The sequence below is a fragment of the Peromyscus leucopus genome, chromosome 6, assembly GCF_004664715.2.
Source record: "Peromyscus leucopus breed LL Stock chromosome 6, UCI_PerLeu_2.1, whole genome shotgun sequence".
Lineage (NCBI taxonomy): Eukaryota > Metazoa > Chordata > Mammalia > Rodentia > Cricetidae > Peromyscus > Peromyscus leucopus.
This window is the reverse complement of record NC_051068.1, coordinates 38237312-38302188: the sequence shown is the minus strand read 5'-3', so window position 1 is coordinate 38302188 and position 64877 is coordinate 38237312. Positions and strand designations below refer to the sequence as shown.

General features: G+C 43.6%; 1 protein-coding gene across 1 annotated transcript; it reads left to right on the top strand.

Annotated features, from left to right (window-relative positions):
- The first annotated feature begins 22971 nt into the window (after nucleotides 1-22971).
- Nucleotides 22972-58709, top strand: Mindy4b (MINDY family member 4B). Its single transcript, XM_028882173.2, has 12 exons — nucleotides 22972-23078; nucleotides 23307-23340; nucleotides 25076-25243; nucleotides 33619-33738; nucleotides 35129-35220; nucleotides 37636-37801; nucleotides 38419-38484; nucleotides 41669-41739; nucleotides 43761-43833; nucleotides 44495-44656; nucleotides 56773-56953; nucleotides 58488-58709. The coding sequence occupies exons 1-12, from the start codon at nucleotides 22972-22974 to the stop codon at nucleotides 58628-58630; spliced, it is 1383 nt and encodes a 460-aa protein (XP_028738006.1). The 3' UTR covers nucleotides 58631-58709.
- The last annotated feature ends 6168 nt before the right edge of the window (nucleotides 58710-64877 follow it).

Sequence of the window (64877 nt, the reverse complement as noted above, 5' to 3'; positions counted from 1 at the left end):
CACGAACCTCCCCATACACACACACACAGGCACACACACACACACACACACACTTTCATTTTTAAATAATTTACAAGGAAGGAACTAATGTACACCTGAAATAATTAGCTCTGGTAGTGAAGTACTGTTTATACACAGGACATCAGAACACACTCTGAGTTTTCAGGATGGAGTCCTTGCACCTTAAATCACGATACATGAAAGTTTCTAGAAGCCCAGCGGCTAGACTGTCAAGGAGCAGACACTTGCTTTGGTGATGGGCTAGTAATGCCCAGGCCTGGAAGTCATCAGCTGAAATCCTCAAGCACAAAGTTGTGTTGGGGGCGGGGGAGGGGACCTGAGGGCCAGAGTTTGGAGTGAATCCTCCCCTCCACCCCCACCCCAGGGCTCTCTTTCCACCTCTTTCCTCTGCTCAGGCCTGGAAAACTTCCTGTAGCACCAAGCTTTTTTCTCTTTCTCTCTCTTTCTTTCCCTCTTTCTCTCTTTCTTTCTTTTCCTTTCTTTTTAGAAAACAAGTGTTTGGTTGCTCTCTGTTCTGTATAAAGGAAGGCTTCGGACAGGCACTGAAATCTAATGAGAACCTCACAGACTGATTGACAATAGTCCCTCTGCCTGGACAGGAGCAGGAACCAGGCTCCTTAAAGACACCAGAAAGTCCATGAAAATCCTGTCACACACACACACACACACACACACACACACACACTCAGTCTGAACACACAGTTCACACTCTCTGTCCCTCTTCCAACAGATGAAATGCCTGGGGTTGCCTTGAGGGGGGCCTCTGGTATGATGCTCTTCTGTCGGCTCCTTCCTAAGGATCAAAGGCCTTGAAATTGCCATTCTACTTTGCTGAGCTAGGCCTCTCTCGCTGTTGGTGGCCTTCATTCTCATGAGGATTCAGGGCCCCCTGCTGGCCCTGGGCTGGCAAGCACCCTGCCAAGGTTAGGACCCATTTCATGGGTTACCAGACACCAGAATATCAAGGCTGTGACACTGCCTGGAGAGAGTTGCAATAAGTGTCTAGGTAAGGGTCCTGGGGTGTTCCTTCAAGTAGAAGAAAGGTCCAACACTCGTAGATTATTGCCAGGATTAGTTCTTCCCAATAACTGCTTTTAGTGCTGCTGCTTGTTTTAGGGGATGAGTGCCACTGTAGCTTAGTAATAGGAAATGTAACCAGGGTTGAGGATCGCAAGGGCGCATCTTGTATACAAAGGACTGACTTCACTCCCAACTCCACTTGGAGCTCTTATCCTTATTATTTACCATGGTGTCGTCATTGCCTGAGTTTCTTGAATCAGGATCACAGGCTGGGCCACCATGTCTACTCTTTCTTCTCTCCTTTTTTACTGCTGACTTACAGTATTTTTGTGAACTACACCTTTGTAAGTTGCTTTTTTGTTTTGTTTTGTTTTACTTGGCTTTGTTTTTAGAAAAGGGTGTGATGTACCTTTAACAAATCCAAATCTTGCCTCTATACACGGCCTACACAGAACTAAGGTCAAATGTAAACATAAAATGTAACCAGGTGCTCAAATGTATCAACTTGTAGCCAGTTCAGAATCCCAAGCCCTGTGTGAGGCACTTGGTGATTATCTCTCGAATGACTCTCTGTCAGTCTTAATCCTGCTTCTCACCATGGCTAACGACCCTAAACCAGGTCACTTTCCTACCCTTTCATTGTACTTGATCTCACTCCACCTCTAACCAGGCCTTGGAATTTTGAAGGAGTGGAACTATTTTGAGACTGCATTTCAACACTACCAGACCTTCCCAGGGCCGTAGCTGCATACAGCACTCTGAGGAACATGCTGATGCTGGTTCTAATGAATGAATCAAACAGCTCTTAAGATATTGGTGGAGCTTCAGCTACATGTCCTGCATGACAGGTGAGTGCAGGCCTCCCACCCGCTTGTAAATCAGTTCCAAAGGTCACAGAGACTACATTCCCTCTGAAACTGCAGATCCTCCTCTCAGGAACTGAATTAAAAATGAACCGGCTTGATAAAGCAAGAAGAGAGCTAGGTTTATGTCCAGATTCTTCCTCCACACTGGCTGTCACCTGACTTCTCAACTTCCTTTGCTTATTTGAAACTAGTCCACAGGACACCTGGTTTATTAGTCAAGGTTTTCTAGAGTAACAGAACTTATAGAATAAATATCTCTCTCATTCACACACACACACACACACACACACACAGAGAGAGAGAGAGAGAGAGAGAGAGAAGAGAGAGAGAGAGGAGATGCATCAGAATGACTTATAGGCTGTAGGATGTGGTCCAGCTAATCCAATATGGCTGCCTATGTATGGTAGGTCCAAGAATCCAGTAATTGTTCTGTTTGTGAGGCTGGATGCCTCAGCTGGTCTTCTGTATACATAGAAATCATAAAGAAGTAGGCTCAATACCAGTGAAGGAATGGACTTGCTATCAAGTCAAGAACAAGAATTTGGGGTTTTTAATTAGTTTAATTTGGGGTTTAAAATAGTCAAATTGACAATCAAGAATAGCAATCACAAACTCACCCCTTGCCAACTTGACATAAAATCATATCTCCTTATTTCATGATTAATTTCTAAATAAAAACAATAATCAGGTTATAATTATGCCTACACATGGTATAACTATCCCATGGGAAAACTGCAGATGCACTACATATTTAACAAGAGTATAATTATACCTAACATGATATAACTATCCCTCATACAACTTCAAATACATTATAAATTTAGAACAGGTGGGTCATTCTTTTAGTATTTCAAACTTAAATATGACAACCATTGATATTCTCTTAATTGATGTTATATCACACAATAAAGAAAGTGAGGAAAGAAAATATAAATATCTGTACAAATGCATTCTTAACAAAATATGACAGAGACACTCATGTCAATTACAATCCTTGTTTCTGCAACTGGTCACATGGTCTTAGCTGGTATTTGTAACTACCTTCCTCCACTACCCATTCAGTATTTTCTCCACCTTCAATAAGCACCTCAACAGGTCTTAGCTCTTTTCCTGGGAGAGTGACCCACATTTTCCTTCCTGAAGGGTCTGTGCCCTTGGCCATCCTGGATCAGGCTGTTGTAGTTTCCCATTGACCTTAATCACAGGACATGGTAGCACCAAGAGATGCCCTAAGGATCTCCTGCACTCCAGACATCATCTTTTTTTACCACCTTTGTGGAGAAGCAATCCAATCTCCCCATGGTAATCTGGACCAATCACCCCTCCTAACATTGTTATTCCTTTCTTAGTCTGTTGGTTTAAGGGAAATCTGAACTTCCAGTTCAAGGGAATGTTTATTGTGGCTCCTGGCAAAAGTGTTCTCCCCAATAGAACCAAAACTTCTAGGCTAGTAGAATGTAAGGTCATGGAAACAGGAAGCAAAATTTTTTGTAGTGTGTCACTAGGGGTGATAGTGAGTGGAATCATCCTTTTTTCCACCCCTTGATTCCTGAACCCATGGATCCTGGCCATGACAGAAAGCATGCCACATACTGGAACTGGTTTAAACTATATACCACCTTCTGGGGAACCCTGCCCCAACCCTCCAGGCTGCCACCACCTAACTGGGGCTCTAACTGTGTCTTCAAGAAGCCATTCCACCTTCCTATCAGCCCAGCTGCTTCAGGGTAGCAGGGAACAATGTAAGGCCAGTGGATTCCATGATCATGGGCCCACTATTATACTTCTCTGGCTATGAAGTGAGTTCTTTGGTCAGAAGCAATGCTATACAGAATATCATGATGATGGATAAGGCATTCTATAAGCCCATGGATGGTGGTTTTGGCAGAAGCATTATGTACAGGAAAGGTAACTCCACAAACAGAATAAGTATTCACTCCAGTAAGGACAAAGCTTTGTCCTTACTATGGAGGAAGTGGTCTAAAGTAGTTAACCTGCCACCAGGTTGTTTGCTTGTCACCCCAGGGAATAGTGCCATATCTGCTGTTGTCTCTGCTGTTGGTATATTTGGTACTCAGCAGTAACTGTAGCCAGATCAGCTTCAGTGAATGCAGTCCATGTTGTCAAACTCATGCATTACACTCATCTCTGCCACCATGGCCACTTTGTTTATGGGCCCAGTGGGAAATGATAGGAATGGGTAGGGAAAGAGGCTGACTGTCTACAGAACTCCACCTCAGCTGAAGTCATCTTTTGATGAGCCTTTACATGGGACACAGATATCTTCACATCCTTCACTCATTTGGAGATATCTGTCCACATGCTTCTTCCCCAGATGTGGAGATTTGAAAGAAAATTGCCTCCATAAGCCCAGAGAGAGTGATATTATTAGGAGGTGTGGCCTTGTTGGAGTAGGTATGACCTTGTTGGAGGAAATGTGTCACTGGGTGTGGGCTTTGGAGTTTCAAGTACTCAAGCCAGACTCCAGTGTTACTCTCTCTTCCTATTGTCTGCCAATCTAGATGTAGAACTCTCAGCTATCTCTTCAATTTCTTCATTACACATGTCTGCTGGTGTGCCTCCATGCTTCCTGCCATGATGATGATGGACTAAGCCTCTGAACTGTAAGCTAGTCCCAATTAAGTGTTTTCTTTTATAAGAGTTGGTATGGTCATAGTGTCTCTTCACAGCAATAGAAACCCTAACTAAGACAGAAGTTGGTGCTAGGGACTGGGATGCTGCTGTGAAAGGCCGGATCATGCTTTTGCTTGGAGGAATATGGAACACTTTGGGACTTTGGACTAGAAAAGCAGTTGAATGCTTTAAGTGAGGCTTAATGGGCTATTCCAGTAGGAGCATGGAAGACAGTGGTGCTGACGGTGATTTGAACTGGGGGTGGGGTGGGGTGCTGTCTCAAGTGGTTTCTGAGCAGAATAATATTATTATGGGGCCTAGAGTCCAATCTTGTGATATTTTGGCTAAGAATGTGGATGCTTTATGCCCTTATCCAGAAAATCTACCCAAGGCTAAAATGAAGAGTTATGGATTAACAGTTTGTCAGAGGAGATTTCCAGACAGCCTCATATTGACTGGGTTGTGTGGTTATTAGTGGCCACACTTAGGCAGATTTATAATGAAAAGGAGCACACTGAGGATAAAGAGGACACCAGGGAGTGTAAAGGAACTAAGTCCTGTGTTCAAGGAGATAGACAGATTAAAGAAAACTGGGTGTTAAATGGGACCTCAGGGCAAGACCCCATCCAGCTAAGATTCCAACTTTTAAAAACAAAGTAAAGAAAAGTTTAGGTCCAAGTGAGGTGGTGATTGCCTTTAATCCCAGCACTCAGGTAGAGACTGGTGAATTTCAAAGTTCAAGGCCAGCCTGGTCTACAGAGTTCAAGGACAGCTACTTTTAGGGAGTAAAGGAAGCCATCAAAAAACGAAAGCTGATGAAAATGTATTTGAATGAAGGGGTCATGTTTTGTCCCCAGAAAGCAGCAGAACTTGGCAGCTTTGGACACATGGTTTTGGCTTTAGAGTCAGGGGTACAGGAAAAGAGTTATGAAATCTCCCTCCATGACTAAAGATAGTGACTAAGGCTAGGCATGCGTCAGGAGTATCTCTGCTTGGAGGACTAGAGAGGCCATTCCGTGAAGCTGTGAAGGTGAAGCCTGGATTGCATTGGAGACCCCAAGATGTTGGAGATGCCAGAGTTGTGGATACCTGACAAAGAAAGCTGCTAACAAGGAATGGAACCAGCCCAAGAGAAAGAAGTGTATTACAGTCAACAAGCTGAAAGGAGTTAGGAATCTGAACAGCATTTTGACATCAGGCATGGAGATGCAGAGTTTGGAGTTTTCCCTGCTGGTTTTCAGTCTTGCTTTGGTCTAGTATTTTCTCACTATGCTCCCTCTCCTCCCTTTTAGAATGGCACTGTATTTTAGAAGTATGTGATCTGCTTTTTTATTTTGATTTTTACAGGTAATTAGTTAAGAGATTGGATGGATCTCAGAAGAAACTTTGAACTTTGGACTTTTAACAGTGGTGATACTATGATAGACTATGAGGACTTTTTAAAAAATTTTTTAATTTTATGCTAATTGGTGTTTTGACTGCATGTATGTCTGTACAAGAGTGTCAGGTTCCCTAGAACTGGAGTTACAGACAGGTGTGAGCAGCCACGTGGGTGCTGGGAATTGAACCCAGGTCTTCTGGAAGAGCAGTCAGTGTTCTCAACCACTGAGCCATCTCTCCAGCCCCCAAATATAAGGACTTTTGAAGTCAGACTGAATGTCTTTTTGTGTTATGATATGTCTACAAGCCTATGAGTACCAGGGGGTGGAATGTAGTGGTTTTAATGAAAATTATCCCCCTAGGCACATAGGGAATGGCACTATTAGGAGGTGTGATCTTGTTGGAGGAAGTGTGTCACTGGGGAGCAGGCCTTGGGCTTTCAAAAACCCAATCCAGACCCAGTGTCTCTCTCTTCCTGCTGCCTGCTGATCTGGATATAGAACTCTCAGCTACCTCTCTAGCACCATGCCTGCCTGTGTGCCTTCGTGCTTCCTATCATGATGATAACGGACTAAACCTCAGAACTGCAAGCTAGCCCCAATTAAACATTTTCCTTTATAAGAGTTGATGTGGTAATGGTGTCTTTTCACAGCAATAGAAACTCTAAGACACCAGATGTCTTTCTCACCAATTTTTCAATCATGCTCTAGCCAAGCCAATGACTATCCAACCAATACATTGGCTGCAGCCCATGAATCAGTAAACAATCACACATCTGGCCACTTCTCCTTCCAAGCAAAATGTATGACCATGTGCACTGCCTGAAGTTTTGCCCACTGTGAAGATTTCCCTTCACTGTTATCTTTCAGGGTTGTCCCAGGGTTGTAATGCTGCAGTGGTCCATTTGGTGTTGTGTGTTTAATGCACAGAACCATCAGTGAACTAGACCCTATTCTTTTCTTCCTTAGTGAAGTGATCACGGGGCACACTCCAAGAGGCTATAGTTGCATGCTTGGTAGTATTGTAATGGGAAATAAAAACATAAGCATTTGGATACCTTCTTCATATAATTTTCTTGTGCCTTTGGGATCTGCTCAATTGGCTCATTGTACAGCACTTCCATTTGAAAATATATCGCTGCTGTGCATCATGATTTGGTGAGTCAGATAACACCCAGGTCATGGTGGATAGCTCAGGTCTTTTGATAACTTGGTGGCCCGTTGTCAAATGTTCAGTTCCCACTACAGCCCAATAGCAGAACAAGAGCTATCTTTCCAATGGAGAAGAGCTGTCTGCAGATGATAGTAGAGCCTTGCTCCAAAATCCCAAATATCTCCTCTGTGATTCACCTATAGAGTCCTACCAGAGGCTCCATACAGCAGTCCTGTCTGTGACTGACATCCCGGGTACCATTAGGTCTCCTGGATCATAAGGCCAGAGAGCAGCCTACACAGAAGCCTGGCCCTATTGCAGAGTCTTCTGTTCCAAGCCCCACACAGAACTAGCAGTTTTCTGAGTCACTTGGTATATAGACTGGAGTAACACACCCAAGCCAGGAATGTGCTGTCTCCAGAATCCAAATAGGCCCACTAAAGACTGTGCTTCTTTCTTAGTGGTGGGAGCGGTCAGGTGAAATAACTTATCCTTCATGTTAGGAGAAATTTTTTTTTGCATGCCCCATACCACTGGACTCCTAAGAATTTCGCTGAGATAGAAGGTCCTTGAATTTTGCTTAGATTTATTCCCCATCCACTGATGTGCATAGGTGTTACCAATAAGTCCAAAGTGATTGCTACACCCTACTTACTTGATCCAATCAACATAATATCATCCATATAGAGGAACAACGAAATATTCTGTGGAAGAGACAGACGACCAAGATCTCTTCTAACTAACTTAGGACACGGGGCTGGAGAGGTAAATCTGTAAAGGTATTGCTCACCTTTCCACCTGAAAGCAAACTGTTTCTGGTGGTACTTATAGACAGGTACCAAGAAAAGGGGATTTACTAGATCAAAAGCTGTACATCATTTACTGAGAGATGTGTTAATATGCTCAAGTAAGGACACCCCATCTGGTACAGCAGCTGCAGTCAGAGTCACTACTTGAATGAGTTTTCACTAGTGAAGTGTCATTCTCCATGATCCATCTGTCTTCTACACTGGCCCAATTGGAGAGTTAAAGGGAGGTATGGTGGGAAACACCACTCCTGCATCTTTCAAGTTCTTGATGGTGGCAACAGTTGCTGCAGTTCCTCCGGGGAAGAAATACTGTTTTTGATTCACTTTTTTCTTTGGCAGACATAACTCTAAAGGTTTCCATTTGACCTTTTCAATTAAAATAGCCCTCACTTCACAGGGCAGGGAACCAATGTGAGAATTCTGCCAACTTCTAAGTATATCTATTGATAGATATACATTCTGAGACTGGGAAAATAACCACAGGATGAGTTCAGGAATCCACTGGACCTACTGTGAGTCGTACTTCAGACAAAACTCCATTAATCACCTGGCCTCCATAAGCCCCTGCTTTAACTGGAGGGCCACAATGTTTCTTGGGACCTCCCAGAATCAGCAGCAATTCAGAAGCAGTATCCAACACACTCTGGAAAGTGTGATTGTTCCCCCCCCCTCCCAGTGCACAGTTACCCTTGTAAAATGCTGTAGTACCCTGTGGGGAAGGACTGGAGAAAGGCTAACAGTAAAACTCTTAGGTATTTTATCAGAGTCCTTCCTCAGAGTAACCTGGCCATCCTTTCATTCTGGGTTTGCACACTGGCTCAAGTATGGAAATTGGTTCATGAGCTGAAATTTTATTTTGTTTCAATCCAGTGTAGCCTTTTTTACCATTAGTCTGAGGATTTTTCTGCTCATACAGATCAAAAAAAAAATTCAGTAGGCTTCTTATCTACTTTGTACATGGAGACACTATGATGGATTAGCTAGTACCACAGGTCCATATGAGTCATGCCACCATAAAATTCATTTTGCCTGTGCTGACCATTATTGGTCATGCCATTATGGACACTGTTTTGTCTATACTGCCCACTATGTTAACTACAATCACCTTGCTTTTTGGTGATTCAGTGATGCCACCTGGGCCCTGCTATGCTGGGGCCTAATTATAACCCATTATGTGTAATTAATCAAATTGAGCTGCAGCATCTCCAACCCTAAGGACTGGGATAAGCAAAAGGGTGACAATAAAGATCTTCAAGTATGCTGGTGCCCCTTTCAGTTTTATGTTTTATAGGATTAGTGAAGGGCATGTCTTTTGTGCCTTCCCATTGTGAAAGATTAGGTTTTATACATCATACCCACTCTAGCACTGAGATTTCACTGAGCCCTAAAATCCCTTCATCAACACTAAGCCAAGGGATATCAAGCATCTCCAACTACCTTTCAGTAGACCATCTTTTGACAAATGCTTCAGCCAACTATTCAGACCTTTGACACCTTTTTTTAAACTGCATGAACTTCCATATTAAACCTAATATCTCCACTTAGTGGGCCCATATCAATAAACTCAGCCAGCAGGTTTATGTTCTTGCCACCATTGTTTTACACCTTAAAACCCATTCCCACACATGTTCCCCGGACTTCTGCTTGAATGAACCAGCAAATGCATTAAGTTCTTTAGTAGTGTAGCACATCTCCTCATGGACTACACTCTCTACCTCTCCTCTAGGAGCTTATTTTGCCTAAAGCCTAGGAGTTTGTTTGCCTAAAGCCTGGATGTAGGTCTAGAGGCAACTGAGGGACATCAGTATTGCCTTGCCTGTCATCTCCTTCAGATAAAATCACTGCTGGTTTAGTAGAGAAAGAAGGATTAATTTCCTCAGTCAAAGGTGCAAAAGGCAATATTTCAGGGGGTGGGGTTGGGAGAGTACCTCTTCTGCTGGGGAGGAAGCAACTACTTCCTCAGGTGAGATAAACCCTTGAGAACCTGAGGGTTCAATGTTCTCGGCTTCAATAGGGACTTCCCACACATCCCCATCCCACATTACAGGATTCCATTCTTCACCAATTAACGCCCTTACTTTAACTCCCAACACTCTCTGAGAGTGGGACTTGAATTTTTGCTGTAATTCAGCCAACCTTATAACAACAGTTTTGGTTTGACTTTCCACATCTTGAGCTTATGGCTGCTAGAGAGATGATTCTCTTCCAGGGTATACTTAGAAACATTTAGACTGTTTCTAGGCATCTGGGTCCTGTCAATTTCATCACTAGGTTCTTTTGTTGTCCTTTACCATATTCTGAGATGGTAAAAGTTAATTAATTTTATCACAGAGCTCATTCTTTTCCTTTGTCAATTTATCCAGAGATGCTAGGATCAACCAACCAGCATCATAATTTTCCCACAAATTGTCAAAAGTTTTATATGCAGAATCATCAAATCCTTTGTCATTTACAATTGGTGAATAAAGATAAGCAAATGTATTTGTTTTCTTAGGTTTGTAAAATAGCTCACACCATGGTTTTTCAGTACTCTCTGAGCTGTAAGGAGAGGCTTCAGTAACTGGAGAATATCAGGTAACTGTAAATGTTGGCAAATTGGACAGCATATTCCAGATACTTAAAAGATCCATCCTTATAGTTCTGTTACTCTAGATCTGTATTAGTTAGAGTTCTTTACAGTATCAGAACTTAAAAGAATGAATTTCGCCGGGCGGTGGTGGCGCACGCCTTTAATCCCAGCACTTGGGAGGCAGAGGCAGGCAGATCCCTGTGAGTACGAGGCAAGCCTGAGCTACCAAGTGAGTTCCAGGAAAGGCGCAAAGCTACACAGAGAAACCCTGTCTCGAAAAACCAAAAAAAAAAAAAAAAAAAAAAAAGAATGAATTTCTAGGTAAGTAGGTAGGTAGGTAGATAGATAGGTAGGTAGGTAGATACATACATACATACATACATACATACATACATACATACATACACACATAGGGGATTTATGAAAATGATATATAGGCTGTGGTCCAGTTAATCCAATAATGGTTGCCTATCTACAGAAGTTCAAAGAATCCAGTAATTATTCAGTTCACGAGGCTGGATGTCTCAGTTGATCTTCCATATATACTGGAATCCTAAGGAAATAGGCTCTAATACCAATGAAAGTAATGGACTTGTTAGCAAGGCAAGAACAAGCAGGCAAAGAGCAAAATCTTCCTTCTTCCATGTCCTTATATAGGCTTCCAGCAGATGGCATGGCCCAGAGCTAGGTCCTCTTACCTCAAAAGATCTGGATTAAAGCCATGTCTTCCAAGAAGACAGCCAACAGAATGGGAAAAGATCTTCACCAACCCCACATCTGACAGAGGATTGATCTCCACAGTATATAAAGAACTCAAGAAACTAGACATCAAAATACTGAACAGTCCAATTAAAAAATGGGCTAAAGAGCTAAACAGAGAATTCACAAAACAAGAACTACAAATGGCTGAAAGACATTTAAAGAAATGCTCAACATCCTTAATCATCAGAGAAATGCAAATCAAAACGACTCTGAGATACCACCTTACACCTGTCAGAATGGAAACACATGAACTTTGAACCAAAGGCTGAGGGCCCCGCCCCCAGCTGGATCAGGTCCTCTGAATAGGTGAGACAGTTGATTGGTTTGATCAGTTTGGGAGGCAACTAGGCAGTGGGACCAAGTCCTGTGCTCATTGCATGAGTTGGCTGTTTGAAACCTGGAGCTTATGCAGGGACACTTGGCTCAGTCTGGGAGGAAGGGACTGGACCTGCCTGGACTGAGTCTACCAGGTTGATCGCAGTCCTCGGGGGAGGACTTGTCCTGGAGGAGGTGGGAATGGGAAGTAGGCTGGGGTAAGGGGAGGGGGTGGGAGGGGGGAGAATAGGGGAACCCATGGCTGATATGTAGAACTGAATGGTATTGTAAAATAAAATAAATAAAATTTAAAAGAATTAAAAAAAAAAAGCTATGTCTTCACACCCCAAAGATCCAGGTTAGAAGTGGATCTTTCCACTTCAAATTAAGCAAAAAAATCCCTCACATCTGTTCTCCTCCATTTTAGAGTTTTAGTTCATTCCATATGCAGTCAAGTTGACAACCAAGAATAGCCATCACACCTGGCTTCTGTGAACACAGATAACAATCATAGTAGGCTTTCATGGCTCTAAATAACCTCTCCCAACAGAGAATGGACTCTTTGCTCCTCACCCATTCCCTCTCCCTCAAGGCCCTCACATTTCATCTGTAAGTTTTTAAGTCCTTCTGGGTCCTCAGAAATAAGTCTGTTATTCCAGTTTCTACATCAGCACAGCTCACAGCCAACCCTAGATCTCTGTGAAAAAACCTACACAACCACAATAAGGAACTGTTCCCAGGGAATGCTGTGCTACCTCCCCATTCTGAAAGTCCTGAGACCTGTGATGGAGTGGAATCAGGCAGAAGAGCCCTCCTGGCACTGAGGTACTTTCTGACCAGTGTCCTAACCAGCCTTATTAGCATCTGGGATGCCACATGTCTTCTTACAGCCTCTCCTGACAAGTCCATTTTCTCTTCTCCAAATGCAGGTGCAAACATTTCTTTTCTGACAAGAAGGAGAAGCCTCAATCTTATCAGTTTTCATTTACATCTGGTTAATGCATCTAGAAAGTTCTTCAGCCCATATTTTGTATAGTTAGGAATTATGATATTATCCACTGATATTATCATGACTGAATTATCCACAACATACAAGATGATCCACTGTCAGAGTTGACATGGCTAATGATGCCTCAAGAAACGGTACTATGATGGTGTATGCTTCCTTGGGAGCATTTATTTCTGCCACACAGGGGTATGAGGTGTCAGGCCTGCCTTACCCAGGCAATCTCAGGTCAGTGATATTTGGGGTCTGCACATAGTCCCCCAAGATGAATAAAGAGACATGAAGACACACCTCAAACCTCTGTTCCTTATCTCTGGTTAATCCCTTGCCCTTATCCTCTGCTTTCCTTTATTTTTATAAATGCCACATCTCATTTTTGTTAAAAATCAGTGTAAGGTTTATCTGAAATTTTTTAAAACTACTTTGAACTGAGAAGTTTCAGTGTGGATTGTTTTGGGGCTTTCCAAATCACCATGTATTTCCAAATCAACATGGCATTGAAAGGGATGTGCTCACACATAGGCACACAGACACACAAGTGAAGGATTATGATAATGTTGTAAAGAGGAGAAGCAAAGGGTGGACCTTTGTGGTGGTATTGTGTTCCCCGAAATATTGTGCATGCTAATAAACTTATCTGGGGTCAGAGAACAGAACAGCCACAATATTAAACATAGAGGATAGGCAGTGGTAGCACATGCCTTTAATCCTAGCATTCCAGAGGCAGAGATCTACCTGGATCTCTGTGTGTTCAAGGATACAGCCAAGCATGGTGACTCATGCCTTTAATCCCAGAAAGTGAGCCTTTAATCCCAGGGAGTGATGGCAGAAAGCAGAAAGGTATATAAGGCATGAAGACCAGAAACTAGAAGCTTTTAGCTGGTTAAGCTTTTAGGCTTCTAGAAGCAGTTCAGCTGAGATCCATTTGGATGAGGACACAGAGGCTTCCAGTCTGAGGAAAAAGGATCAGCTGAGGAACTGATGAGGTGAGGTAGCTGTGGCTTGTTCTGCTTCTCTGACCTTCCAGCATTCACCCCAATAACTGGCCTTGGGTTTGCCTTTATTAATAAGAACTTTTAAGATTCCTGCTACAGACCCTCTTCAGAAAGCCTACCTGTTCATCTCGATCATAATACACAAAATTCCTTTATCAAGGCAAAATACATTTCATTACATAATCAGAATTAGTTATGGAATAATTACTCCATAGTCAGTCTGGTAAACACACACATCTATAAATGCACATTTTCCCCATCATTGCCAGTGATTGCTGGCAGGGCCTTTTGTTCTTCCTGTTTTATTTTCCTATGTGTGCATATGTATGTGTGTGTGCATGCCTGGAGCTGCAGCTGCCCGTGGTTGTAAGCTACTGGTAACTGAACTATGGGCCTTTATAGTAACAGCAAGTGCTCCAAACCTCCAAGTCAACTCTCCAGCTTCCTGGTGGGGCCTTTTCTAATGGCTAGCTCTGACTGCTGCCAGAACATGGAATGTAAGAAACCACAATTTCCCTTTAACCTTGAGCATGTGAAAAGGGCACAGATTTGTGTGTCTAAGCTACTGTTTCAGCTGTTCTCTTCTTCTCCTTCTTCTACCAATAAAACAGTTTCTTAGTTAAGATATATATATATATATATATATATATATATATATATATATATAATTTATTTTTATTTTATGTTCATTGGTGTTTTGTCTGCATGTATGTCTGTGTGAGGGTGTTAGAAGCCCTGGAACTGGAGTTACAGACAGGTGCAAGCTGCCATATGGGTACTGGGAATTGAACCAGGGACTTCTGGAAGAGCAAATAGTGCTCTCAACTGCTGAACCACCTCTCAGGCCCCTGTTAGTTAAGGTTCTTATCAGAGAGATTGCATCTTCAGGTTGGAGAGGCTACCGGCAAGAAGACCCCAAGGATCAAATGGGGCTACATAGTAACTTTCACAGCATCCATACCCTATCTCAAGGAGGGGGTGGAAGGGAGGAGGAGGATAAAACAGAAGAATGGAGAGAGGGAGAGGGAGAGGGAGGGAGGGAGAGGGAGAGGGAGAGAGAGAGAGAGAGAGAGAGAGAGAGAGAGAGAGAGAGAGAGAGAGAGAGAGAGCAGTGTGACCACATGCTGGGCCGTGCAATACACCACACCTCCTCCACGCTCCCATTGCTTCCACTACTCGGTTCTTTACCCTTCTTCTCCATGGCTCTGGCAGGATCTCCACAACTGTGTTTTAAGATAGGTAAAGCAGTCTACTCTGTGAGGCAATAAAGCCTTCTTCAAGGAGAGGAAGATGAGGCTTACAATGGCCACAGCTGTACTACAGATGACGTAAGCCAGGCCTATGAAGTCATTGTGACTGTCAGACTGTGGTTGGGGAAACAGTCGCGGAATGAGTAGAGTCCGGGAACAGTCAATGAGAGGACAACTCCCAGGACTAGATGAGCTGTGAACCAAGTCATTGACAACAAGGCAGGAAGAAGGGGACAGGAAACAGGGCACAGAACAGCAGGAGAGGAAAAGGCAAGAAACAGGCTCAGTCTGTAGAAAACACTTAAGAATTCATGGAAGGACCTGTTTTGGGTCCCTCAATGTCTACCCTCCCCTTTCTGGATAGTAAAAACATTCTAACTGAAATGGATAGCTGCTCTACTAGGCTGCTCTACCAACCTCCCCTGACACTAGTGGCGGCATGATTCTGGTCTACAGAATGAGCAAAACTGCCATATGCAAATTCCCTGTCATGCTCTTAAGGTGCATACCCTTCCTCCTTTTCCCTTCTCTCTGCTCTGGAAAGCAGAGCTAACAGCAGGAGACAAGCAGGATTGTTTGTGGCAAGTTCTAGACATCATATATTTTATTCATAACTACTCTAAAAATCCAGAACTCTTTTTAAAAATACTATCACAATACCAACATCACACATAAAAAATAATACTTTTTTATTGTCAAACTTACAGTGCTTAATTTTTGCTAATTGTCTTTTTGTCTTTAGACTTCAAATATACGAAGTTCATTATAATTAGCTGCCATGTGTCTTTTGACATGCAGTGACTTGAGCTTTTATGGGGAGGATTCTTGAGTCTCTAATGTAAGTTTCAGTTGCATATTTGGGGATCTCTCTGCCACACCAGGGTACCCTAATTCCAGAACCACTGCAGCCTCTGACTCTCAGGTAAAACTTGGGTGCCCTTAGCCTGTCTGAGGCCTGGACTGATAGCAAGCAAGGTAGCCTGAATTCAGCATCCAGCCTTTTCCCTGGGCAACACATGTCCTAGTCCTTTGCAGGACCTGCCAAAGTAATAGACACCCTCCACCACTGTCCCAGGCCTGAGTCACCAAGGGCCTACCATTTCTTTCAAGGTAGATGATGAGTTGTGGTGAGAATTAGGCAATGTGTAAAGTGGAACTGCAAGAATTTAAGAGCCTGTCTAGCTCTGGGGTCGCCAAAGTCTCTAGATGGTGTTAAATAGAAGATATGTTAGGCTTTGCAGACCCTACCGGCTCTGCTGCCACTCTTCATTCTTGGTACTGTGTGCAAAAGTGCTCATTGACAGTACAGAAACCCAGAGTGTGTCTGTGTTCCAATAAAACTTTATTTATAGACACAGATTTTCAGTTATAAAGTTTTATGTTGTCATACAGTATGTACTTATGTTATCATACCGCCTATAATTGTATCCTGCATAGTATACTATAAAATAGTGTAATATTCTATGTCATAAATGTTCTTATTTCAGTTCTTTAATCATATAAACACATAAAAATCATCCAGGCATGGTGGCCTGTGCCTGTCATTTCAGCTCGAAGGAGGCTGAGGAAGATGACCACCCTGGGCAACACAGGGAAACCTTGTCTCAAGAAATCAAAATGGTAATAACAAGTTAAGACACAAAAATCATTCTTAAATTACAAGATGTATCAAAACTGATAGATGAATAAATTTGGACTGTGGGCTATAGTTTGCCACTCATTAATGTAACCCAACCACCTCATATCTTTAATTAGCATTAAACGGAGGACCAGAGAGGTGAATGAATTCATCCAAAGTTTTGCAGCAGTTCAGATTAGAACCCGTCTTCATTCCTTAAAAGCCACACAAGAATCATTTACTATGCAAGAATGTCTATTTAAGAACCGCTCGAAAGGCCAAGGGCAAGAACCAAGCTCACAATGCAATAGGATGTTCAATGACAACAGAGGACCTGACTGCAGTGCCTGTCTCCTAGTAACCACAGCCTGTGATGAAAGAGCGCTCTGATTTGTTATTTATAACTTATTTCCCAGTAGAGAAGGCGAGTGATCTGATTACATTTAGTTACAAGAGCCAGGGGAGTCCTGATCTACCATCTTAGGACAGGCACAACCTTACAGTCACAGCTGCCGGGAGATGGGGGGAAGCTACGTGCAGTGTGTCCCCAACGCTAACAAGGGTCACCTAAGTCGTCACTGAGGGCTGGACACATGTAGCAGATGGTGTAAGAGGCGGGAGAGGTGGCCTCCCCCCACCTGCGTGGAGGCTTGAGGAGCTTTGTTACATGTTATTTCTTCTTATTGAGCACCTCAGCTATCCTGCCCCCCCCCCTTCTGATTTTGTTAGCAGTACCTGAGGCAACCGGCTCTCAGAATTACAATTCTGTTGCTGCCAAAGGAGCTCTCTGTTTCCAAAGAAAATAGAATGCTTTTATGTCCATGAAAGAAGTACAGAGTGCCACAAAACCTAACCACAAACAGATCAGGACCAGAAGAGGCCCTGGGCCCCAAGTCAAGGGACTTCGGGAGAGCTAGGCTCAACTGGGAAATTAGGTAGAATTCAGAGTCTATACACCAGGAGCATATTACATAGGGATTATCTCGTCTTGCTTCCTCACCACCTCTGAGATGCTGGAGCGGCTCCTAAAGTCAGACAGAGAATAGCTCAGAGCTGAAACATGAGCAGATATGAACCACCAACCTGATGAGTCGGGCAGAGCCTTTGTGCCTCCAGTCTATCGGTGCAAACACCCACATGTCCGTTACTGCACGGCAAGAAAAAAAAAAAAAACAGAACAGACATTTGTTAATACAATAAGGAACACAAAGAACAGGGTGTGCCACATTGCTGGAGCTATCCAGTGATAAATTCAATGCCATCATGTGATCCTTAGGTTTAACGGCTTAGTATTCAGAAGTGGAGAAAGGTGAGCAATCTCTCAGCAAAGTAGTGTGCTTTGAAATAACAGGTGCCCTGCTCCCCTATCATCCATTCAAGAAGTAATGTGGTTTGAGGGGAGGGCTGTCTCTGTTGGTTTTTGTTTGACTATTCCTTGTTTTATTTATTTATTTTATTTTATTTTATTTTTAAAGCAGGGTGTTACTATATAGCTGAGGCTAGCTTGGAACTTCACCACAGCCTCCCAGGTAGTAAGACCACAAATCCATGCCTATGGATCCTTGATACATGTGTAACTTCTCCCTAGGGTCAGAGACTTTAGACACAAATTTCCTTCTCTTGCCATAGTCTTTAAGCAACCAATTCTATCACCACAAAGAAATAAGTTCTGGACCAGGTTTGGTGGTGCTTAATCCTGACACTCAGGAAGCATAGGCAGGCAGATCCCTTATGAGTTTGAAACTAGCCTGTTCTACATAGCAAGGTCCAGGTCAGCCAAGGCTATATTATATAGTGAGACCTTCTTTCAAAACCAAAAAGAAAAGAAGTTCTGATATCAACTATGTAAGACTCAGAATTAGTCTACCAAGCCTAAACAAGGATGGAGACCCAGCCTGGCCCACTGACACACAAGGAAACTCCTCAACGTTGCAACATTTTCAACCCATCTGTAATGGTTCCTCCTACATTTGACCCACTAGGTCTAAAACAATGGTTCCCCAGGACACCTTGGTAATTTGACAGAATGGATCACAGAACTCAGAAAGCCCATTTACTTATATTTATCATAAAAGATGCAAATAAGGAACAAGATGAAGACATTCATAAGGGGGAGATCTGGTTAGGTCCCAAGGGCAGAAGCCTCTGTCCCCAGGGGAGGAGGCGCACCTCCCTTCTGGTGCTTGGGCTGAGAAGTTATCAGCTGAGAAGTTCCGCAGATCCTATTTCTTAGGGATGTTCTTACTTTGGCATTACTGACAAATTGAGCCATTAGCTGTGGTGATAAACACTTCACTCCCCAGAGGTCAGAGGTTTCAGCTAAAAGTTCCAAAGTTCTAATCCAGGCTTAGTCTTCCCAGTGATTAGCCTCTGTTCTAAAACTGCCAGCTTGTGAGAAGGATCATCTCTCTCCTTTGTTATTCAGGAATTTCCAAGATTTTAGGGATCAGGTACAAAACCAAACATGTATCTTCCAAAAATACCCTAGTTTTAAAAGCCTTTTTTAGATAATGACTGAGACCCACAGCCATTATTGAGTGGTAAAAGGTCAATAGCCAATGGACTGAGTTAGGACCAATGTCCATTTACTCTCTCAGGACTTTGAAGTTCTGCCTGCCCAAGGCTCTCGCTGCCACTTGGAAAATGAAATTAAATAAATAAATAAAAGACAAATAGCAAAAAATTAAAGGGGAATTTTAACATTGAAAAGACAAGAAAACAGATTAAAAGTTAGTTTTCTGATGAGTCATAATTATTAGGGTTATATTTTCTGAGACAAGGAGAGTATGGGAAAGGAAGTAAGAGTCTAAGTAACTTCCTTCTGGTTACATTGTTACAAGAGCAGAAATCTGACCCTGGGCCTGACACTATCCTCCCCCTCTCCACAATAGTACCAAAGAGCAAAAGGAGACTACATCAGCCATCTCCTAGAAAATGCAGATTAGCAAAGTTGTTTTAGGAAGGAATAGATATAGAATAGTCCATCTCAGAAAGCAGATCCAAAGAAAATGAATAACAACACCAACAGTCTTTAACCTGCTACTAAAGAGACTTTTCCAGAAACAGCACTAACAAGACTTTCAAAATAAAACCCAAAGCCTCTAAAATCTTGCTTCCATCTTTCTGTTTGTGAAATGTTACATGAAAACAGAAGAGAAAAAGTTTGGGGCTAGTTTTGCAAGCCAATGAAAATGCTCGTGCAAGTCCAAGGCTTACAGATTTGACCTGAAGGCTGATTATTAGGATTAGTCATTGTTTTCCGAAGGAGTAGAGCAAATCTCGGTGCCGTTACAATGTGGTGATATCTTATTTGTGCTTGCCTGGAGAATCACAGGAAAAAGAAAGCCATTATAAGTAAACAAAGAAGTCAGGCAGTGATAACACACTTAGCAGGCAGAATCTCTGTGTGTTCAAGGCCAAACTAGGGAACAGAGCCAAGTGTGGTGACACACACCTTTAATTCTAGTTCCAACCATAGAGACCTGGAGGTCTGTACAGACAGACAGAAAGTGACAGAGCTGTGTAGGAAGAGGAAGTGAGGTAGCTGGGCTAAGAGAAGGCAGAAAAGCAAGGCATATAAAGCCTGGGTAGCCAGGAATTTGCACCATTTGGAAGCTGCAGAGTCGGTAAGGTAAGGTTGGCTTGTAGCTTTCCTTATTTCCTTGATCTCTCTAAGGTTTTAACCCAAATTTCTGGCTCCATGTTTTTTATTTAATAAGACCATTGAGAAATTCATCTACATTACAATCTTATGCACTCCATCTCTACACTTGGAATCCACACTGACTTTTCTCATGGTTGAAATTCTATATTTCATACTCAAATTACTCATATTTCTTCATTGCATCAAAAGCAATCTTGGGGCAGGAACACTGGGTGACTGTCCGCTATGGGTAGGGAAAAAGTGTATATATAGAAGAAAGAACCATAGTCTTGTGCCTTCCATTGCCCTAGCCCTCCAGCCCCAGTCCAAGACCCCACAGTCACATCTCTTTTCACTCCACTTTTTATATCCAGTCCTTCCACTCTATGGCTTTTGACCAAATGCACTAAAGACTGGTGGCTTCTGCTGATGTGGCTAAGTCTCATTTCTAACTCTTGACATCCGGAATCAGCCCTTTCCACCTGTGGAATCCTTGCCAGCTCCTAACTATAGTTCCCCACACACACTCTTTACTCTTTTAGGGGAGCCCACCACCCAGCTCCCAAGTAGATAAATGGAGACTTATTCTCTCTTATGAATGCCCAGCTTTAGCTTGGCTTGTTTCTAGCCAGATTTTCTTAAATTATCCCCTCTACCTTTTGCCTCTGGGCTTTCACCTTTTTCTATTTCTGTGTATCTTTTCTTTACTTCTTACTCCATGTCTGGCTGTGTGACTGGGTGGCTGACCCCAAGCATCGTCCACTCTGTCTCCTTTCCTCACTCCTCCCTCTTCTCTTTTTCTTCTTCTATTTATTCTCTCTGCCTGTCAGCCCCACCTATCTCTCTCCTGCCTAGCTATTGGCCATTCAGCTTTTTATTCAACCAATTAGGAGTTTTAGACTGGCAAAGTAACACAACTTCACAGAGTTAAACAAATGCAACACATCTATCTTTGCATCACTAAACAAATGTTCCACAATATAAATGAATGTAACACATCTTCAACTAATATTCCATATCACCTAACTGAAGAGGAAAAAGAAAGATTGGGAAAGTCATAAGAGTATGAACTATCCAGCTATCCCCAAGTATCCAACTTGGGCATAGAAGTAGTAAAAGAGGCTAAGCAAGAGATGATCATAAATAATGAGTCTTCTTAAATAACCATCATCATTTGATTTAACCAACTCTTAGATTAAGTCTATAGAGCATTTGAAAGATAAATACGCTCTAAACAAGAGGCTATACCATGTTCATAGATTAGACATCTCAATAGACAAAGATAGCAAACCATTCGTATTTCCAAGATGAAAAACTAATGTACAAAAAAAAAAGAATAAATAATTTGTCCAAGGCAGCTTTTGGTTGGTAAACCTATGACCCACAGATAAGTAGCCTAGCCCAGAGGCTGTACAACTAGCCTTCTTTTTGTCTAGATAATGCTCTGTGCTACCTCACAACCTTTCCTCTGTGTGTGTGCCTCCTCCATGATAGAGAAAGAGAGCATCTTATTCACCTTGGTGTCTGCAAGTGTCCCCCAGGTTTCCTGGTAACTTGTCCAATCACTGGGATTTATGTGTCTATCTTCAAAGCATTCTATGCAAGTTAGAACAAAAACATGGCCCCAGACACACAGATTTAATAATGATTCTTAAGAAAAATGGCCTTCTGATTTATTCTCCTTTCCTGGTTTTTGAGTCTTTAAATAATTTAAATGGCAGATGGAGAATTTATTTTTTTAATACGGTTTTCTAAATAGGAATTTTGAGAACATTTCTCATTATTATATTAGTTGAGAACAAGAATTACGCAATTTATTTCTTTTTTTGTATTAGGGGTGCCTAATAAATATTAAACACTGATGCCATCATTGAAACTGTAAAATTATAAAGAGGAAAGCACAAAGGCCTTTTATTTTTTGGAATACAATTTATGGTTAAAGAGGGGCAATAAGAGAGGATTTATTTATACCTCTTAGGTTTACAATAGAATACTAAATCTGGTAGACATTTACAGGGCATGTGAATATGAAATGGTTAGCATCACCCAAAATTAGTCTAAGAAACAGTGGTGAAATGCTCCTAAGTTGGATTGTGGAAGTCTAAATTTCCTGTGCATTTAGTGCCTTGCTATGCTTCAAGGTCTTTGCAATAATATCATTCACCAATCTTCTCAGGCCTGACCACTTTGGTTACAATAAATCTAAGTGACCTCTTTGGATGCCTGGGATTTTATGGAACTGATGTCCAGAAAAGTCTAGAGAGAAAATTATCTCCTAAAGACATTCAGTTTTAACACTCAGTAGTCAAAAGAGGGAATAAAACTTGCTGGTACCTTATCCCTGTCTTTGCATCAGCAGCCAAACTGCATGGTCATGACCACTAATATTTTTTTTATTATGCCAATTATTATAAGGACAATGCATCCAGCCAACAGGGAGAGATAGGTCTTTTAGATTTCTCCTTTATATAGCCCCTCTGCATTTGCGCCTGATTTCTGTCCACTAAATTCTACACCAGATATCTGTTTGTTAGCTAATGTTGTCCTTTATGTGATTATGGTGGTTTTCAATTCTAGTGTCTGCATATTTCTGCTCCACAAACTCTTTTCAGGAGATACCCTAGCATAAGGAACAATGACATTACACCTGCATAGTTTCTCATCAATTACATTATCTCCAATGATTTGATACAGGTAATTGAAATCCCTTTGTTTATAAATCTATCTTGGATTAAATATTCATGGCACCTATACAGTGGACAAAAATATGAACACGGACTCCACCTCTAATGAAAGTTTAATGGAATCTGCTCAGAGCCGCACTTGTGTGGCCTGAGCTCTGAGCTGTGTTCCAGACACCTCTCCTCTCCATTGTCAGGCTGTTTTTCCCATCTGAACAGCCTCCTTATTCCAAGTCCTCACTTTATCTAAATGGATACAGAGATCTCAGTCCAGGAACAAAGTCCTCTAGAGTTGGATTTAAATGAAATTACTAGGAAAATTTTATTTCTTGACAAATGGAGAGGCATCTTCAGGTAAGAATCATAGGTAAGCTGTTGTTGTCTTACATCTCCAAAATAAGGATTCTAGGTGTTTAGGTCACCTATGCTGGCTGTGTGACACATTTTCATTATAGACTTACATTTAAAATGCTTCCCACAAATGTATTTCTTGACAGAGACTCCCTAGCAAGGCAGGGTCTGGGGAGGTGTGAGGATGTGAGGTTTGAATGGACTGAGTAATTTACCTGATGTTTTCTCTTTCACTTATAGGTTGGGAACCAATAACACAAATCCTCAGGTAATGACTTTCTCAAAGCCAGTGTGTGGTTTCTCTAGTGGCTTCTTCAAACTGTCACATTAAACAGCATGATTTGCATTTACTCCATGCACATGATGTCACTCAGGCACTGCCCTTTAACATGGGAAGACTTTTTCTTCATAAATTTCACTTCCTACTTCTTTCTCCTTTTTGCTTGTTTGTTCGTTTGTTTGTTTGCTTGTTTGTTTGTTTGTTTTGTGAGACAGGTAGCTATGGCTGTCCTGGAACTCACTCTGTAGACGAGGCTGGCCTTGAACTCACAGAGATCTGCCTGCCTCTGCCTCCCAAGTGCTGGGATTAAAGGGGTGCGCCGCCACCGCCCAGACTCTTCCTACTTTTAAGAGCCATTGTTCATCAGTTAGTACACTATATTGCTATTATTTTAGGAAATGTGATATTAGAATAGAAAGTTCCTACACTTGTAAAAATCAAGCTACATTGTGAAAACTGAGTGTGGTCATGGACCTAGAGAAAAGTAGTTTTAAAAATAATTATCTTTATTGGCTTCTTGTTTTCCCTTACCATTTTTAAATAATGGATATAAAAGTATATTTGGGTGTTGAAAGGCTATTTCAGTTTCTCATACAATGTAAAATGAAAGATGTATCTGTATAGCCTAAAAAAACGTAAGAAGGTAAATGACTTCGAATTTCAGGATGTACTTCAATCTCTGAACCAACACAGCACAAACCGTTAAGGTGACTCTTCCTGGTACTAATATATGTGATCAAGCAATTGAATTGTCAATATTTTAACTACATGGCTAAAGCACTTTCCTTCTTGTGAGTAACTTGTGAGCAAAAGCCTTATTTTTTTTCTAAAGCCCCCTTAGCCATAGTCTAAATTAGAATCAGGGAGATAATGATTCTATTTTAGTTCTGGAAATATTAAATTTTTATAGTTACCACTGGGGAGATGGGACACTCCAAAGATAAGATGATTTTTGAAAGGACAGAGGAAACAAATCTCGAGGTGCGGTTTGACAGAGGATGGGTAAGCCCATTGGTATGAATGTGACGATTTCCCATTTGGGTTACAAAATTCATCTCAGCCCATCAGTGTCTGTGATTCAGATGCTGTGCTCATGAGATAAGAAAGCATCCTCACCTCGAGGAGTACAGAAACACTAAGAAGGCATGCCCTTCGTGGTCGGAAAGCTGTTTTCATAACACGGGTAAGGAATGAGTACATTGAAAGAGTTGATGTTAACTAACACAGAAACGCCACAAGCATCAATCAGCAAGTGTAAAAATAGATTTTTTTTTTTTAAAGAGATAGGAGTGTTTTAAGTATCACAGTCCCTTGAGGGGGAATAAAAATCAGAAAGAATTAAAAGGGGTGGTAACCCAATTCTTTGACTGTCCAGTTAAGATAACAAGGATAACCTGGCCTAGACTGATGACTCATCAGCACTTACAGAGTGTTGTCCTCCGCAAATGAGACATGGTGACATTTGCATTCTTCTCCAAACATAATTTCAAGTCAAGGTCTTGATAGCATTAATTATGTTTCCATAGTTACATTTCGCCTTCCCAGTCCCATAAAGCTCAGGAGAAACCCCCTTGACACAGACATTGGACCTTTCCAGCCCTTCTGCTACTGTTTATCACAGTTTTAGACATCTTTAAAAGGGAGACAACATTTCCTGAGCACTGGGAGACTTAAAGCTGGCTCTTCACTAGCTGTTTGTACTTGTGGGTGTCATTTCATACAGAATCACGATGGCAACCATACATGTGCGGAGGAAACTGAAGACGGATCTGGAATGCTTCGGCCCAAAGGACAAGGACAGTTGCCATCCAGTAGTTTTTGTTCTCTCCCCAAACTCCCCACCATCTCTTCAGAACTGAATGGTTTCCCCATCTCCCCAGCCATGGCCACAGTAAGTATAGCTTGTCAATTAAACATGAAATGAAACGCGATCTTCCCCCAGCCAACAGCACTAGGGAATTGGATCTCCTGTGGAGTAAGGGCATTACTGAGATGAGGTTACAGATGGCTGCTGTTGGTAAAAGGAGTATATAATTAAAATGACTTATTTATGGTATTTGTCAAGGACACTGGTGGTGACTGTCCTTTCCTTACAGACTCTGTCTCTTTACTTCCTCAGTCTGACAGTTCTGAGGGAGGGCAAGAGCTACATTCTAATGGTTGTGAATGAGCATACACTAGGACAGGCCCTCTAAGTGACAGATGAGTGCTACAGATGTGTGAAAAGGACAGGTGGGAGAGAGAGAGAGAAGTTTGCTAGGTCTGGTCTTAGAACAAGGCATTGATCTCAGAAGGAGACAGTTTGGGGAGCTATCAATTAATATATAGACTTTAAAAGAACTCGACAGACCAGGCATGGCAGCCCACATCTTTAATACTAGCACTCAGGAGGCAGAGGCAGGAGGATCTCTGTGAGTCTGAGGCCAGCCTGGTCTACATAGTGAGTTCAGGACAGCCAACACTACACAGAGGGGCCATGTCTCAAAACAAGCAAAAAAAGAAACTGACATTCGGGGTGCTAAGGTGACCTGGAAGCTTCTGGCCTCAGAGACCATTTATTTATTGAATTCAAGTCTTGACCCTCGTGAAAGCAAGGGTTTTGGCAGAAGCTTAGCCAGGGAATAAAAACAGAGTCCCTCTATAGAGCCAAACAAGCCAGGGTTGGAGGCAAGGTCCTGGCAGGTGTCCGAAGGAGCTTCTGTCATGGTCAAAAGACACAACTGAAAGCTGGTAAGTGAGGTGAGGTTAAGTTGGAAAAGTGCCAGCTGGGGTGAGCGCTCTCTCTGATTAGGTTGTCCTCCAATAGGATCCTTTAAATCATATTGACAATGGGGTCTCCAAGACAACGTCCCACACTCTTCCCATCCTCTGAATGTCTGCGCCACATTGTAGAACTTCAAAAGGTAAGGATTAGCGTTAGCATAAGCACTTCCTTCAAAGGCATGGGCACCTGGACAGTTGCAAAGACAACCAAAAACAGCCTACGCATTTTGGCAAAGAGCAGGAGCACGTGCTGTGTGGTCAGACCCACCACACACCTGAAGTCGCACCTTGTGCACTCTGGCAGGGCCCACTAAGAGCAATGAGCAGGGAACTAAAACATCTTCTGGAAATGCCACACAGAACATCATAGAAAATCTTCACTGCACCTCTTGGGCACTGAGGTTGGGTGTGCTTTCTCACAGGCAGATCCGTCTCCCTCACACCCTCGTTTCTCTCCCTGGCTCACAGGAGAACGGGCAGGGAGCAGAGTTTTCATAAGTCCCAAGATGCTCTGCTTCATGGCTGGCTGTGAAGCCTGAAATGGAGTCCCAGCTTGTGCCTTACATCTCCAGGAAGCTGTTCTCTTTCTAAGGAATGGACCGTAGTGGGTAATCCTGGGAGTGCTGTAGGCCTCAGAGGTTATGAAGCCCATGCTGTGATATAGTTCAGAAGTTACAGTGAATTCGCCTGGTGCCTAAAATGTTCCAAAGCCCAAAACTGATTTGAGCACTCACGTGACAGGAGAAAAGTCCCATATCTGACCTCATGTTGCAGTAAAAAAACAGGCATACTAAATGTCCTATCAAATGCCTTTGTGTGATAGGCTTAAGATTTATATAAACTGTAACTAGCTTCAAATTCATAACTGAGCCCTGGTCCCAAGGTATCCTACCACCACACACACACACACACACACACACACACACACACACACACACACACACATGAGTATACACACATAATATTCCAAAATTTGAAACCCATGACATCCCAAGCATTCTGGATGAGGGTCACCCAGCTTGTATATGCATTTTACTTGATAAGATAAAGAAAACGTTCTTGGCATCTGTAAGAAATTTCTATGTGGATTATCATTTTAAAATTTACATGTGTGAAAAAATAGACCATCTCTTTTATGTGAAAAAGAGAGAAAATTGTGATTCTATATTGGTATTTGCCTGTAAATAAAGAGATAAATTCTGCAAGGCTTCCTAGGCCACAAAGGCAGGGGTGGGGTAGGGAGACAAATGGGAGGAATCCTTTTTTTTCACAGTACACATTTTGTACTCTGGTTTTCGAGCCGCACAATGTACTGTCTATTTTTAAAAACACACACACATTTTAAAAATAAAAAAAGCACTCACAGATGTTTGGAAGCCTTGTGTTGGGGAGGCAGGAGGGCGCAGATCTAGAGGCTCCTCTCTCTAGCAAAAACACACAGAGGCCGAGGGAGCTCTTCCCACCTTCCCCAAGGCAGTTCTTTCCCCTTGGAAAAGGCTGTAAAACAAAAGACTCAGACCAGTGCAGCGGAAACACAGTTGATGGAGTGTTAAGGAAGTCCCAGAAGTAGAGAGAATTGATTTTTCTTTAAAAAAAAAAAATGAATTTGGGTTTATTCCCATTATGTGGCCCAGATGCTAGTGTGTCCTCAGAATAAGGGCAGCATTCATTAAACACACCTTGGGACTTGGCCACAGTTGGGATTCTGAACGCGCCTGTTCCAGGGAGGAGTCTTGGAAGCTTGTCCAGTTCTAATCAGCATTTCGGGAGTGCAGCCACCTGGCAAATTATCAGAGCCTCTGAGTCAAAACACTCTCTGAATGTCTTTTGTGTGGCTCTGCTGCTCTTGATACATGATGCTTTCCGACAGGGCACAGGCTGTCTCTTGGCTGGAATCCCCCTAGGAAATGGGGGTTGGTTACAGCAACCTGCTCTATTTCACCTCTCCTGGTTCTCACCTTTTGTCTCAGACTAGAGGTTTTTGTTTGTTTGTTTCTTTGTTTGTTTGTTTGTTTCCTGACTTCTATGGCAGGCTTGGTGGATGAGATGAGTTAGCAATCCCTGATGAAACAGAAAGAGTTGTGACTACCGGGCTCTTACCCAGTCCTGTCCAATAGTCTTCCATCCCTGTGGTCCCAGATCCCCATCCTCTTCCACAGCCAGACCCTTCTCCCACACCCAGCTTCGAACACATTCTGGTGACCACTTATTGGCAATGATAAACAAATCCCTGATACAGCTGCAATACTCTCTATAAATCTCATGGTTTAAAAAAATGATAACAAGAGATCATCACTGGGCTCTGCTAGAGGGATAGCAAGTGTGTCCTTTGGTGTAAGAAGGCAGAGCCTGGTGCACCAGCATGAGGTCTGCTTCATAGACAGGGGGTTCTTGATTTTCTGCCTCTGCATATCCCTCTGACGCATCTTAGGACTCATTAGTGAAATCTGCTATGAACCTCCCATCATGCTCTCTGCCCGTGAACCTGAACTGTAGGGTTTCTATAAATGGGGCATGCCCTATCAATAGCGAAACCTTTACTCTGGCTTCTTCTGGGTTTTTAGCAATGGGGATCCCTAAGCTGAGACTAGGGACGGAAAGAAGAAAGTCAAGCAAGGTGAGAATGCTCTTTTCTCTAGCTCAAGACCCCACTGCCTCCCACCTAGAGGTCATACATTATGACTCCCGCTCTGTGTTATGAGGAGCCCACCTGAAATGACCACTTAAGACACAGTTTACAGCCAACTGAAAGTCTTATTGGAGCCAGTTGAGATCACACCCAGGTATTCCTGGATCTAGCTAGGTGTTACCCCGAGTGTCCAGAGCACAGGGTTTTGAAGGCAAAACCTACATCCTGGCATCTTGCTTGGCAGCTGCAGAGGTGGGGTAAGGAGGTTTGCAGGAGCTAAGAGTGGTTATCTGTAGGAAGCTCTGTACAAGAAAAAAAAAAAAAGGCTAAGTTAACTAGGATATCCTGACCTTGGGCTCTGAGACTAGAATGGGTAATTTCCCACGGGATTCTCCAGCAAGGAGGTCAAATTCTAGTTAAACTAGAAATGGCCTCAGCAAGGAGACAAGATGGAGGAATTTTTGCACTGTCTTGCCCTGTCAAAATCACTTGCCCTGAGACCTCATACAAGTACAAACCACTGTGGTTGACCCCACGCCTACATGCTTGTAAATAGTCTTGTATTTGTAACAAAGTCCTCTCGCTCCTGGCTCCATGTGCCATACGACAGATGATGGTTGTGACAATGACAGTGATCGTCATTCACACAAGTGCCACACATACACCTTCAAACAGGTAAGGCTATTGATTGACTGAATCAGATATTGGATACTGGGAGAATGATTGAGCACCTGTTTGAATGTGCATGTTACAAACACTAGAAAACTAGCAAGTGAAGACGGAAACACTCTAAACTGTGCTTTATTGTGTTGAGTACTAATAACCATTATAGTCATCTTTTATAGCCATTTATCTAGTTCCCAGGCAGTACAGCATATGAATATCCTTAAGGGTGTGTCAGATTAATTTTATTATAAGTTATATCTGATATGAAAATGAATATTATTCGACTGAGACAGGTCATCTTTGTCACACTGGCCAGGAGGGCCTCCAGCTCCCTGCTCCTGGGTACCCCAGAGGTGCAGCTGAAAGGTGATGCCAAGTTGAGGGTGGCAGCCAGCAACAACAGGAAATCTGGCTGAGCTCACGGACAGTTTGAACTTGAATGTGAATCTTGATCCTTCTTAGTCCCAACCTTTCCTATTCATTCCTCCCTCTTCTTGCCAGCCACTGGTATCGTCCCATCTGTGTTGGGACTTTCCTCCACACCGCACAGACAACTGCACACTGGCGGGCGATGTTTCCATGTGGATGGCGACATGCTGCATTTACGTATCACTCATGGTACCCAATGCCCTTTCCCATTCCTCCCCTTCAATGAGTGGCGTGGGACGGGATGAGAGCATCTGTCCCACTCCTCAATACGGAAACAAGAACGTTTCCATGGTCAGTGAGGTCAGAGGCAGTTGGAGCGTCTCAGTCCTTGGGTTGGAAACTGTTAATCCCACGGATTCGAGGAGAAAGACCGCTGACCCAAGTCATGGCCAAATTAATTAAAGCAAATGGTTACTTAAAGCAAGCTTTTTAAAAATTAGTATACACAGGCTCTTTTCCTCTGTCTAAAGGCAGATTCAAGAGATCAGCATTGGACACAGATGAGATAGGGGTTTTTATAGTTCAGGAGTAGGGGGTTTTCAAATGGGGGGGGTTGGCAGGCAAATAAGGGGGGGGAGAGAGGGTCACAGGAGTAGAACACAAGCATAACAAGTTGGTGATAACAACCCCCTGAAACAAAGATGTGGTTGCAAGGTGGTCATAACGAGGTATTCATGACAACGTGGTTATAGCAACAGGTGGTCATAACAACCTTTTGAAACAAAGACATGCTTGACATTCCTGGAACAGGCAGAACAGAACAATTTGTAGTTAAAGTTAAGGTGGGTCGTAGCTCAATCTTTGAGAAATAGAGATTTAATCACAAACAGGAATGAGCCTAGTTTGTCTTTACTTTCAAGTCTAAGAGGGAGGCAGGCTTATCAAAATCTTTCTTCTGGGCTATTTAAGCTCTGTGTCTGGGGAAACACTTCTTATTGGTTTGTGGTGCCTCTCACACACACACTGTGGGCCAGTGGCCTCTTTGCCACAGTATGCTCCCTGTCCTGTATCTCCAAGAGCAGCTGCTGGGCATGTTTGCTACTTTTTTCTTGCCAGACCCTTGCCCTGAGAACCATCTTAGAGGGTTTTTCTTTAAGACACTACTCGGCTCTGGCTCCCAAGGAAAAGTACACATTTCTAGTCTTTATAAAGATAATCTTCCCTTAAAGGTAGGCACATAGATGCACAGAAATCACCTCCAGCTGTGAAACCAGCCCAGGGGCTGGCATGGGGAAGAGCATGTCAGATTCATGCTCCTCCTGACTCTTCTGCAAACCCAAGGGACCTGCTCTGTGCAAGGCTAGGAAAAGGTGCCATAGCTCTGGACTGGCCTGTTTGTTCATATTCTGTAACTGGCTCCAAACACCTCAGGATGAAATTTAAAGCCCTCTGGGATCTGGCCAAAGGCGCTTTCCGTTCTCAGTGTCCACCCCCTGCCCTTCCCAGTGTCTCACCCCTCCATCCAGGATGCCTTTGATGTGAGCCTATCTTCCTCTCTCTGTTCAGACTCTATCTCTGAGTGCGGATGAGTACCTCTGCTCCGAGGGATGTGGCATCAATAATATCCTGCAAAGCTGTCATCCTGGAGGAGGTCATCCCCTTCCCTACTCTGCAGGCCAGGGGGACAGACTCTGCAAAGGACAGTATATACCACTCCTCTTCGAAACCTCCCCCCTCTCTAATGATGCAGAGCCAAGACACAGTAGCACACTCCAGCTACAGTCCTTAACACCGTTCAACTTCCATTGTATTTCTTTGATGGTATAGTGATTTTGCTTTTCACTAGAGGAAATGGTAAAGGCATCCTTTTACAACAAGCCTTCACTGGATTACCAAAAGCAGCCTAATCTAATAAAAATTTTAATTGAGCAGTGATCTTCACACAAAAACAAAAGGAAGCATGAAGACGGAGCATGCAGAATCAAAGAGGGGGACATATTAGAGGAACGGGTGCAACCCCATTGTTTCTGTTAGCTTGGTGACTGCAAGTGCCTCCCTTCTCTTCTAGATCCCCAATCTAGATTAAAGGAGGATGCTAAGTGTCTTTGATTAAGTTTCCTTGATTAAGTTTGGCTCATGGCATCAGAGTTTTATTCTAGCATGGTAGGGACATCATGACAGAGCAAAACAGCCAGGAAGCATGGACTGTGATTTAAAAACAAACAAACAAACAAACCCTGACAGAAGCCCCTCAAGGAGAAAGGGTTGGTTTGTCTCCACTCACCAGGGCAGCACATTGTGGTGCAGAAGTCAAAACATCAGGAGTAGAAGCCGCTGGCCATAACCTGCCCCAAACTGGGAAGCAGAAGCATGACTGCTCGTGGTCAGCTCACTTTCTCCTCTTTACACAGCCCAGGATCCCATTCTTGCCTCGGTTAACACAATTGATATGGTCTCTCACAGGCTTGCCTCCCAGGTATTTACAGATCCCGCCAAGTAACAGTACCTACACCCAGCATTAAATCAGTATAGTCATTCTAACTTGCTCCAAACTTAGTCCCGTGCTTGGAACACATAAAATTCTGAACACATGCATTTACCAGCCTAGTTCAAATCTAGCCTCTGCCACAAAGCCTTTCTGAGTAATGCAACTTCAATATTCTTTCCTCCCTTTTTTATTTCATGGCACTTTTACCATCCTGTGGAATGTCACATATTGTAGCCTATGCATAGTTTTGGAGTGTTAGGTTCCTAATGTAATTAAATTTCATGCCATATTAAGTACATGCTGTGACTGTTAAGCTTTTGAATATGAATAGTGAGATAGTTAATTTTCATAATCAATATGACTTAATTTAGAATCACCTAAGAGACTGAGGTAGACCTTGCAATATGCCTGTGAGGGCTTCCTCAGAGGATATATTGTGATGAAAGACCTTTCCTGAATGTGAATGACACTATCTCATGTGCTGGAGGCCCTGACAGAGTAAGAGGGTAAATAGGAAAGAGCCAACCTCCAACATTGCCCTGTCCACACTTCCTGTTCTGCTCTGTCATGTCTCTCCCCCACAAATATGGGATTAAACAGATAAACAGATATGATCAAACCTCCTGGACCCAGGAGTCAAGATGATAGTTTGTCACAGTGACTACAAAATGGACCCCTCCCCTTTTCTTCATGGGTTTTAATAGCAACTTATTTTTTGTTTTCTGGAAAGTCCCTCACAGATCTCAGTGTACTATAAAGTATCCAGGAAAATAGGCAAGGTTTCTTGGTGATTATCAGTGAAATCACTTACTATTGCACTAAGGACAGGAATATGGGGTCCTGCCCGATTCATCCCCTCCCCTGGATCAAGAGAGGAGATCTCAGTGATGGGAAAAAAAGACATTACAGAGTCAGATAATGGAGCAAGAGGCATAGAACAGAGCAGTGGCCTGTGCTGGACCACATGCTAGAGCTGGCGGACAGAGGAAATGACACACAGAGACACAACCAGACATACTAAATTTCCAGGACAGTGGCTTAGGAAAACCTGATGTAAAAGTTCTGCCCAGCGCTTCCTCCAGCCTCCACTGCGTTGGATGTATTGGACGAAGTCCCTGCCTAGGCTTGTATTGCTTTTGGATATCCAGAATTAAACCTTGCTTTTGCATTCAAAAAAAAAAAAAAGAAAGTTCTGCCCAGGACTTTACCCAATGAAAACTGGACCTCAAGTCTGAGGTGAATCTGCACATGGATGAGAACAAGGATGACTTCACCAAGAGGGCTGTGTCCAAGACCAATTACCTTTGGCTGAATCATTTACTTCGGCTGTTCTTTTGTCCTCCTTTTTCAGATGTTGCAAAGAAGTCTCTTTGGAAATACCGTCGATGTCCTGGGCAGAGACTGGAGGAGGGCACATTTCAAGTTTCACCGTCCCTTCTCCGATCTGGCTTTTGCTTTACAAGTAGAAAAGGTGACAGCTGGCGACAGCTGGCTCAGTCATTTCCGGTTCCTAATCCCATCTTGCTGGTCTATGCTTCTTTATGGGTGCATGTGTCATTATAATCAAATGTAGAAATTAATGTGTAATTATAAAGGATAAAAGACTTTTTAATGTTACTAAATATTTCTTAGGCTCTAACCAAGTCAGCATCTCTTTATTCCTCCAAGCCTTCTCTGTTAGCATTCAGACCTGCCCCTTGAGGACCTGGCCAATATACAGGCAGTGCCTTGGCTGGCTCTGGGTCTGACAACCTCAAGCACTCATTGCTACATGGTCTCTCTGCACATGTGTGAAGTCCCCTCATAAAAGTGGGGCCTCACTGTGAGGCGTTTACCCACCAACCCTACAGTTCCCCAGAGTTTTCTTGAGTGCGAGCAGCAGGAAATATTAGATAGAAGGATTTATTGCGGAGACTCTTGCGGAGATAAACAGATAGAAAATAAAGGATAGCCTCGAGAGGGCCTGGAACCTATTCCAATGGGCCCCAACTGTCTCTGCCCCTGGGTTTTTATAGAGACACCAAGGGATGGCGCAAAAGACCTCCTCCCCCAGCACAGCCAAGTGCAGACCATCTCAGACACCTGCACTCAGGCCCGTGGTCCTGATACTCTATGCGGACCTGCTGGGTAAAGCCACCTGAGAACGGGCTCCCACACCTCACACCGCCTTCTTCTTCTCTTCTTCTCTCCTGGGGGGCCCTCCTCCCTCTCTCCCTCCCCCTCCCTTCCTCTCCCTTCCCTCCCTTCCTCCCTCTCTCCTCTCCCCATGAGGCAGCTGTGCTCCACATGATCACTGTCTGCATGACATGTCTCTGTCTGTTACCTGCCTTGGGGCACCTTGGCTCCCGCTCACCAAGGTCTCTCGCCTGCTGTTTTTAAAATATAACATTCTCATTCTCATTATGCGGCTTCCTCCAAATTTCAAGCCCCCAGAAAGATTTACAAGGCAGAAGGAAATCTAGAAACTTTCTGGCTTGCCCGAAATACAGTGATCCATGTCAGAAGTCACTAGTCACACCTAAATTTCAGTAGCCAGCCAACTGGTTTCTTGCTTCCTTCCCATGTCAAAGTGTGGCGGCAGGCAGGAGAGAACTTTGACTCCCAGGCATCAGGCTAAGGGCAGGAAGCTTGTCGCTGTAGATTCTAGCTTGGTGACTGCATCCAGTCATAGGCCACGGAGAAGGGGACACAGAGGAACGGGTCCCTTTGCTAAGCCCCAGGAGACAACAGGAAGGGAAGGTGCAGAGAGGCACAGGCAAGGACAGCGCCCAGTTCTAAGATTTACTTCTTGCAAGTTTGCCTCTAGAGTGGTAGCGCCCGCTCCAGCCTTCCTGCTTCACGGTTCTTTTTACCTACTTCAGGGAGGCGCCCAGAGCATTCAGATGGCTGTCCAAGGATCCATCATCAAACACTTACTGTTTTCTAGAGAGCGAAAAGACTGCAGCCTGCACAGGTAAGAAGACTGTGGTTAGCACATAAAAGGTGGCCTAATGACCTAGAATCTTCATATGCTAAACAGTCACAATGAAATTCTCAGGTTGCTTCAGGAACAATGTCCGTCCCTGAAGAGAGAAATGGCTCAGGATCTCCCAGAGGGGCGGGGTTCCCCCCCAGGTGGGGGGGAGAGCTCTCCTGAGGTCACATTCAGTATTCACCTACAGAACAGACTTGACAGATTCCATGTTCTACTGCAGACCACCTGCCAAGTAAGGTGAAACTCCAGGTTTCAGGTGTGCTCATGTTTCCACATTAGATGGGAAGGTCCAAGCTCCCATCCCTACGGAGACTCAAGCCGTGATGTAAGGAACTGGCAAATGAGGGGGCATCTTCCTACTCAACTGGCAGAAATGGAACAATGTTTTGTACTTGCCCTTTTCTTACAGAATCAGCTGAAACTTAGAAACTGCAAACCTCTCTCATGATCCCTATGTTAGATATTAGAGGACTATAATTCATCAAAAAGGCATCATCCTCCAGCAAGATAAGTTATCAGCTAAAACAGGAGTTCAAGGTGCAATACATTCTAAGACCAGGAATAGCCACGTGCAGTAGAAACAGAGCCCAGGATGCAAATTCTTTATGCAAGTGATTTAATAAGGGGGTACCCTCAGGAGACCTCTATAAGAGGGCAAGGAAATAGCACAAGAAGGGAGAAGCTCCAAAGGGGGGAGGTGGTCCCCAGACATCTCAGTGAGATGGGAGGCAGAGCTAGGGAACACACTTTGCTCTTCAGTCTGCCCACCTTCAGTGGCAGACTTCCCACCCCAGCCAGTCATTGGCCAGCCCCCCCCTACCCAAGGGAAAGTACATCATTTAGTCATTTTTGGGGTTGAAAAGTTGAAAAGTAGGAGTCACAAGGAGCAGGACCCCAAGTAGATGGGGGACTGCCGTGGGATGTTCTGTATGTCAAATGTGTTGCTCTGATTGGTTAATAAATAAAACACTGATTGGCCAGTAGCCAGGCATGAAGTATAGGTGGGACAAGCAGAAAAGAGAATTCTGGGAAGTGGAAGGCTGAGGCAGAGAGACGCTGCCAGACGCTGCCATAAAAAGTGAGATGTAAGGTACTGGTAAGCCATGAGCCATGTGGCAACTTATATATAGATTAATAGAAATTGATTAATTTAAGATATAAGAACAGTTAGCAAGAAGCCTGCCATGGCCATACAGTTTATAAGAAATATTAAGTCTCTGTGCTTACTTGGTTGGGTCTGAGTAGCTGCGGGACTGGCGGGTGAGAAATTTCTACAGTCCTGACCATGGGCCAGGCAGGACTGTAGAAAATGCCTACTACAGGGGACACACTCATCATGTGAGAGTACAAGAGATCTGAGCTAAAACACACAGCCATTCACTGCATAAGCACACAGCCTAGCAGCTGGCTGGCCTAGAACACTGAATACATGTAAATAAGTCACTGCTCTGGGAGCCCTGCTCCATGTCGCCTTCCCGAACCTTCTCCGTCACAAGTCCCCTCTCCTGCCTGTGAGCACATTGTCTTTCTGTCATTCTGTCTGTGAGAGCTTTGCAGTTATTCTGTCCCATCAAAGAGCTAGACAAACAATACAAAGACTGCTAGCCTCTGTCAGTGTTTCTCTTTGAGCCAAATGTTAAAATTTGGGAAAAAAAAAAAAAAAGCAGAATAAAGATTGTTCCCTCTTCCCCGAGAAGCTGGAGGTCCTCAGGGCACGTTAGTGCCCTGAGTTGTGTAGTAAAGAGCAGAGACTCAGGACCCCGGGTGGCCTGAATTACTCAGCCTCTGTTTGTCACTCTCTCACCTCTAAAACAGGAACAAATCTAGTATTGCCACAGAGCACTTTCGTGGGTTAAATGAGTTAATACGTGCAAAGTACTGAGTGAGGTGAGCAATGGCTAAGGGTGAGCTGACATGGACCTCTTTAAGACAGGAGCAGGTGGAAAGGGGGCATTGGGAAAACTGAATGTGCACGTGCCTGAGGGAAAGGCATGGGAATGAAATGTGCAGGGGGTCCTTGGGGTTCCATCTGGGGACAGGCTTTGCAAAGTGGACATGTGGGAGGCAAACCTGCAAGGATTGTTTGGGGGCTGGACTTGAAAAAGGACTGCGTTAGTGGGCAGCAGTTCAGGGTGAGCCATTTTGGAGTTCAGAGACGCAACAGGGGGGTGTATAGAATGAGACAGGCTGGTGCCGCTGAGAGAACTAATGTGCTGCCGTGGAGACTGAAGCTATAGCCCAAGCAGGAAGATCACACTGTCCTGCAACACCCTCACATTGCAGGCTGAGAGGGAAGCCAGCGGGCTGTCCCCCATACTCACAAGAGGACATAAACATCAGAGGCCAGGTTGCTCATTCCCTTGTTGAAGTCCCTCGCCCCTGCCCACATTGCAGCTTATGCAACCTGAGCCAGCGTGAGCAGGAGCAAGCTCTAGCTGCCGTGCTGGCCGACATCCTGTGGACTGCAGGAGCAGCTGAGAAGGCCGTCATCTGTTTTGTCACCACAGACATCCATAGCACTCCGATTCTTGACTACTCCAGCAACAATTTCCCTGAGAGGGTAAGTGCACTCCAGCCATTGTGTTAGCTCAAGAGCCAGTGGAGCTTGAGTGTGCACATGGTCGAGAAGCCCAGCCCCACTGAGGACCTGAACGAGCCAAAGATACCTTCAGAGGATGCAGTGACCAAGGGCTGTAAGTGACTGGTGGCTAAAATGGCGAATTCCTCCTAAAGTTCCCTTGAATCAAGAATCTACTGCATTTGGTCTGGTGGACTTTAGGATATCTCAGTGGTAAAATGTTCTGCGAAGCCCTGGATTTGATGCATACCAACAAAAAGAAAAGAAAAATCCACCTCTGAAATCAGCATTAGCTGCATTTCTGTATCTGTTACCATAAAGACAGTTAAACTCTACCAGGGGGGAAAAAAAACCTGCTCATAGTTTTTTATTTGAGATACTATAGTGACTCAAAATTGAGGGATATAACAGGGATGCCATCACCACCCAGCTTTGCCATGGATGTTTTATGTGGCCTTGTGTTTGATGTCAGTTTTCCACAATGTGATTTTATAATGAAACAAAAACCTCCCTTTAGGTAATAACAGTGAAATGATATCTCTTAGAGAGGGATGCCTTTCATCTTCCTTTTCATTTTATCTTCAATTCCCGATCTATAGCTCCAGCTGTTTGAATTTTCAGAGAAAGAAGCCGCTGAGAAATTCATCTATGATCATTTACAATGTGTAAGTGTTTAAATGTTGAGGTAATCCCTTTATGTGGAACTGATCTTACCTAGATCTTCATTCTTTTAAAAAGCATATTTCTAATGGTGCTTGTTAAGAAAACCAGGTCATTTTGAGGGCTAAGGAAGGGCAGAACAAGAGACAGACAAGCCTGCCTTTCCCTCCTCACAGCCTGGACAGAGGCCAGATCACACAGAAGCCACTCATGGATGTCTCCTTTCTTCAGCTAATCAATCCTAGAAAACAGCACCTTTCAGGCCAGATACCAGGATTTCTTTGAAGGGGAGGAAAATGTTAAAGCAGGCTCACCTCATCTCGTGAATAACAAACAAAAATGGAGGCAAACTAAGCTGTGTCAAAGACGTGTCACATTGACTTCAAGTGAGTGACTTAGAGCCTTGCAAGGCAGCTTCCGTTCACCTCTTCTGAGCATCTTCACAACATCCACCACTGCACGGCCTCTTCTCCAGCCTGGGTAAAGAGGGGACAAAGTAGTGGATAAGAATGGCAGAAAAGTGGAAGGTGTTTTTTAAAGGCTCTTCTATAGAGGAGAAGAAAATGAAACAGGATTTTCTAAAGAATTAAAGACCTCCAGTGTAAGCAGCGGATAATTAGCAGGCTAACCATGAAGCCAAGCGCTGCAGAGTACATGGGCAGAACTGAGATTTATAAAACCCCTTGCAAAGGCAATAGAGGCACAGAACTAAGGCATGGGTACTTACATCCACACTGTAGATTATCTTGGTTAAACTAATGGAGACAGGGTTTTGGTTAGGGATCTGAGCTGAGGCTACAAACATGTTCCCCCATCCAAAACTAAGAATTGGGCAGGCATGATTAGAAAATATCTTAAGTCCATGAGGACTATGCAGTGCTGGTGGGGAGGCATAAGGGCCACCCGAGTCAGCCAACCCAAGCTGGCTATCACCACAGCCCCACTAAGGAGGAGCAGGCACGATTTCCTGAGTGAGGGGAGCATCCCTTCCAGGCAGGACCAGAGAAACCTTCTGGCTACAACACTGTAATCAACAGACCTTACTCAAAGTCTACTTACTATCAATTGCATCTGTCCTACACCCCGTTTTATTTAGACAGAGGTTTCAACGTAGAGCTCTGAGGGGTGCTTGTGGGCAGGAGGACTACTGCTGTCAGGTAACCCCCCACCCCACCTCCTCAATCAAGTGAAATGCTGAGGTCCTAGGCCCCTTCCTCCTGCCCTGCAAAAACACAGATTGAAGTTCCTAGGAATGTGACCTTGATTGAAAATGTAGTCATTTAAAGATGTGGTCGAATTCGGAAGAGGTCAGACTGCATCAGGTGAGCTGGAATTCAATAGCTGATAGTTTGTAAAAAGGGGAAATCTGCGGGCTGCTTCATGGGAAGCATGCCATGAGACATAGCTAAAATGGAGAGAGGTCTGGGTAATAGGCCTGCAAGCCGATGAGTGCCAATGGCTTCAGCAAGCAATGCGTGAAGATTCAGGAAGGACCCTGTCCCAGGGCCTTCAGAGAAAGCACTGCCTGACTCTGAACCTTGGTTTCAAACTTCCAGTTCCCAGAATAGTTAGGCTATGGATTCCTGTTATTTTAAGACATTCGATTTTCTGATAAAGTATGAGAGCCACCCTAGGAAATCAAATACATCGTCTCATATGAGCAGGAGCACCAGCCTGCATAGTGGTACAGCTCTTCGCATCTGAATCTGTACATGTCAAAAAAACAATCGGGAAATTTTACAACGGAATTGTGGAATCAAAATTCATCCCAGAAAAGACGGCAATCCTGAACTTACATTCTTTTACGTCTTCAGTTAACTGACAGGCTGCTAATCCCAACAGATGAGCTGACAGGGTGATGGAGAGTCACACCTGGTAAAAGGGACTTGGCAGGTGTGACTCGGAATCTTGAGATGGGGGAGGACTCTGGATTGCACTGTGTGCCTAATTAACCACAGTGTCATTACCAATGGGAAGAAGGAGGTAGGAAAGCTAGGGAGGCATAAGAATAGAGAAAAGACTAGGTGGTGGGCCATGAAGAAGAGGTGAGGACAGATTCTTAAAGTTGGAGAAAGCCACACTCCATGGGTTAGACTAGGAACTCCATTAGAACCGCTGTGCCCAGGCCAGGTTTGGAGCCTTAGATAATCATTCAGTGTTGTTTTCAGCCACCAAGTCTGTGGTATTGTTGTAGCAGCAATGAGGTAACTAATACACAACAGCTTTCCAGTTAGCCTCAGGCCCCACACTTCCCATATCTCTTATACCCCAAAGAACACTCATTTGAAGTCCTGTCTTCCACCTATGTCTCTGGAAACCGTTCTCAGGCCTGAGGGTTCTGTGCTCTACCAAGATACAGATATAAATGTAGACACGCTAATGCATGAAGAAAACGAAATGTGTCCTGTCAAAAACCTTCCTGTTGCTGTGCCTTCAAAGGAGGCTTTAGGCCTGGACACCTGGAAGGCTAGCAAAGGGGCTGCTTTGCAGTGAGGAGAAAGCTGATAGAAAGCTAAGATAAGGCTAGCCCCGGAGAGGATTGATTTGATCAGACAGTTTGAATATGATCCACGGAGTCACAAATTACCTTTTCAAAGTTCTAGGTAGAACAGCTTAAAGAGGGACAGAGTCTATGGACTCAGAATGTTCCAAGAACCAAGATGTGTACCGTACATTATTCCATTTAACCTTTGCAACAGATCCCAGGGGTGGGGGGGAAGAGAATATAGTAGTTGTGAAAGTTGCAGATAAAACTGAAGAAGCTGATGAAGAAACCTGTCTTTGTTCACCTGTCAATGCCAAAGCTCTTTCTGTGAGTCCCTTGCTTTTTCTGAACTCAGTGAGGTACCCAACATATTCCGTGGGGTAGAAAAGACATATTCAGCAAGCAGGTCAGCTCAGTGTGGCACCAAGGGTCCTGCTAGGGAACAGACTCCATCTTAGCCAGGATTCAAAGAGGACCACTAAACAGAAGGAGAAGAAAGAAAGGCTAAGTTGAAGACCAAGAGAATGTTGGCCCCTGGGTGGCCTTCAAGTGAAGAAGAAGGGAGTGACTGGGAAGAAGAGAACCTCTGCTCTTCCAGTCACTAGGAAGGGGGCGGGCTTTTCTTAGACCTTGAAGTCATGCTCACATGTGTGCCCTCTATGCACAGTGCTTTTAAGCAAAGGTGTCGGTCTTGATTTTCACAGTTCCAAGGGGAAAGAAGCCATGGTGTCATCCTGTTCCTCTACAGCCTGGTCTTCTCCAGAACGTTTGAGAGGTAAATTTCACAAACGTCCATGCAGGAATTGCCAACAGGATTGGGATCACATAGATGTGAACTTGGTAGGAAAACATTCTCATTCCCTATTTTATCCAATGGTTAGTCTTCTGCCCACATGTCTTTTTCTTTAGTTGATTCATCCATATGAGTAGGCAAGGTGTCTTTTTAAATATCTTATTATCCACAAAAAACCCTCAGATGTCTAATTTTTGTCTATGCTATGCAAAGTTCTGTTCTTGGCACCATGGAAAGTATAATAAGAGACAATGAGGGGCTCATCTTCTGTGGATTCCACTCTGGGGAAGACAGCAGATATACCCAGAAATAGTGGACGAAACCCAGGCAGCACCTGACATCCCAAAGTGGCATAGAGATAATGAGTCCTGGTGGATTCCAGAGGAGAAAGGGTCCTCCAGAATGCACAGTAGTTTCATGAAAGAGGTAGGCTTTTTTCCAGATTCTGAAAGAAACACATGATTTTGAGAGTCAGACAAGGCATAGGGGCTCTTGGGAGGGAAGAATTACAAGACCTCAGCAGTGTTCCTGAAGCTTGTCTTTCATGACAATCATATTTGTATGGGCTGTGTCATTACTTAGTTAGTAAGTTCTTTAAATCAACACGTATTTAAGTGTAGACATGTTTTTAAACATTAATATTCTTCCCATTAGTGTCTTCAACATTAATAAGTAAGCAAATTCTTTAAGTCATTTACTATGATAAAGATGTAGTAGACATGCCTTCCCAGGTCTATAAACCCAGTCACTCAGGAGGCTGAGTCAAGGGAATCACAAGTTCAAAGTCTGCCTGGGTTACAGGGTAAGTTTAAGGCCAGAATGGGTAACTTAGTGTCATTTTAATTCAAAATAAGAAGTGAAATGGGGCGAGGGAACTGGCAAGATGGGTCAGCAGGTAAGAGACACTTGTCACCAAGCCTTGGGATCTGAATGTGAGCCACAGAATCAGAGTGTGAGAGAGAATGGATCCTCACAAGTTGTCCTCTGACTTCCATAGGTGTGTCATGGTTTTATCAAAAGGGGACTAAGGATCTACCTCAGCGCTAGAGCACTTGACCCGCATGTATGAGGCCTAAGGTTTAACCCCAAGATTAACAACCAAAACCATGCATTTAAATAAATGTATCACCATAAACTGTGTGTGTGTGTGTGCGTGCATGCATGCTGAAATTAGAACACAGGGCATCAAAACACTAGGCAAACTCTGCTACTGAGCTACAATGCCCAGCCACTTAAAAACAATTTATTTTATTTTTTGAGGTGTGTTCTTGTAAAATTATCCAGGTTGAACTCAGATTTGCCATCATCCTTCTGCCTTAGTCTCCCAGATAGGTGGGATGATAGCACTGTGCCACCGTGCTTAGCTACTACTAAAAGGTAAATGCTCAAATCTATACCACCTTCTCTTATGCTGTACTTTGAATAGCACTATTCTCAGTCACATGTCATTTACAGAGGGCATGCCCTCCAATCTCCGGATAAGTCAACTCAAGAACACAAACTGTTTCCATCTCAGCACTATATTTCTCTCCGTTGACAAGAGCCACAGACCGCTTTATATGGTCAAGGGTAGAACCAACCCCTGGTCTCTGATCTTTAAGACAGGAAATGAAGCTGCAGCCACTCTGGTTTCCACTTGATGAGTCTGTTCAGTCCTGCTTTAAGCCAACACTCTCTGGTGTGGTCATGTGTCACACTGTCAGGAAACATCGGTTGTATAGGACAAGCCTCTTCTCTAGCGAGCCTGGAATCCATCTAGAGCATACACAGGAATTCTATTGTAGGACATGTATGTGTCTGTATGCGTCTTCCTTCCTGACCACTTATTCCTTACTTCACCATCCAAACCATAGCTTCTCCATCACCCCTGCAACCCTGGTCCTAGTCCTCAGACATGTAGAAACATGAAGGGCATGAGCAAGGGACAGTGGCCTTGTTCCTGCTGTATTCCCTGATATGATCACTGTTGGGGCCAGATACTGACAGCTCTCCTCACCCTGCAGGCTTCAGAAGGACCTGGATGTCACCACCACTCATCTCTTGCAGTCTCGTGCTGGAAGCATCCTGTGCAGGCAGGTAGGTGGGAAGACGGTATTTCTTTTGTAGACTCTGAATCAGGCTTGCTCTCTAAGTAAGTTCCATTTTCTTCTTGAGCAAAACCTGGTCATGCTGTCTTTGAAAGATGAAATACTGCTATCAGACCCTGCCTTCTGGTTTCAACAGTCCTTCCCAGATTACCCACAAAAGCCAGAGATCTTAGAAACGGAGATGCCTTGACAAGACTCACCACGTATCCCTAAGATCTGACAAAACAAACAGCATGCAACATTTTAGCTCCATGTTCCTAAGTCACAACAATGGAAACATTTAAAACAAATATAAAGGAAGAAAACCTGACTAGTAAGTGGGGGGAGGGGGAGTTCTAGGTTAAGACTCAGGAAAAAAGTAAAAACAACAACAACAAAAATGTCATTTTAATTTTACCAATTTCATATCACACATGTGCTTTTCCAGAACTGTGCTTGCATAGCTGCATTTCTTTTAGTAAAACGGGCATTTAAAATGATTGTTTTATCTTTTTGTGCTGAGGGTTGAATCTAGGCCCTTAGGCCTGACAGACTGGCAAGCACTCTGTCACTGAGCTGCATCCCAGACCATTTCTGTCATACTTTTTAAAGGAAACGGTCTTCATTTCATTGCTGCTAAAGTATAAATATTAACAAAACATTCAATCTAGGCAGTTATAAACATGGTTTTGACTGGGAGAGCAAGTCCAAATGTCTTCAACGGCGATGAGAAAGGAAGGTCTGGGGAAACATTACACGGAGTCCTGACCCGCAGTGATGTCGGCTACTTGCAGTGGGGTAAGGACGCTTCTGAGGGTGACCGACTCTTGCAGGTTAGTGTGTTTTGACTCTTATCTCTATAACTGGAATGCAAGTATTTTGCCAGGTTTAAAAGTGTCTATGGTAATTCAAATCTGAACCTCTTTTCCCTTTTGGTACCTTTGGTATAACTCACTCCCATCACACACACACACACACACACACACACACACACACACACACACACTCAGGATCTAAATGGAAGCATCCAATTCTATGCTCTTCATACTTTATTTCACATATTTTAATGCCTATCAAGTATGAAAGTCACATGTGAACGCTTATTGAAAAAGCATTTGAAATACACAGATGGATGGAAGTTTCCAGGTAGCCACAGCCCCAGTACTGCCAGGCAGTTGGTGTCCTCCCAATCCTTTACGTATGCAAATGAGAATACATATGCTTCCTGTATTCTAGTATTCTTTTAAATACTAGAATGGGGCCCCCCATTTTTGATATGCCTGTCACAAACATCTTCAGCTCAGCAGATATACAACTTCTGATAGCCAGGAAGCAAAGCATGGACAAGCTGAGAATAAAGGATGGAGACTGAAAGGGCAAACGCTCTTCTCCGACCTCGAACCGAAGTTGCTTAGGAGGTGTTGCAACACAGTTTTCATCCTGACACCCTGGAGAAGCAAGGGCTGTGGAAAGCAGCACTTCTCTGGAGTAACCGTGACACTACCTGGAAGGCGTTCCCTCTGATGGAGGCGCCCATGTCCATCCTCTCCTAACCCTGGTGGCAAACAAGGCCCTGCTCAGTCCCCTAGCCTGTCTGTCAGTTCTCCTGTTCCCACTTCATGTGTACAGAATTTCTCACAAGCTGCCTTCAAAACCATAGTCTCACCTACTGTTCTACCTGTGTCCTGCTAATGTGTGTGTGTGTTATTCACAAACCCAGCATCTCATGCATGTGTCTGGATGACTTCAAGAAAATAGCACCTGACCATGGCAGGCTGGTAGCTTTTATGCACAAATGAGTTTTGAAAGTTTCCTTATTGTTCCTTAATTATATAATCCAGTGGTCTGTCTTTTCAGAAATGTTTCTTCTCTTTTTCTTCCTCATGTATAACCCTATGTTACTGTCCTGGAACCTTTCTCACATTTATCTTTGTATGCTAGTAATGTAGCTAGAATTTTTCTCTCCGGGTCCCGCCAAGCCCTGGCAGTCCCATAGCCCACTTATAAAATGAACATACAGACACTTATATTATTTAAACTGCTTGGCCATTAGCTCAGGACTACCACTGTCTAGCTCTTACTCTTATACTCAGCCCATTTCTGTTAATCTATATACTGCCACGTGTTCCGTGGCTTTACCTGCTGCCTTTACATGATGCTCCCTGGACGGCAGGCTGGCCTCTCCTCCTCTCTGCCTTCCTGTTCTCTCAATTTTCCTCTCTGGTAGTCATGCCTATACTTCCTGCTTGGCTACTGGCCAATCAGTGTTTTATTATCAATCAATCATCCACAACATAGTAAGAATCCAGCCTTTAGTGCATTTAATGGCTGCAAAGAATACCACTACATGAATGGTAAAGACTAAACTTTGGTACATCCTGGATGAGAACAGATGGATTATAGTCATAAAGTCCCTAATCACATTTTCTAGAAAAGCTGGGGGTTCACTTTAGACTTCAGTAAATATAATGAAGAAAACTCAGGCGGAAATAAGGGTTCATTTTATGTATTTTGCTTGTCTGTTAACCATACATAATCACTGCATATCTATGGTCTAACATTCTGTATGTCTCAGATCTCAGCAATGTGCTAAGATTCTGTTTTGTAAAACATGGAGAAATTTTGCTAGATCAAGTTCCAAGGGTGGAACACAAAAATGACAATAATTTTCGGGCTTCGTCTTTTATGACAAAGCTCTTTCACAGGATTGTAGTTTATAACTTGCATCATGCCCCTACATCACTTGTGCTACTATTGCTGTTTTTTCTTAAATCAACCCAGTTTTAAGATCGTTTTTAACCTTTACTGCTGTGGTGAGACAAACGAAGCAATTGTTTGGCCCGTATACATTTAAATAAATAAACATTCGTTTTAAAAGTTTCCTCTCATGCCACTGGCTTCTATGTCACATGCCAGCAGTGGACAACCCCTCCCATGTTTAGAAGCCTTGGCGCAAAGGCAAGGTAGTTCCTACAGAGGTAGAAAAATAACAGATATTGGAGCCCTCAGCAGGGGCAAGACCTGCCCAGTCTTATCCTTCTGAGCTGATGACTGATGACTCTCTCCCGATCTCTAAGCTCTAGGATGGTGGGAAGCAAACAGAGTCGTGAATCTTAATCCCTATGGAAAGCCAAAATGTTCTGTGCACATATGAGATTTTTGGCAGATGACAATGAATAGCATTCTAATGCTTCAGTGAGCTAGGCTTATTCAGCATCACTTAGTTGGGGGGATCTGTGTCCTGATACAAAAATGAGTCCTGTGTGGGCCACAGGAAGCATATGCTGATTATTCTAGAGCAGTGCTTCTCAGCCTTCCTGATGCTGTGACCCTTTAATACAGTTCCTCATGTTGTGATCCCAACCATAAAATTATTTTCATTGCTAGTTCATAACTGTAATTTTGCTACTGTTATGAATCATGCTGTAAATATCTGTTTTTCGATGGTCTTAGTTGACCCCTGTGAAAGGGTTGTTTGACCTCCAGAGGGGTGTTGACTCACCGGTTGAGAACTGCTGTTTTAGAACAATACAAGTGATAAATGCTAGTTAGCAATGATATCAACCTGACTGCATACTAAGCCCATTCAGAAAGCTCTGGAAATTATTGATGCCTGGGACATCCTCAAACTTCTTCATGAGCACTAACTTCATGAGTAAGGCACTTGTATTGTCACACAGAGCTCTGCATTGCTAAGTTTTTAACAAGAGTACCTGCCTTTTCATTTTGCATGGAGTTCTGTAAGTGAAAAGCCATTTTGACCCCAAATAGTGTTCTTCGTCTGAGGGACACTGGGACGTGAAGTCAAATCTCACAGGTGATCCTAACAGTCAGTGAGGACTAGAAACCTCTGTCCCAGGTAGCGCTTCTCATCTTTGGGTGCTGTGAGTATTTGTCTATGGTTGTAGAGCTGTGCTGTGCATTGCAAGTTCTTGTGTGGCACCCACTAGATACTAGGTGCTCTACCCCCATTATGACACCCCCAAACATTTGCAGATGTCCCCCGGGGGTGGTGGGGGCAGGACTGTCCCTAGATGAGAATTACTATTCTAAAGGAAGGAGGAAATTAAATAAAATCTTCTGGCTTTGTGATTAACTCCATGGTGTGAGGAGAACTGGGAGACCAGCTATTTCAACAGACCCTACAAGAAACAGCATAGCCTCGCCTCGTCAGTGCTGGCGAGGTGGGCAGCCTTTTGTTCCCTTTTAACGTTTACAAGGCTTTAGGAACAAGCTGCCGGCTTTATCTGAGGCTAAAATTGAACAGGTGTTTGCAAAGCAGCTGCTAAGCTGGTCTGAGGAACAGGACCACATCAGAGAGAATGCCACCACGAAGAGGTAGAGCGCATCAGAGTGAAGAATTTGCAGGGATCCAGCCCTAAACTATGCTCTAAAGAAAATTACCTGCAGAGCCTAAAATATCCTCTAATAAGAAGGGGATGTTTTCAAGGACCTTAAAGGTAGTTGAGCGCACACAGCACATAGGGAAAAAAAATAAGAGCTTTCCTGCTGGGGAGAGGGCACGATGTAGGAGGCCACAGGGCACCATCCAAAGGCTTGCTTGCCAATTCCAAGTAGGGCAGAGCTGGAGACTGCCTGGGGTCACTTTAAGATCTACATTGAAATCAAATCTAAAATGCTTCCAGCTTTGGGGAAAGTGACTAATGTGACTTTTCATCCTTCGTTTTTGGACTCAGTGTTCTCTCCCCAGGGAGATGCCTGCAAATGTGCCCTCAGTGAAAATTGCCTCAAATTGTACACTAATGGCTTGAAACCCTGAGGACGTTTATGATGATGTTGCTGTCATGCACTTGGAGTTTGGTTTTTTTTTAAATGTGCTATAGAGCAGCTACAGGCTGACAGTCATCTTACTTAAGCTTCTGAAACATGGATATACAAAACATGCACATTACACAGTTGATTCTACATTAAGTGTTTTGTTTTGGTTTTGGTTTTGGTTTTAGTTTGGGTTTTTTTTTTTTGTCTGTTTGTTTGTTTTTTCATTCTTTTCATAGCATCTCCCTGTATCAGGACAAAAACAATTCCCAGCTCATGAAGCATTGATGTAATTTTGCACACATACTCATGTATATTTCTCACTACCCCTGGTGGATAGTAGTTAGGGGGTGTATTATGGAGTGGCTTCATTCTCTGTAGTGCTGAGAGCCATGGGCAGAGAGCTCTTAGTTTTGCCAGACTTTCTCCTAGCAATGATGTCTTGTTCCATTTATAACTCAAAACTATAATCCTAACTCCAGTTGGTTGCACGGTTATTCAGTTAAGAGATTAGAAAGGCCAGAGGGAGTTAGAGGACCTTGGCCCAAAGCCTTGATTAGTTACATGTCAGAGCAGGGTTGTGAGTCCTATTTTATCTACACTCAAAGCTCACGTTCTCTGCTGTTTCATACCAGTCATTTTCCAATAAATTATAAATGTAGAAATACTAGTTCTTGGAACTGTATGCTATAATTAGCACTTTCAAAAATCAACTAGAAATGCAGATTGATCTTACACAACCTTTAGTATTTGCTACAGATGCACTGTGGTGGGCTCTAACATTTTGACAGCGGCAGGGGGTTTAAAATGTATGACAGCTGAGTAGTTTAAAGCTAAAGCTGTTATGAGTTTATGAATCACAGGTTATGAGTTTATGAATCACATGCTTTCTACAGTGTTTGCCCCCATCCAACTTCTGGACAGGTAGATCACAGCTATCAGGTATCAACACTTTCCCCCCTCATTAGATGTGTGCCTACCAAGTACCCATCTGTGCTGACTCCAGTCAACCCTGAAGTCAAATATTTCACAACATCCTAGCCTGGAATGGAAACACCTTGCAAAGCAGGCATTTGCTTGAGAAAGGAAATGAAAAGGTTTCAGGATAATGTTACCCATGCTGCTGGCTCAAAGACCCTTCACAGCCAGGGCCCTTCCTTTCTGCTCCAAGGCATGATGGCACTGCATGAGACCCATAGTTGTGCAACTGAGTGTGTATTGCTTTCAGGGCGTCTGGTGGGTCCTGTCCGGGGTGGATGCAATAGATCTGAATAGCATGTGTTCGCAGCGATGAGGAGAACCTAGCAGAAGAAAGGCTTCTAAGTTCAGAAGGCAGCTTGCATGCCGCCTGACAGCTGGGTTCTGTGACTGAGGAGAAACCCATTCTGTAGCTCTGCCTTTGTCTTCCCAAGTCAGTCTTTTCTTCCTCTGTGATAAAACTGCAGAGATTGCAGAGACACACACATCTTTCTGTCTCAGTGTCACAGCTCAGTGGGTGAGATTTAGAAAGAAAAAAGGATGGCGCTCTCATCAGACGACATGGCAAGCCCCCTAGAGCCCACCGGACTGACCGTTCCTGCAGGAAGCAGCCAGCACCCCACGAGGCGAGGCACTATTTTGAAGCCTCCCTGTTACTTTTCTATTTGAAGGTACAAGTTTTAGTGTGAGGCTCCAATACCTAAGTGAGAACATAAAGCAGTTTGAGTTTAACACCATCTGGAAAGCCTTAGGAGGTTCACGTGATCATTACACCTGCCAGTGGGAAGAGAAATCAACTCTGAGTTTTAGAAGGGACTAAAGTCATTTAGGTCTTGCCAGAATCATCCCCACAGCAGCCCTGGCAGTGCCTGCTTCCATCCCAATGGTACCCTCTTCTCCCTTTACATCTTCCCTTTGGAGAGCCTGATGGGAAGAAATCCAACCTTGAAAATAACCAATGAAGCGATGCTCACTACACTCTGCCACTAAGTCATCAAGGTTACACCCTGCAAGCGTGATCTAATTTGTTTTTACAACATACCTGCAAACTCTGCCAGAGAAGTTAGATCAACTGTGGGTTCCAGGTGGCAGAGAGGAAAGCCAGGCCATTAACAGTTATACACGGGCTCAGTGAAATCACTAGGGCTCAATGAAGAACGCGCAACATTTCTGACACTGTTCTCTTACTCATATTACCACCCTGGGGCCTTGGGACTTGCAATGTTAAGCTCCTTATGCAAAGGCACTTCCTAAGTAATACTGTACCAGTGGCACAAAAAGAAAGCCTACATGGACTCAATTCTTGCTCTCTGGTGTCAGAATGTGTCCATCTTTCCTGTCCTTATCATTTTTCACTGGATTAAGAAAGGATTGAGTTACAGAGGGTTTGGTTTCTGAAGGTAATACTCAAGCGACTTGGCTTTTTACACAGTGAGTGAACCTCAGGAGAAAGGTATTTTATTTATAGTACCACTGTATCAAATGTAATTTCCTCCTTACCATGGCGACATGCACAAATTCAGAACTGGTGGAATCTCACCAATAAAATATATTTAGAATCCTGTGAAGGGGGAGGGGCGACTGGTAAACCATGTCTATCCAAAAACAATTAAAATGCTTGAACTGAAAAATGTCAGTCAAATGGGCATGTGGAGTGCCAAGAATGGGGCAGGGGTTGGGGTGAGGGCTGACGAGATTCAACCAGAAGGTGCTTTGTTTTGATTTTTGCAGGCCTTGCTGTTTTCAAACTTGGGGGTCACAGCCAGCTGTGGCTCAAGCCAGGTTCAGCCACCCATCCTCAGTAAGCCCATTAAAAGAGCCAAATGGGCAGGGAAAGCAGACAGGGATATTTATTCAGTGTGGCTTACACCTCCACATCACAGTTCCTCGTCAAAGGAAGTCAAGACAAGAACTCAAGCAGGGCTAGAACCTGGAGGCAGGAGCTGATACAGAGGCCATGGAGGGAAGCTGCTTACTAGCTTGCTTCCCATGGCTTGCTCAGGCTGCTTTTTTGTAGAACCCATGACTACCAACCCAGGGTGGCCCCACCCACAATGGGCTGGATCCTTCCACATCAATCACTAATTAAGAGAATGCCTACAGGCCTGCCTATGGCCGATCTTATGGAGGCATTTTCTCAGCTTGACCTTATGGAGGCATTTCCCTCCTCTCAGATGACTTTAGCTTGTGTCAAGTTGACATAAAACTAGCCAGCACATTCAGGTTACCCTTAGATTAGAGGCACCAATTCTCATGCCAATAGAAGAGCATGTGCTGTGAGTGTGTCCTGGCTGGGTTAGGGATGTGTCCTTCTTAACTTATTAACTAGAAGGAGCCTCACTTTAAGAACAATAATAAAATTTTTCTAGGTAACCAAAAGTGAAACACTTAACGACAAAATTAACTCCAGTTTGCTCACAACGGAAGAATTTAAAGCAAACGAAGCAATTTGAATAGAACTATTGAGGGGGGGAAAGTGTTGAGTTATTAGCCTGTAAAACTTGGGTCTATAACACATGTAATTATCTTACAAAGCTTGCTTTCTGTAAAATAGAGTTGGTTCCTGAACAAACAGCACTGAAGGATTGAAGGGAAGGGTAATTCGGGACTGTTCCACTCCAGGAACTGAGGCCAGTTGCTCTTCCCAGCTTCATGAGAAATCATGGTGTTTTCTAAGTAGCTCATGATTGTCTCTTTAAATAGGATAAAAAAACAAAGACGCTTTGGTACTTTGTTGTTGCTTCCTTGTTCTTATTTTAAAAACAAGGATCTATGGTTCAGGTTAGTCTAGGATTTACTGTGCAGCCCAGGCTAATCTTGAACTTGTGATCCTCCAGCCTCTGCCTTCTGAGTACTACAATTATAACTTGATGAGCCACCATCTCAAGTTAAAAAAAAAATCCTTAATATTTAAATCTTAATGATGGAAAACTTTCTTTTGAAAAATGTGCTTCCCTGTCTTTAAAAATGATAGACATCATTGATGAAATGCACTATAATATTATGACACCCAGGGGCTGTTGAAGGTGCAGGGTCACCACCAGCAGGTTATGTAACTTGAAGGCCTGACTCAGATGCAGCCAGGTTCTTAAACACAACTATGCATCTCTGCAGAAGCTGTGTATGTAATTGGGAGGCCATGAAGTTACCTATTCTATAACTAAGTTTAGATAGTGGGAAAACATGTGAGGGTATACTTATGTAGGTGGAGTTTTCCTGTGCCAGCAGCCACTCCCAAATAATCACTCAGAGGCTTTATATTAATTGTAAATGATCAGCCAATAGCTCAGGCTTGTTACTAGCTAATGCTTACATTTTAAATTAACTCATATTTCTTATCTACCCTCTGCCACATGGCTCATAGCTTGTTACCTCATTTTTTACACGTCCTGCTTCCTCTGCATGTGGTGGTGTCTCCTCTGACTCATCTTCATCCCATTATCCTTAGTTTGATTGTCCCACCTGTACTTCCTGCCTGGCTACTGGCCAGTCAGCTTTTTATTAAACCCATTCCAGTGACAAATCTTTACAGTATACAGAAGAATTATTCCACAGCATACTTACTTTTACTTTCCAAAAATTATGCCCTTGGAAACATATTTTTTGGATATTGTTTTTGATTAATCCCACTGAAGTATGGCCAACCTACTAGGGGCCAAACCCTTAAAGAAAATTGTCTGTCCCTCCCCCAGAAGCTATCAACTATCAATAGCTTCTCAGTCAGGGGCAGGGGCTTGTGAGCTCCTCCCTGCTATAATGTTGACTGGCTTGATCTTCAGCAGATCTTTTCCAGGCAACTACTGCTGCTGTCAGTTCATAAGTGCAGAAGTCCTACTGTGTCCAGAAGACACTGTTTCCATCCAGCCCTCCCTGACCTCTGGCTCTTACAATCTTTCCACCCCTTCCTCAAAGAAGGTCCCTGAGCCTTGGCTAGGGAGGGGTGACACAAACGTCCCATTGGTGGCTGAGCACTCCAGTGACATTTATTTTCTATACTTTTGGTAAGTTGTGAGTTTTTGCATTAATCACCAACCACTGTGCAAAGAAATTCTCAGATGATGTCTGAGATCTGCACTTGTCTGTGAGTGTAGAGTTACGAATCTAGAAGACAGTTTGATACTAAGACCATTTAGCAAAATAATAGCAGTTGGGTCACTCCGTAGCCTTTGAGCTTCCAAACATGGGTTCTTGGTCATATTTAAAGTACCAGGCATGTGTTTCTTCCTGTGGAGCAGACCTTAAATCCTATTAGAAAGTGGTTAGTTAACCCTTTAACACTCATGCCACTATTATACCCATGAGATATCTTGCCACCTGAGTCATTACTGAAACCCACAGGTTCACATCTAGGTAAAACTGTAAATGACCACCCCTATCCCACTGGAAGCCTCCATAACACCTTCCAGTACTATCAAAGCTAGCCATCAGGGAGGAAGCTTTATTGTCAGTTCTAACTTAATTTTTTTCATGTCCTGTGATCAAAGTATGTGGTGTCTTCAAGCAATAGGCTCTCACCATTAAGTTATGGTAGATATCCAATAGCAATTTATAATAGCATACATATATGTGGGCATATATTATAAAATACTTTCCATATGGACCTTTTCAAATATCCCTAGTTACCCCCTTCACCCCCTCTTCTACCACATCCTCCCATCCCTCTCCCCACCTAAACCTACGTCCCCATTATTCCCCTTTCAGCTTCACTCCCCTGCACCAGTGGCCCCTTTCTAGTTTCCTGGATTCTACAAGGACTCCAAGTTACTTTAATAATCTTGAATGTGAAGTTTCTCAGAACCAGCATTACAGTTGTTTTCAAAAAGCTTCCCCTGAAGTCTGGGACATCATTATGCCTGGATGATGCTGTCTGAAACCCCTGAAAGTTTTTCTCGAGGTTCTTAATTCCTTCCTAGGTGCTCCCAATACCCCATCAAGCCTGAGGCCCAGTGATGGCTACATCCTCCTTTCATAACTTTAGGTCACCAACCTACACTGCCCCTGTAAATCCTGGAAACACCCATAGACAAAGGCCTGATGGTCCTCGACCAACTTGGACAAGATGTAGAGCCATCATGGCTGCTCCATATTTTGTTGAACCAAATCTTACACTCTCTCAGGACAAATACCCAGGAACTTCCTGGTTTAGTCCCCGACTTCACGGATGGCTTCTTTATCCAAGTACATCCTGATTCTCAGTTCTGTGACACTTGTCCAACTACCTCAAGGAATCAACCTCAGACATGGGCATAAATAACAACTGTGTTCCTTTCTGGTAAGGGCAGGTACTGACTGCTAGATCTGTATTTCTGTTTGGACTTGTGGCTAAACCTCTTTTTGAGACCCTACATGGTCCAGAAGAGCAATCTCTAAACCAGGCCTCAGTATGGATAAGGCTCACAGTCTCACAAACAGGCCTTAGCCACTGCCCTTGGCCCTAAGAAAACCCTTCTCCTTACAGGTCATGAAGGAAGAGGAACTGCCCAGTGCTGGGGCTAGCCACCTGCCCTGTAACCTATCTGTCCAGAACCTTAGACCTAATAACTGTTTGTGGTCCCTGTCTCTGGCCTTTGGCTTCAGTTGCCCTCTATACTACATCTCAAATGTCCTCCAATCATACAGGACTGAGTTGGTCCATCCTCCCCCTAAACTGCTATGGTATTTATTTAGTAATGGCTGCTCAAGGAGGCATCTGTCTGGCTCTAGACTATACTCACAAGTCAAAAATGGTTTAAGAAGTAGTGAAAAAGAAAGACTCAAAAGCCAAGCCATTAAAATCTGAAAGAGAGCCTCCCAGGGCTGGCTGTCTTGGGAAAAACACTTTGAATGGCTCTTCTGGCTGCTGCTTCTTCTGAAACCACTGGCTGCCATCTACCTGATCCCTGTGTCTGGTGCCCAGAATTTCAACTGAATTGTCAAATTTGTCTTCCCTAGAATCTAGAAACAAATCTAGGTCCTGATGATGCTTTGGCATGGATTCCAGCCAATACCAGCAGACAATCCATTGTCAGCAGGGCCTTTAGAACAGGCCAGCAGGCATTTATTTGTGGACCAGCCAACTTCCCCTTCATGACTGCCTCCCACGGTGCCCTGACAGAACAGCTACAGTCGGTAGAACAGTGATAATACAAACCTATTCAGCCTTAAGAAAAGACCCTCAGTCCCAGCACTCAAGATTGGCCTTGCTGCTCTATCAAGCACAAATGTGGGGAACAAACAAGTCTGGGACACTATAGGAGTCCCTTGAGTTCACAAAATACAACTGGAAACTTTCTAGGCCATCTACAGTACAACATACTACAGTGTCATGGTCTACTGAACCGTATATTACGACTGGTATCAACCTCTGGAGGATCCATCTTACCACTTTAAAAAAACAATCAGCAGAGTTGCTATCCTGTAAACCCTAGAGCCAAGAATTGACCAATAAGAACTGCCATGCTTGGTCCCTTATTTGCATAGCAGGAAGCTGGAGGAAACCGAAAAGAGAGCGGCTCCCACATACAAACAGGACCAGTCCATTATCCTGAGTCAGGCCACTCTGTCTCTGCTCTGCCCACCGCCATGCACTAAGCCTGCCTTTTTCTACTTTCACCTAACTTGGATGAATTCTTCACTGTTCTCCATTCCAACCCACCAACAATATACTCTACTGTATCTGTGTCATCACCGGTAATCTATAGGCCAACTCGTAGGTCTAAGTGTGCACAAGTGTGTCTTTCTTGCATTTCCTAAGATTTTTCTTCCAATATAAATGGTTAGTGTTAGCAGAAAGTTATGTCTGCTGCATGGAACATCACCCAATCTTGGGAATTACACTGGGAGCAATTACACTAGCCACTGACACAGACAGAATTGGCTTTCTCATTTTCCACATCTATATTTATAGTTCACTTTACGTTACCTCACCTTAAAGCCAAACTAGAAAAGCTTTGCCTTCTCCCTGAGGCCACTGCATTTTAAAAAGTACAGTCCGTTCAGAGCAAAGTGAGGCATTGCTACTCTTCCAAACCATTTGTAGGTATAAATTCATTCTCCATAAAGCCTTGGATTTGAATTTTATACCACATACAATGGCCAGCAAGCTACATGTGCAACAAGAAGCTCCGAACTTCTTTTTAAACGGGAGAAGGTGTCAGCATCTTTCGTTATTTAGAAAGATCTAGATGCTCATCTGCATTCTCCTCTCCCATTCCAGGTGGGCAGCATGCTGAAGACTCCCACGTTTCCTATCTGGCTGTGCAACATCAGTGGAAATTACAGCATCCTTTTCTGCACAAACAGGCAGCTCTTATCAGACTGGAAAATGGAGCGTGTCTTTGATCTGCACTTTTACAGTGGGCAGCCCTCACAGAAAAAGCCTGTGCGTCTTACAATAGGTGAGCACTTGAGACTCCAAGTGTGCGCTTTAGTGCACTCAGAGATGTGGCTGTCATTGTTTAACAGCTGTGTGGTTATCTGTGCTACCACTGCAAGACATACTTAGACTCAGTTTCTAGAATGAAGCCCCAGCCTAGGCCTAAATCCATTGTCATGGGGGGCTTAAAAGTGTGTGTGTGTGTGTGTGTGTGTGTGTATGTGTGTGTTAGCCTTAGAAAGAACACAGAAAAATAAATTCTAGATAAGATAATAAAGGTTGAGGAGTCAAATTTCCAGAAATCTTTCTCCAGGGCCCTGTCTTTAAGTTTGAGGTGTCCAATGCCCCAGGAAAGGTGTATAAAGGCAAAGGAGACACAGTTCCACCTGGCCAATCCTGCACACAGGCAAACACAAGGCGATCATCCAGTAACATGAGCAGCTGAAGTAAGAATGCAGTTCTGCTCATATTAATTCAAAAGACACTTCTGAGGGCAAACTATGAGCCAGATGCAGACTCCCCCGCGCATACGTTCTAGCAAACCTTTAGCAGGTCCTGGGAGAAACACAGACAGGCAGACTGTTTTTTGTTTGCTTGTTTGCTTTTGTTTTTCTTTTTTTGTCTCAATTACAACTCCCGTTCCTTAAATTCATGAGGAAAAATGATTAATATTAAAGTGTCTTTAAACATTGGCACCTTTGACAAGATTGTAACAGTGGACAAACCTGACTTCTGCCCAGCAACCTCGGCTCCATTTTGGGGATTTTGTCCATGACTGACTTTGCATTTAGCATCAGAAGCCTGGGGTCAACTCACTTTCTGCTGTTCTCACTGCATCTAGAAATGGCACTAAGAACATGTCTGTGCAGCTCCTATTTTTTCTTTAATTATGGGAAATGCATATTAACTCATGTACTTTAGTGTGACATTGGCACATTATATCTATATCATTTTTACTTTATCTTACCTATGAAGTAAGCTCCATTGTTTTCAGCTTACAAACATCCCCCATGTTCTATTCTGAGTACTGTGTTGAGGGCGTATGTAACACAAGCATTAAATAGCCATATGAAGCGGGTACTCTAATATCTATTTTTAGTTGTACAGTTGCTATGTTTAGCCACTAAATGAATCAATGAAGCATGGCGATGGTATTTGAAGTACTTCTCAAATGTCACTTGGCTCACATGAGACAAACCTAGACCTTGAAAACAACTTCCAGGTTCCCTTCCTAGACCTACCCCTAAGTGAACATCTCTTCTTAAAAATCGAGGAGCTTTCCCTTCACCTGTTTCCTGGTAATATCAGTGACAAATGCCTGATCTTATGTGCTGCATTAAATGACATGAATATTCACATCCCAACACACAGCAAGCCTGGCTCCTACAGACGAATTCTGAATAGGTATTTCGACACACCATCTGCAAGAATTCCCTCCATTGAGTCCTAAGGCTTCCTGGGCTGGCTCCACCCACCTTGTCTCTTTTCCTCGTGTGCTGGTATCTTTGGGAATAGATCAATGGGCCTGGATGTCAATGTTGCCATTCCATCCTCAGACACTCACTCCCATCACTGGGAAGGGGAGCACCGTGAGGATAAACATGGATCAGGAAGACGGTTTTCTCCAGTGGAAATGGCTGTCAGAACTAAATGGAGAGAGGCTACTGTCAACTGGAATGGAACGATTCCCTTCTTCTAAAAAGAAAACTAGAAACTTGTCTGAAGGGCCAGAACAAACGGAATGACAGGGGTGCAGGGGTGAGCATTTAATTCCTACAATCCCCTTTCAGGAGCCCCACTAAAAAACACCCCTGGCAGTTTCTCATTTTTCTCTTGGCTGTCCTTTGCAGTCATTATGAGTGCTGTTGAGAATGATTTTATCCCGGGGTCTGAATAGTGGTTCCGTCACTTAATTCAGAAGGGAAAACATGGTCTCTCCTCTTCATGTTTTCCAAGCTGCTCTTTTTCTGAGACTTCACTAAGACCGAAGCTGGGAGCTCACTTTCATTTGGGGATGAAGTCATCAGGAATACATCATCAGCTTTTAGCAATGGCAAGAGCTGAAGTCTCCTCAAGGCTTCCCGGTAAGGGTGGTGTTCCTTTCCAAGGACATACCTCACATAGCCACATTAGCTGATTCTTCTCAGGAAAGTGGAAATGAGCTTCCTCCTGCTTGGAGAGAGGGCTAATCCCTGTGGGCTGGAGCTCTGGCGGGTGGGTGGGGGGCGCTGAAGTCTCAAGTGGTCATCAGGCAGAGAGACACATTCTTCCTACCAGTATTCTGCTTGTTTCTTTCTCCTGAACTAGATATAAATTATAACAATAAACATAGGTTGAGACAGTCTTGCTCCTACACAAAATAAGATTCTACAAAAATAAAATCTCATCTCAGCATTCAGGGAGGGAAAGACTTCCTTAAAGAATGTGATCTTTCTCCCTTATGCTAAATGCCTGCACATTTTCTGAAGAGATTCACAGATTAACCATAGATTCTTTCTAGAAGATGTACAGGAGAAGCCTCTAGACATTTTCCCAATCACACACCCTATCTGCTGACTCACAGATTTAGCGCTTTGGATATGGAAACCAAAGGTCAGATTCCAAGGAACAATGTCTCTGCACTCAGTGTCCACATTAATTTATTAAATGCCCTTTCATTTGGCTCAAGAATATTATATAATCTGAGGTGAATGTGGAGAAGAACGCTTCAGAGCAAGCAATAAATTGTGTCTAAAGAGGAAGCCTATGGCTCAGATTGCTGATCATGGTATGTTCATCATTGGTGCTTTCATCCAGAATTTTAAATACATTAGACAAGTAAGTGGAACCCTACAGAGCCTAGTCTCGTTTGGTATTAGCGGTATTGTATTTTGGGGGGAGGTTTGGGTCTAAAACAAATTTGAGTTTGTTCTAAGAGTATTACATTGTCTCTTTGGAGGTTGATGACTAGAAAGCTTGAAGGCATGTTAGAAAGTATTCTGTCAGGAAGCAGCCAGTCCAAGAGATACTGCTAAGTCCCAAGCAATAAGGACATTCTTTGTCCCAGGAACAGTCTAGGTCCTCGAGGGGCTCATGACTCTCTGAGATCAACTGTGGTCCCTCCTGTGTGGCTGGGCACAGATGCACTTGCTATACAAACAGATGCAGGATTCTGTAGAAGGAAAAAGCAGTGATGACGACTGAGAAAATACAGCAACTCTCGCCCGAAGCGCTCCTTACAACAGCATGCTGGAAATAGCCCAATTCCTTTATTTTCTACTCCTGCCTTTATTTATTCTTTGATTTTTCCCCTGTGGTTTTTGAATTTTTACTTTTTTATAACTATATATGTTGCCATGTTTCATATGTTGTAACTTATGTTAAACTATCTCTGGAACAAAATTCTCTTAGTAAATAAACAAAGGAAAGATTAAGTTCCTATGTTTATACATAAAGGTAACAATTGTTATACATAAAGGTATTCTTCACTTTGTATGTCATGTCAATATTCTGTGTAAATGAGTTTTTTATTTTATCTTGAAGTGAAGCACCCACTCATATTTGGATTTGTTTTTAAGATGGAGAATTAGCTATTGCTGCACCCAGCATGGCTCCTAGGATCTGACTGTGGTAGTGAGCAAATGAAGAAAAGACAAACACACAGAAAAGCTGGGATGGGTGGACTGGGCTCTTGGATGGAAGCCTCAATAGCATGGAAGCTCAGCATATTTGCTACATTAAGGGAAATAGTGAGGTGGCTTATTACACACAGCTGAACAAGGAGGCAGGGTTATTGTGCCCTGATAAATGAGAAGGCAAGGTTTGTAGTATACAGCTGGTCAAGGGGACAGGTTTAGCCTATCTTGGTAGGAGCAATCTCTGTAGGGGAGCAGTCTCAGGCCATAAGTATCTGGGGAGAAAACCCATGATGGACATTTTCTGCACTATTGACATCCACACACCAACCCCAGAAAGACTTTGCCATCTCTCTGAGCCTCACCCTAAGGGAGCAGGGAGGCTCTGCCATTTTCTCCTGGTCTAAAGCTATGGTCCTTGACATGACCATGCCCATGTCAACAACACACACTGACTCAGGACTCCATTTACTCAAGGCTTCTCATCCTCCCCACAAGCTCTACATTTCATGAGCTATCAGTTTACCTTTAAACATCTTGTGTTTTGAAGGAAATGACTTTATTGTTTGCCCATGAGCTTCTCAAACAGGGGAAAGGCTGTTTCCATGAAGATGAATATATTAACTTTTCTGAATAGTGACCTAAACTGACCATGTCTTTAAGTGGGAATGAAATGATGAGGAGATGGAGATATTGTCTTTTGGAAATATCAACCTTCTTCTGGTGAGTTTTATGTCAGTGTGACACAAGGTGGAATCTTTTGGGCAGAGGGTCCCTTAATTGAGAAAATATCTCTTTAAGCTTTGCCTGTACACAACTTATTAGTGGCTTCTTTTCATTACTGATTGATGTGGGTGGGCCCCGCCCATTGTGGGTGGAGCCATCACTGAACAGGTAGTATTGAGTGCTCTGTGAAAGTAGGCTAAGCAAGCCATGGGATACAAGCCAATAAGCATCACTCCTCCATGGCCTCTGCATCAGCTCCTGCCTCCAGGTTTCTACTTGAGTTCCTGCCCAGACTTCTTGGTGATGGATTACAAGCTGTAAATGAAAATAAATCCTTTCATCCTCAAGTTGCTTATGCTCATGATTTTATCACAGCGATATAAACCCTAATTAAGAGAAACCTAGACTAGAATATTCCTCAGAATAATAGTTTACTATCAGAGGGAAAATACCGTTTTGTTTTTTTTTTCAAGTATAAGCTTACCTTTGAGACATCATCTTTTATTCATCCATCTATCCATTCATTCACTCATTCATTCAACTTTTCTAGTATCCCTGTCACTTTGACCAAAATATCTGATAACAACCTAAAGGAATTCTTTCTATTGGCTCATTGGCTCATAGGTTTCAATCTTGGTGTGTGTGGGGGGGGGTGGACCAGAGCACAGTAGTTCATATCATGGTGAACAGGACACTAGAAGGGGGATAGGACAATGTGTAGCTTCAAGGATACATCCTCAGTGACCCAGTCCATCTACCTAGACTTCAATTCCCAAAGTTTCTAGAACATCCCCAAATAGCAGCACCAAACACACAGCAAGATCAGCAAGCCTCCTCCCTCCTCCCACCTCTCAAGGACTGAGACATCCCTGAGGAGGTGGCATGAGTCAAAAACCCACCATAATGATTCCAAGTTGAGAACTGAGGTCAGTGTTTACAGGGAAGGGAGTCTGCTGTGCCAGTCTTACAAGAAGCTTGGGGAAAGGTATCTCTGAGGAAGAGTCAGCTAGGCTGAAGTGGCAAGGCTGAGCAGAGGTAACTGGGTGAGTGGAAGATGAACACGTGGGTATGAAGCTCTGTGGTGGGGTTGCCAGAAGAACAGAGAAGCCAGCAGGGCTGAAGGGCAGAGGACAAGGTGAAGAGTGGGTGAGAAACAGCTGGACTGGTAGACGAGGGCCCACCAGATGGCATTCTACACTAGGGGGCATTAGAATCCTGAAGGATTTTTAATAGGCCTGGCAGCGTTTACATTTTGAACAAATGCCTTGGTGTGAAAACAGACTGGCAAGAGCCCAGAGCGCGTGCCGAGTCTGGCTGGCTGGCTGGCTGTTGGCTAGGGCTTCATGGGTGAGCATGATGAGAGCCGACTGAGGGGCAGTCACAGGAGACTGGAGTGGGTCCCTCAAGGAATACACAGAGAAGGAGTAAGCTAGGTAGACTGCATGGGGAGGGGAAGGGGTGAAAGATGGAAGAGAGTTGACTTCTAAGTTTCTGGTTGGTAACTGGTGAAAGGTTGCTCCCTCCCCAAAGAGGGGGAGGTGGATATAGGCAAGGAGAGAAGGAGAGGGGGAGAGAGAAGCTCTCCCACTGGCCAGAATTGGTTTGGACTGCACGGGGCCTGGACCAACATTGGGGTACATGATCAAGTCATGGGGACCTGCACTGATGTAAGAAATCCAAGGGACCTCTCAGAGGAAGACAGACCTCAAGTAGAATATGGGCATTTCCTGCATGCTGATTGCATTGTGCTTAAATTTAAATTTTTAGATATTCTGGTCTGCTGTTCTTTGGGGAAGGAGGGAGGGAGGGAGGAAGAGAGGGAAGGAGGGGGGAGGGGGGGGGGGGGGGGGAGGGAAGGAGGGGGAGGGGAGGTTGACCAATTTCACATGGGGAAAACACTTCCCAGGTACCCACAGAAGCCAGTCTGAAGAACAGAGCGTGAGTGACCACCTAGAGAGCATGGCGCCAGTCAAAGAGAAAACAAGATGGAGAACAGCAGCCCAGACCCAAGATGAGGCCAGCAAAGCCCGAGTGAGCAGCCACACTCTTGCAGGTGTTTCCCATCTGGCTTGCTATTAAAAAACGTGTTGAACTGGATCTGAGGTGTAGGTCAGGAGTGGACCACTCACCTCACATGAATTCAGCCTGGAGTTCAGTCCCCAGCACTCAGGGAAAACTAAAAGAGCCTGATCTCATGAAAATAAATGAAAAACTGAACTGCAGAAGTGTATCTTGTCATAAAACCCTAAGGTGTTAGCAGTGGTCACCAGAAAGAATCTAAATAAAAGGTATTTTAGTGAATGGTTGTGTTGGAAATCAGAGAGGGTCGAGTTTGAGTGGATTCAACCAGTTATTTTCAGAGCATCCAGTTTCACTCAGTTCATTTACTAACTTATTTGTTGATGAGGTGTGGGGTCTCACGGATCCCAGGCTGGCCTTGATCTTTTTGTAGCTGAGGATAGCCTTGAGCTTCGGATCCTACAGCGGAACATGGAGGGCTTCACACATGCTAGGCAAACGCTCTACCAACGAGATACACCGCACCCCATAGCTTAGCTGTATTTAAAATATCCATCTCAAATCTCTGTCCAAGAAGGCCTTGGGGTGGCTGGTATATGATAAATGTCTGTAAAACTTCATATCATTTTCTTTCCTTCAGTGACTAAACCAAACAATAAAGAAAGTATTTTCACTACTGTCCACAAGGTGGAGCTGTAAGAGTGACATTTTCAATTGTATTAACAAATCCAAGTAAAGGTGGGAAAGTTACACACACACACACAAACACACATGCATGCGCGTGTGCGCACGCATGATAAATATGTTTTTAAAATGCAATGTACCCATACAATGGAATCTGCAATGGAAATAAAAAGGAATAACATACATAGATGACCACATCATAGTTGAATATCCCATAAATGTACTTGAAAAAGTTACACCAAGTGAAAGTTCACACATTACACAAGCTAGTGTGTAGCAAATCACTGTAACAGACAAAAGTGGATGATAAGAGTTGATTGGCTGTTTCCTAGGTCTAGAGGGTGCTCAGAGATGTAAAGGCGGGAAGATGGGGACAGGTAGTGCCTCTTTGGGAGATGATCATGATGTTCTAAAATTGGGTTGTGACCCAAATCCAGCAGCTCTCCCAGCTAACCCAAAAGCCACCCCTGCCAGGGAACCAGGTAGACCGACTGCAGACCTTCACCTCTCCCTCTGTCCCTCCAGACCCAGTCTCTCAATCTTACCCCAAGCTCTGCAGCAAAGCACCCACTCCAGGCTTCCCTTTCCCCTTACCCCCATATCATGTGGATCCCACAGTTCTACCCCTCCTATCTTCCTTCCTTAACTCCAGACCCCCCCAACATAAAACTGCATACACTGAACCTGATAGAAAATAAAGTGGGGAATAGCCTTGAACTCATTGGCACAGGGGACTTTCTGAACAGAACACTGTTAGTGCAGGCACTAAGATCAACAATTATTAAATGGGACCTCAGAAACTGAGAAGCTTCTACATATCAAAGCATACCATCATTCAGACAAATCAGCAGCCTATAGAATGGGAAAAGATTTTTACCAATTCCACATCTGATAGAGGGCTAA

Excerpts from the sequence above, each read along its gene's own strand:
- Mindy4b (XM_028882173.2), top strand. The coding sequence starts at position 22,972 with ATGGATACAGAGATCTCAGTCCAGGAACAAAGTCCTCTAGAGTTGGAT. Across the intron at positions 23,341-25,075 it reads CCAATAACACAAATCCTCAG|AATCACGATGGCAACCATAC; the intron begins GTAATGACTTTC and ends CATTTCATACAG. Across the intron at positions 33,739-35,128 it reads TTGCTTTACAAGTAGAAAAG|GGAGGCGCCCAGAGCATTCA; the intron begins GTGACAGCTGGC and ends TACCTACTTCAG.